The sequence below is a fragment of the Chenopodium album genome, chromosome 12, assembly GCF_948465745.1.
Source record: "Chenopodium album chromosome 12, dcCheAlbu1.1, whole genome shotgun sequence".
Classification (NCBI taxonomy): Eukaryota; Viridiplantae; Streptophyta; class Magnoliopsida; order Caryophyllales; family Amaranthaceae; genus Chenopodium; species Chenopodium album.
In genome coordinates this window covers 14,890,659-14,962,747 of record NC_137845.1, presented here as the reverse complement: position 1 = coordinate 14,962,747, position 72,089 = coordinate 14,890,659, and the positions used below count along the sequence as shown (strand labels likewise).

The 72,089-nt window shown below is 35.9% G+C and overlaps 2 protein-coding genes across 9 annotated transcripts; one reads left to right on the top strand and one right to left on the bottom strand.

The window, feature by feature from the left end:
* The first annotated feature begins 16,996 nt into the window (after positions 1 to 16,996).
* LOC145572109 (putative hexosyltransferase MUCI70) lies at positions 16,997 to 26,443 on the top strand. Its single transcript, XM_081631134.1, has 12 exons — positions 16,997 to 17,131; positions 17,449 to 17,719; positions 19,132 to 19,218; positions 20,205 to 20,294; positions 20,455 to 20,544; positions 21,456 to 21,811; positions 23,031 to 23,242; positions 23,332 to 23,588; positions 23,948 to 24,126; positions 25,378 to 25,480; positions 25,990 to 26,057; positions 26,163 to 26,443. Exons 2-10 carry the CDS (start codon positions 17,512 to 17,514, stop codon positions 25,447 to 25,449), a joined length of 1,551 nt encoding a protein of 516 aa, XP_081487260.1. The 5' UTR covers positions 16,997 to 17,131; positions 17,449 to 17,511; the 3' UTR covers positions 25,450 to 25,480; positions 25,990 to 26,057; positions 26,163 to 26,443.
* Positions 26,444 to 32,325: 5,882 nt separating this feature from the next.
* Positions 32,326 to 50,473, bottom strand: LOC145570394 (uncharacterized). 8 transcript variants are annotated; one of them, XM_081629455.1, is made up of 7 exons: positions 50,242 to 50,473; positions 41,208 to 41,294; positions 39,498 to 39,614; positions 38,032 to 38,477; positions 33,606 to 34,162; positions 33,363 to 33,480; positions 32,326 to 33,281 (listed from the first exon to the last, which is right to left on the bottom strand). In XM_081629455.1, the coding sequence occupies exons 4-7, from the start codon at positions 38,444 to 38,446 to the stop codon at positions 32,869 to 32,871; spliced, it is 1,503 nt and encodes a 500-aa protein (XP_081485581.1). In that variant the 5' UTR covers positions 38,447 to 38,477; positions 39,498 to 39,614; positions 41,208 to 41,294; positions 50,242 to 50,473; the 3' UTR covers positions 32,326 to 32,868. The 8 variants fall into 8 exon arrangements, with proteins under 8 accessions (XP_081485581.1, XP_081485582.1, XP_081485580.1 ...); XM_081629456.1 differs by having other exon boundaries at positions 41,208 to 41,290; XM_081629454.1 differs by lacking the exon at positions 41,208 to 41,294 and having other exon boundaries at positions 38,032 to 38,487.
* Positions 50,474 to 72,089: the final 21,616 nt, after the last annotated feature.

The window sequence follows — 72,089 nt, the reverse complement described above, 5'->3', positions numbered from 1 at the left end:
ACTACTTTCTTCAATTTTCAACCTCCAATCTCTCTCCTCCATTGAAGACCAAATTTGGGGTTTTTCTACTTGGTGGGAATTGGTGGCTTGTTCCTGATCAATCTTACTTCAATTGTGGTATAATCTTCTTCTTTAACTCTATTTTACATAATTATATCATATTGTTGCAAGATTTTGATTGTTTATGATTGTGAATAGTAGTAGTATGTATTTGGATGAACTTAGTGATTGAATGTGAAATTTGGGTTGGTTATTTGTGTTGTTGATGATTTATTTTGCTTAACATTGTGTTGTTGTATGTTTGTGTAGCAAATTTGATTCATTTGGTGGTGATTGTGAGAAGTTTGAAATTTGGATTTTTGGTAGTAAGGTGTTACTTGTGTGATTGGTGTTATTGATTAAGGAGTTATGATTTTGGTGTTTGGAAGTGTTTTGTGGTGTTATTGTGGTGTTTGTGGAGTTGATTAATTGGATTTTGAATTGGTTAATTTGGAGGAAACACAATGTCAAAGCTTATTCAAACCCTTTCCTCTAAAAAACGAAAAACCACCATCACCATTGAAGAACCTTCTTCAAACCCCTCTACTTCCCAACCACAAAAACCTACTCCTATTCCAAAAACAAAAATCAAGGACCAAATACAAAAATATCGATATGCCAAACTCAAAAAGAACCGTTCCCTCAAGCCCTCTCGTCACTAATTTCAACCGAATATGATCAAATTGGGGATTGGTGAGGATTTAAGGGAGTTGTTCAGCAATCTTCGCATGAGCACCTTCGTGAACACATGTTACCGTACTTACTTTGAGCCAACTTTGGAGTTTTTGGCTACGGTTTCATGTGAGGCGGTAGAAGGTGGAAACTACCGGGTCCATTTTCAGTTCTTTAACATTCACCATGATCTTTCTCTCGCCGAGTTCAATGCGGCGCTTGATCTTAATCCGGGAGCGGATGTCTTGGACCCCGATTTCTTCTTTGATGAATATGACCAAAACTCTTGGTGGGATGATATTTCGGGGGAAGGCGACTTTGTTACTCGGTATGCCGCGATAAGCAAAGTTTTCCAACCGTGTCTTCGAGTTTTTCATAGGCTTTTTGGATATTCGATAATCCCAAAGCAAGAATTGGGTAAAATGAGTCAATTAGAGCTCCGGATCCTATGGTTGGCTACTAGAAAGGAGTACCGAGGTCGTTTGAACTTAGGGTTCATGTTTTTGAGATATTGCAAGGGGTTGCAATCTAGGGAGTCCGGAGAGATCCCTTGTGGTAGCATGGTTACGAGGCTCGTGACCAACCTTCATCTTGGCCACTTCTTGCCTTCTTGTACTCCGGTGGGTAGTTCGAGCACCTTCTACCTCGACATTGTACAATTGAAGCAAGTGCAATTTTTGGCTAATAATGATGATGATGAGGTGTTCGATTGGCTTAGGGAGAACAAACATTGGTGCTATCTCCCTAACCCCTCCTTGACTTCTATCCACCGTGAGGATGTGCCTGATGTATGACATGTGCCCCTAAGTAACCGCCTCCTCCATGATGATGATGAGGAAATAGGAGAAGAAGAAAATGAAGAGGAAGAAGAAGTAGCTCCACAACAGCAACAACAACAATTTCAACAACAACATCGTCAACAACAACAACGACGACAACCGCAACAACAACATCAAGAGCAACAACAACACAAATTTGCTAACCCCGATATGGATGCTCTAAGTGCGCAAATGAATAGGATGCAAATTCGTTTGGAAGGCATGTAAGACCAAAATTTTGAAGCAATTTATAATCAAATGAGAGGCATTTCAGAGATGCAACAAGGTATGTTTCTCCAACAACAACATTTGTATGATGCAAGTGTTAACCGTGGAGAGAATTCCCCAGCGGTTAACTACCCATATTTTCCACCCCAACTTGGTCCTATTCCATCAAGTGGGTATCCTTATTGGCAAGGACCCCTGGGGTCCAACACCGAGACTCGCTGATTCCCCGATGAGCACGGTAACTATGATTACCGTGTTCTCGTTGGGAGCGATTATAGGGTTGATCCTAACTACCCCTATGTCCACCCCGATCATCCACTACCGCTCGCTTTGCCCGAGCAATATACTCCCCTTGCCCCTTGGCAACAAGACAACTTCAAGGGGCACTATGGTTGGCCACCCGGTTACACCTGGGGATGGGATCCTTATGGTCCCCCATCCGGGTTTTTCTATGATAGGGATGACCATGATAGTGTCGGGACGAGTGGTAGCTAGTTCCCCTATTTTGTGCATTTTTCCTCCATCCTTTATTTTTATGTGATGCTTGTTTTGTATTGATGGGATGTTGAGATGTATTCATGTTTAGCTTGGGGGAACTTTATTTTCTTAGGGGTTTGTCTTGGTGGCCAATATTGTTGTTGGAAATTGCCTTGTCTACTTTTTGCCTCAATGATTGATAATTGCATGCCTTGGTCTCTTCTTGATGGTGTTTGATTGCGGTTCTATGAGATTTTCATGTCTATTCTTTCTCTCTTGATGATGTTGTTGTTGTTGTGTTGATTTCTATGATGATGATGCATGTTGTTTGCTCCCGTGAATCCAAAGCCCTAATATCCAAAACCCTTGAATCCAAATCCCTTGAATCCAAATCTTGTAGTTTAGGTGATTAGTTGCTAGTTTAGTGAATAGTTCCTTTAGTTTTCTTTGCTTATTCTTCCTTTCTTTTTGGTAGTTTAACTTGATTTTTGCTTTGTAGTTTCTTTTTGTTTAGATTTGCTTTCTTTTATTTTGTTTTGAAGTTACTAACCGTTTTTCTTTGTTTATAGCTCTATTTTCTATTTCTCTTCTCACTTGGCTTCGATGATGATACTATTGATTTTTGGAGCTTAATGAAGGTGGTTATTCTTTCGCCTTATTTTTATTAGCATTGGTTGGAACCCCGGTGAGATCCTTCTTATTTTCTTTCTTTTATTTCTTTAATTTTCTTGGATGCATAGATTAGGATTAGATTTAGGAGAAGTTGAACGGTTCGAGGATGTATGATTGTAACACCTTAGAGTGTTTGGGGTCATTGACGTTGTTGTCGAATGACCACTTGTTTGACGATTGGGGATTACATGTTATACTTGCATCTTTGTTCCTTTCTTTATTTTCCTACTATTCATTTATCTTTGTTTTCCTATTTTCTTTATTTTTCTTTACTTTTCCTTTCTTTTCTTTTATTTTCTTTTCTTCTCTTTTCTTTTTGTTTTTGGTTCGTATAAAGTTTTTTGAGGCTTTATTTTTTCTTTTTGTTGTCTTTCTTGTGATTTGGACTATATACCAACGGACTTTTACTTTTGAATGAACATCTTCCTAAGTGGTAGTGGTGTGCACGGTTTGAGAATATGCTTGGTTGATTCTAGGATGACATATGCTAAGGTAGCATGTCTAAGAACTAGGGGGATCATGAAACCCGATTCTACTTGTTTGTGGCATGCTTGATAGTTGCTTCCTATAGTCGATTTGACACCAATAGTGAGTTTTTGCTACATCCATGTGAGGTTTATAATTTTTCAAGTCTTCTACACTTACTTGCATGAGCGTCATGGATCCTTGACTATTACGGACCTAATCTAGAATCTTGACTCATAATTCTCAAACACGAGACCAAACCATCTAGGGAGGACAAAGGCATCTTTTTGAGGTGGTAATTTTTCTTTTCTAGGATAGTCTACTTGACTTTTAGTCCTTGGGTCTACATTGGCCTACTTGCTAACCATTTGAGCTTTTTCCCTTCTTTTCAAGCCACATCCTTAGAACTTTGAGCCTTTTGTTTCATTTTTGTTCCATTTTTGGTTTTTGTGAAGCAAATGATCATGTTTTTGGAGATTGTGGTATATGTGTTTGGATATTGGTTCTTATTTGTACGCAAGCTTGTGTTTTGTATATCTTGTGAATAATGGCAAGTGAATAAATAAAAAGGCCGTCCAAAGTTAAAAAAGGCAAGGACATTCAAATGCAAAGTTGTAACAGACGTCCATAGTTAAAAGAGGCGTGGACAACGAATAAAGTGAAAACATGAAGAAAAAAAAAAGAAAAATATGAGAAAAAGCAAAGCGCATTCAACCGGCTTTGGCAAAATTAAAAAATTGAAAAATTGAGAAAATGCAATAATATTTTGATGTTAATCTTTTCTCCCTTTTCAAGAATTGAGGACAATGCTTCCTTTAAGCTTGGGGGAGAAGCGTTTACACTTTTTTGTATATATGATTGTGAATATAGCTTTGAATAAGCTTGGGGGTGTTAGTTTGTTTTTGTTTGGTGATTACTTGGTTATGAGGAGAAGGTGTGATCACCCTTTTGCTTCACTAATTAGGAATACCGCCAAATTCTAAATTTTAAGCCTACCCTCACCCTTTTGCCCTTACGTTACAACCTTTGGGAAAGTCCTTTTGACCTAGAGGTTGAGTCACATATCGGGGGAGGGAATTATGAGTTAAAGCCTAAGGAGAGGGGATGCAAAGTCAAGAAGTCGAGTAGCCTAAAATATGTTCTTTTCCGGCTCCTTCAAGGAGCTATTGAGATTCTTACTAGAGGGAGATTTGAGACTATAGGGAGAACGCGGTAAGATCGAATGGGATGAAGGTGGATTGTGATTACTAGTTCTCTACGCTTAGCATATTCTATGTTTCAATCAACCTCAGATATCTTGGAACGTGCATACCCCTATTTGCTTAAGAAAGTTGTTTATTCATTTGAAGTGTAGTCATTTTGTAAAGTCCAATTCGTAAAGGATTTGATTTTACTTTTCTTTTGATTTCCTTTACTTTTGTGATTTGCCTCATGTTTGTTTGTCAAAGAGTTATGGGTTAATCTCTTAGGAAACCCTTATGAGAGCATCACTCCTCTAGAGCGATCTAGAGATTTAAATGGCTTGTCTTTAGTTCCTAAAATTGACTGTGATTCCTTCGAAAGTGAGTCTCAGTGTATATTCTCATCTCATGTCTTTCTTTTTCATTTTTGAATAAGTCTTTCATCCTTTTTCTTGCTTGCTTGGTTTTGCTCGAGGACGAGCAAAAGTTTAGCTTGGGGGAATTTGATGAGTGTCATTTATGGCACTCATTTGTTCTCTTTTAGGGTGATTTTAGATTGCTTTTATAACTCTTTTCTTTTCTTTTTCCTTAGTTTTGCTCTTTATTTCTTTAGTTTTCACTTTCCTTAGTTGATTTTCTATTTTCATTCATTTCTTGGTTTATTTTGTCTTTTTCCCGTTTATTTGTTTGTTTTCTTTCATTTTCAGGTTAAGATCGTTGTCCAAGGTTTCCCGAGGTTTCTTCCCGACTTTTGCATTGATTAGGATGCCTAGTGTCTTCCATTTGAAGCCCAAGTATGGAGATGTGCAAGTTCCAAGTGACCTTAGGTCGTGCATTCAAGCCGTGGGGGCACCAATTCTGGTGTTGAACCCACTGTCGAGGTGTTTTAGGTTCTGCTATGCTCCGTGTTCATCAAGCACACCAAGTGGAGCGCACGAGGAGCGTCAAGATGAAGGGGAAGAAGCTGCCCTGTTCCCAAGCGCGGGCGCGCACGATGATGGCACGGCCGCGCGGCCGCGCCTGTTGCTCCCCCCGTTCCGTACCCATTTTTTGCGCGGCCGCACATCCTCTTGAAGAAGGTCGCGCCTGTACGGGTCTATTTTAGACGACCTAACTAATTTCTCTTTGTTAGTTCTACTATATATAGATTTTTCTTCTATTTTTAGAGGGAGATGGGGAGAGAGAGTAGCAGAGAATTCATTTTTAGAAAGAGAAGTAGAAGTTTAGAAAAAAGTTTTGAGAGAGAAGCACTTGTTTTTAGATTTTTTAGAGAGAGAAATTAATGGTTGATGATTGATGATTCTAAGCACATTTTCCTTTAATTTCACCAAAGTTTGTAAGGATTTCTTTTACTTTAATGCAATCTTTAGCTTTTGATTTCAATTGTTTGTTGATTGTTCAAGTTTGTTGATTAGTTGATTGAATTTGTTTGATTGAAATGATGATGATGAATTTAATTTGTTGATTAGCTTAGTTTTGATTTTTATTTCTTCCATGGATTGTGAGTAGTTTATTTGCTAGGGATGTGGTGAAACATGTTTGAGTGATGGATCATATCTAATTGGGAGTTTTTGATTGATTTAGCATTATGATTAAATTGGTTGATTGATTTTGTGCATGTGTGTGATTAGTTAAAGAGTAGCTAACTTTAATTGTCATACTAGATTCCATTGTGTGCCTACATTGATACGGACCATTGATTTGTAGCTCACATTTATCGATCGAGCTTGGTTTGTGACGTTCCTAGTAGAGTCTTTCGTAGTTGCCGCTAGTTAGACCTCTAAGAGATAGCTTGTTGAGCTCTTTTGATTGCATTGTCTATCTTCCCTCGCAATACTTGAATTAATCAATCTCCAACCCGATTAGTGTGTGTCCATTGCAAGAATATGTGGATCCTAAATCCCTAGTGTCTTGATATATTGATTTACTTTGTGATTTACTTTGTTGTTAGTTGCACTTAGATAACCTACACTACCTTTTACGCTTCGAAATAGCTTGACTTTGGCAATAGCTAACTTCCCCCCATTCCTAGTGGTTCGACCCAAACTTGCCCTATTACTAGGTGTAGGTTTGGTTATAAATTTAGTTTGATTGGAGGAATTTTAGTTTCAACGACCTAGAATCCACCTCTCATCATATGTCAATCCTTTTAATATTTTTGCCTCTTTATATCCTTCGTTTGTCACTCCGTATATTATGTAAAAACCCTTATTCATTAGCTTGCCCTCTAATTCATTTCTCTAATATTATTCTTTCATCATGAGACCCTTATATTATAATCAACAAGATTTTTACGAGGCCATCATCATTACATTTGGTGATTGTTGTCAATCTTGGCACAATTTGTTGTAACATAAGAAGTATTTTCAAGGTTGTATTGAAAGTAAAATAATAAGATCGAAAAGATGATCTTATGACAAAGAAAAAGTACGGTGTGTCGTGATGCAAATCACTGACTTGAAAACGAAATTCCGGCGCAACCGTGGTGCTCAATTGTATTCGTCGGCACATTCCCTAAGGTTAACACACCACTTCCACACAAAGGCACTTTTGGGTGGAAGGTTGGAGCCAAGTAACTTATGCCCAATATAGAGTATGTGTTTTTGCAAGCTTGTGTTTGATATGTATTTCTTGTATGTTTGATCAGAAAAATAACCTCCAATTTATAATGAAGATTGAAGAAGATGGAAGATTAAGGAGGAATCTTTTTTATCAATAACAAAATAAAATCATAATAATCATGGTGATTAAAACACCATAATCAACCTCTTAAATGGGGAGTTACAAGAAATTAACCAAGAAAAGGAATCCAAGGGAACCGTTAGAGTCCAACGGACAAACTCGTGCCCGATTGGGTGGACACTCCCTTTTTCCAAACGTCTTCTCGCGCCCGGTTGGGCGGAGCTCGCCCGATCAGGCGGTGGAACTCTAGAATTTTACGACTCTTCTCGTGCCCGGTCGGGCGATGCCCGCCCGATCGGGCGCCCATATCCGACCCTTTGATTTTCCTTTCTTTATTTCCAACACAATTAATTTTATCACCCCATTCGACTTGAATTTTTAGAGTAGTGGTTGATTCTTTTTCGGTTATAGTGGTGTCTCAATGTTTGGAAATTTTTCAGAAAGGTAATCACACTATCAATCTTTTGGAGTTTTTTTTGTTATAATTTGATTGTATTGTTTATTCTAAGTAATCACGCGACCTTAATTAATTTTGGATTTGTTTGATTATAAATTGTTAATATTAATTGTATTTCGTATTGTTATGTGTATATTTTATGATTTGTGAATTATATATGATCATGATTTATATATATATACATGATTAATGTGTGGTATAATATGATTCTAATTGTCGTATTATTTTTGTGGTATTGATTGATTGTGATATAATTTCTAGGGTTTTTAATGTTGTTTCTATAGGGAGTATTGTTTTATCGAAGTTTTAGGGTTGTTAATGCAGAGTATTATTTTTGGGTTGTGAGTTAATTATATTTGGGTATTAGTTTTATTGCTCTTTAAGAGTTGAGAAATACTATTACTGGATCGAGTTCGAATTGGTATATTATTTGGGAACACGTGCCACTATTGAGATATTGTTTATTAACTTGTGAATGGTTATTTGATTGATGTATGAGATCAAAAGGTTGAGAACTATTATTTTGTTCTTGGTTTAAGGCTCGGCGTTATAGACCTTAGTCCTTGGCATGTTGGTAAGGAGATCATAATCATGAGTGAAGAATGAGGTACAATCTTTATTATTTTTCTATGGTCCCCTACAGTGGGATTTGGCTCGTATGTGGTCTGGTTTAAGGTGTTTTCAGGTTATTGAGAGTATTCAAGTTTTTATACTTGTTGGTTTGTTATTTGAATTACCCATTTCCAAGGCTAGGTATATAACAAAGAGCAGGGCACACTTATGGGATAGATTGAGTAAAGGGTTCGTATTATTATTCGAGGTTGAGTCACACAAAGCTAGTAATGTTGATTATTCTGTTATACTCTATATTCAGATATGTGGTGATTACTTAGCTTTTTGCTGACGTGTGTGTTTTTGCTTGTTTATTGTGCTATTTGTGTTTGCAGCCATGTCTTTTTCTTATGGTGGCCCTGCGACGATCTATTTTGAAATTTGTCCTTAATGGTGAGCAGTCAAGATTGTTTAAGCAGGTTTATCAAGTGATCGTAGCTAAAGGAGCTCAAGTGTTTCGATTAGTATGCTATGACGAGTCTATAAAGTTGTATAAATAGCCCACCTAGTTTATTGGGTTGTAATTTTTGGGATTTTGTAAGCCTTAACACTTAATAGGTTGTCGAGTGTGGCGGTGATACCTCTGATTTAGGTGTATGCTTCCGTAGTTTTATTTAAAGTTTGTTTATTTTTCCTTTAATTCTTATTTATTTTAGTTAGTAAATCAGGAGTGTTACACTTGATATATGGGTGAAGTTTATCTCGAGGGAGCTCCAATTGATCTCACTGATTAACATTTTAGTTTATTTTTTCTTACATCTTTATGTATTGATTTATGTGCCACTTTATTATTTTCATTTTATATCATTTAAAAATTAAAAGAAAATAATTAGGTTGTAAGAGGAGATATATTCATAGATTTATCTCAAAGAGAAACTTAAATTTATCCGTTTATCCCATGCAGGAGACAAACTTGATTTTTCTCTTTTCTTATTTGGAAAAATTAACTAGAATAATCCAACTTTGCCTCATACGCCCAAAATAATCCCAACTTTCGATTATTTTTTAATAATCCGAACTTTGATATCAATTTATTTCCAATGGTCCCAGCCAGTTACCCAACTTTTTATAACAAGTCATAGAACACATGTCAACTTAGGATCGGTCTAAAAAAAATCAAACAAAAAAAAAAGAAAAAACCGGCAGCCCCTGCTACCTTCGGCAGCGGCTACCCCTCCCTTTTCCGTCAAACAGAAGCTTCACCATTCCCTTCCCCGGTTTCAGCCACCTTCACCATTACCTTCTTTGATTTCAGCCACCTTCACCATAACCTGCCCTGATTCCGCCCACCCTTACCTTTCCCTCCCTGATTTCAGTCATCCCCTCCTTTCTCCTCCTCAAATCCGGTTAAAATAGATAATGAAGTTCTATGTAATTGCAGTGAATATTATACCTTCGATTTGCGTCAAAATCGAATAAGAAAACTTGCATAGGAAAAGAGATGAATGAGGAGCAGCGAATTGAGTCGAGAATGGGATTGCCGCAATTATCAACCAAAAAGTTCGAGGGTCGAGTATTGCCTCAATAACCAGCCACATAATTCGTTATTCAAATTTCAATCCACATAAGTGCTGCAAGTTTTAATCGGGCTGGTGGCCGAGGTTATTGTGGGTAGGGTCGCCGGGATGGTGGGGTTCAGCGGGGTTGGGGTTAACTAGTGGGGGAGGGGTGGCTGCGGCTGGCGAAAAGGGAGGATGACTGGCTGGACTGCCGATTTTTTTTTTTGGGGTTCTTTTTTTAATTTTTAATTTTTTTTTATTTTTATACCAATCACGTGGTGACACGTGTGCAAATAATCCCAAATCACAAATATTTACATGTTTAGCCGGTTTTAGGTCACTAGATACTGTTTAAAATTAATGGAGTATAAAGTTGGAATTATTAAAAAAACTAGTTTTGTGCCCGGGCAATTGCCAGAGTTGTTGAGTATGTTTTTATCCCGAATGCCACATATAAAGTTAACATGTAATTTTGATACACCATAGTACCATTGAAGTCTTAATATCTACCCGTCAAAAAAAAAAAGAAGTCTTAATTTCTAAGAGGGATTCCAAAAAAGTCTGGACTTTTGGATCATCGGTGTTTTATTTGCCTAGCTATCATATATCAAATTAATTATTACCGATCAAATTTACATTTTTCTAGTATAGTACTTCAAATAAAGATTTTTAAACATGATAAATTTCAATAATACTAATGTGGTATCAAGGCTTTAATTCAATGGTACTCCCTCCATCGTTTTATTACATGCTTGTATTCCTTTTTTGGGTCATCAAAAATAAGTGTCTGTTTCTATTTATAGGTTGTACTTTTTTACAATATTATTCTCTTTTTGATGATTTGTCATCCTTTTTCTTTTTCTTTTTTGTACTTTAACACCAAATCCCAATAATTTCTCTAACCTAATTCCCAACTACTTTTTCTTTCTTTCTCTCTATCTCTCTCTAACCCCACATGCATATTTAATTATTTATACTACTCCCGTGCAAAATGAGAAATAAACATATAATAAAAAGACGGAGGGAGTACTATATATGGTTTTAATGGTACACAAAATGTACCATTAAAATTTAAATTTCTTATAATATGACCAAAATGCCCCTGTGTTGTATAAGTATATGATAAATTATATCTCCTCCTATTGTCCCCACTCAAACCCAATATATGTCATCTAATTCTTATCAGTTGTCTACTTGACGGACACTTGGCAAAAAGTTAAAATGTAAAATTTCAATGTCTCGTTTTAGTTGATTAAAATATATCATAAATGGATGTAAAATTAACATATTTTTCTGAATGTTATAATCTATTTTATACATATGGAATATTAGAAGTCCTATCAAAGATAAAACTCTAAAATAAATTTTTTATACTAAAAAATCTATCTTATAATCACTTATCTATTTTATACATATGGAATATTAAAAGTCCTATCATAAATCACTTTAAATTAAATTCTTATCCTTAAAAATCTATCTTAAATTTGCTTATCTAATGTCATAGGTATCATATTTAAGCTTATTTGTTGTCTACATGGCGCGACACTTGGCGAAAAGTTAAAACGTCTTTTCGCGAAGTGTCGCTGTCTCGTGACCTAGCTAAAGTTTAGCTTTATATATTAGTTACTAGTTTTGTGTCCCGTGTGATGCCCGGATTGTTTATTGAATTTTTAGATAAAACTTTTCATTTAAAATATGTGTTATTTGAATATTCTACTCATGAATTAATAATCACTTGACTATCATACTTGTAAAATAAAAAATATAGTAATACCGCTCATAAAGATGTGGGTGGTTTTAAGAAAAAGTTTGAGTTGGTAGTTTTTAAAAGTGATGCTAGTAGCATGGTTAGAGCAATTAGAAGAAATTAGTTTGGAGTTGCACCTATTTTCATATAACACTAAATAATTTATGTAACACCGACCGAGTAACCCCTATAATGTTAACCAAGTAAACCATAACATTGACCGATTAAACCCTAAAACACTAACGGAGTAACCCCTATAACACTAACTAAGTAACGTCTGTAACACTAATTAAGTAACTCTCACTGTGGCTAGCCACATATAAGAATTTGTGATTTTTAAAAGTTATAATTTATTATTGGGTTTTTCTAAGCTATGCCCCCAAGTTCTTCGGTTTCTAAGCTGTATCCAAGGGCGGTTCTGGGCCGGAGCGAGGTGGTCGACGGAATAAGGCCCCCAAATTTGAGGGGCCCCAAAATTTAGATATATCTAATTAAGTTAGGTATAATATCATAATATTGTAGTTGGAGTAGTGGTTAGAGCACTTATGCTTTGAATATGAGATTCGGTTTCAAGCCTTAGGGCCCACATTTTTATTTTTTTGGGAAATAAAGTGTACAACTGTAATGTCGGTTGGGTCCAAATAGTCAAATACTACCTCCGTTTCATATTATTTGCAACGATTGGACATTTTTCCTCTCTACTTTATGTCAAATCATTGCAAATAATATGAAATGGAGGTAGTACAATGAACGAAATTTCTCTAGAATCCTCCGCCCAAACCCAAAATTAGACCTTTCCTCTTTTCAAATATTTTTCTCCCAAAAAATTTTCAATCTATCATTCTAATTCCCAAAAAAACTCTATATTTCCAAAATTAATTTCACACTTAACTATTAAAACATCTTGTTTTCAACATTTCTAATTTACTTTTTATTAGTATCTTCAATTATTCAATTAACCTACAAATTTTTCATCTTCCAAAATAATTTTGCCCATATTAATTCATAATTTCAACGGTTAAATCTTCAATTTTAAGATGAAATTAATTATTAAACCGTTGTTAATCCCCCAAAATTTTCTATATATGCATTTTACTCGGTTTTTCAATTTTACAAATAAAAAAGAAATCTTTAAGATAATATTAATTCCAGAATTATTTGCTAGTACTGTGAGTATAGCTAGTAATTGGAAAAAAATTTCATCACAAACCTCTTTGGAATCAACATTGGATATGGACATACGCGGCTACACCTATGGTATGTGTTAAATTTGTTAATGTTTGATAATATTATGCTTTTTAATTGTTTTGTTAAATTTTGGCAATTATTATGTATAAATTATTGATAAGTTTTTATTTTTATTTTTATTTTTTTATACTGATTACAGAGGTTGATGAATGATTTTGATGGAGTATTGGATTATACATAGCAATTAGCGATCTCGGATCTGTCGAATTCAATCGTTGGCTTGTTACAAGCTTTTTCCGGTGATATTTTTCCTCTCTATCAAATATTTTGTGTAATTGTGTTTAATATGTTTCGAAAGTATCCATCTGGGCATGAAAAACGCAATAAAAAAAAAGAAGGAAGATCAATTCATTCAATCACAAAAAGGTGCTTTAGATAAGTTTTTTTTTAAAGTGTCACAATCAAGTGAAAATCCTATTGGTTCAGAGTTAAATGAAAATAATGATAATGTTGGTGGTGATAATGTTAATGTTGATAATGATAATGTAGATGTGCTTAATGACAATGTTAATGTTGATGATAATAATATTAATGTTGAGCAAGAAAATGTGAATCTGATTAATGTTGATAATTTTGAACAAAATGTGGAGGAAAATTCAGACCATAATATTCACAATGTTGAAGAAAATGATTTTATTTCTCGTGATATATATGATCCAAGGATATGGGAAGCTCTTGATCAGAAGTCGATTGATATTTTGGCTCTCAATGGCCTTAAAAGAGACTTAACCATAGTGAAAGACCCTAAAGACAAAGTATCTTGGAGATTTACTTCAAATTTATATACTAGGTATTTGCCTAATGGTGAAACTTGTGATAGAGCTGGGCTTGTTTATTTTAAAGATATTGACAAAGTATTTTGTTTTTGCTGTAAAATCTTTAAAAAGGGTATCGGAAAAGGCAATTTGGTAAATGAAGGATATAATGATTGGTCACATGTTAGTCATAGACTTAAAGAACATGAAACAAGTGTTGATCACGTTTTGAACAAGCTGCTTGGTGTGAACTAAGAAATAGATTGAAAAATAATGAAACAATAGACAAAGTTTCCCAAGACCAATTTCAAAAAGAAAAGGAGTATTGGAAAAGTGTCATTATTAGAATTATTGCTACTGTGAAGTTCCTTGGTAAAAATAACGTTGCATTTCGTGGGAAACATGAAAGGTTATATCAAAGTAGCAATGGAAATTTTTAGGTTTGATTGAAATGTTGGCTGAATTTGATCCTGTGATTATTGAGCATGTTCATCGTATTGAGAATGAGATTATTCATCATCATTATCTTAGCCATGACATTCAGAATGAATTGATACTCTTACTTGCTTCTAAAATCAATAATGCTATCATGAAGAAAATAAAAGAAGCAAAATATTTTCTGTGATGTTGGATTGTACACCTGATGCTAGTCATCAAGAACAAATGACTTTAATTTTAAGGTGTGTTGACAAATGTTCAAATTCTTATAAAGTGAAAGAATTTTTTTATTGAGTTCTTACAAGTTAATGATACTACTGGTCTAGGACTGTTTAAAGTGTTAGAAAATGTGTTAATATCTCATGATCTTGACATAGATAATATCAGGGGACAAGGATATGATAATGGTTCTAACATGAAAGGTAAACATCAAGGTGTGCAAAAGAGACTATTGGATTTGAATCCTAGAGCTTTTTAATTCTCCATGTGGTTGTCATAGTCTTAATTTAGTTTTGTGTGACATTGCAAATGCTTCTCCTAAAGCAAGGGAATTCTTTGGTACAGTCCAACGCATTTATACTATATTTGTTAATTCTACCAAGAGATGGCATATTTTAAAAGAAAATGTTAAAGGTTTAACTCTTAAATCATTATCTGCCACTCGATGGGAAAGTCATGTTGAAAGTATCAAAGCAATCATATTTCAAATACCTGAGATACGTGAAGCATTACTTGAAGTAGCTGATGCTGACAATGACCATAAACTTCAAAGTGAAGTTAGATCTTTAGCAAATAATGAACTTGGTAGTTTTGAATTTTTGCTTTCTACAATCATTTGGTATGAAATTTTATGTGCTATAAACTTTGTTAGTAAACAATTACAATCCCAGGATATGCTGATTGATATCGCCATTGGTGAGATTAAAGGGTTGATTTCCTTTTTAAAAAATGTAGGGAGAATGGTTTTTCAAAGGCCATAGATATTGCAAAAAAATTAGCTATTGAAATTGGAATCCATCCTGTATTTCCTCAAAGACATATAATACGTAGAAAAAGACAATTTGATGAGATAAATGGTGATGAAACACTATTATCTCCTGAGGAATCATTTAGAATCCAATATTTTATATACATAGTGGATCAAACTATTGCATCATTGGAAAAAAGGTTTGAACAATACGAATCGTATAAGAATATCTTTGGTTTTTTGTTCAATTCTGATAAGTTGCATTCAATGGATGATGAGAAACTTTTATCTTCTTGTTTTGCTTTTGAAAATGCTCTTAAGAAAGGTGAGGTTTCTGATGTTGATGGAGAGGATTTATTTGTTGAGTTAACATGGTTTAGAGAGTTTTTACCCAAGGAGAAAATGGGAGCAATTGATTTATTGAATTTTTAAAAACGATATACTTGCTTCCCAAATGCAACAATTGCATATAGGATATTACTAACAATTCCTATTACTGTTGCTTCTGCAGAACGGAGTTTTTCAAAGTTGAAGTTGCTGAAGTCGTACTTAAGGACGACAATGTCACAAGAAAGATTAAATGGACTCGCTTTGATGGTTATTGAATCTGATCTTTTAGATGAAGTCGATATGGAGAATGTCATCGATGATTTTGCTACAAAACATGCAAGAAGAGCTACTCTTTTTAAGTGATTTCTAGGAATTTTTAGGATTTCACTTTACTTTTGAAGAATTTTCTAATGTAATGAATTTTTTTATCAAATAAAAATTAAGTATTAAATTTATGAAGTAGAAGGCCCCATTTTGAAAAGTTCAACAGGGCTCCAAAAATAATTTGCAATTTTAGCCCCAGCACTGGCTGTACCCATGCTTTTTCAAAGTTATAAGCTGGGTCCTCACCTCACGATATTTTATCAACAATACCTTTGACAGCCATATCCGTTAACGAAAGTTAAGTTATTTTATCAACAATAGTGTCGTGGCGCTATTAATTTGACACGTGTCCCGTTCTAATTGGTTTAACACTTTTAAAAAATTTTAAAAAATCAGAAAATAAAATACTACCTCTGTTAACTTTTAGTTGCAACTTTGGAATATTTTATGTCTCATAAATAATACCCTAAAGTTGCAACTAAAAGTTAACGTAGGTAGTAATAAAAAAGGTTATTGTTAATAAAAATTAGTGAGGTTGAGGGCACAGTTTAGACGTTTGAAAAAGCATGGGCACAACTTGAAAACCGAAAAAGTTTGGGGGCATAATTTAGAAAAACCCTTTATTATTATTATTTTAAAATAAAGTTATACGTAGTAATTTAAAAAAAGAAAATATTAAAGTAGAAAGCTGAGTTTGACAGAAGTGTAATATAGGGTTGCAGAAGTAATAATGCACAACTAAAAAGAACGGTTGTCTAAAGTTGTGATCTTTTTTCATTTTCTTTGAACATCTAAAGTAAGACCGGTTGCATGTTAAGACTTAAGAGAATAGTTATATACGAAGTATATAATAGGTCTCTTTGATTTTATTTTATTTTTATTTTATTATTATTTTCTTTTACTTTTGTATCTCTTTGGATCCACCATATATATATAGAAATATTGGTACGTTATAGAAAATAAAATTTTAAACCAAAAGTTTTATTGAAAATAAAACTCTTAAATAATTTTTTTATCCTACTAAATCTATCCTAATTTTATTAAGAGTAAAATTCTAAAATAACCTTTTTATCTTACTAACTTTATCCAACTTTTTTATCTTATTAAAAAATATATTTAAATAAATCTTACGTATCATAATAATAATAATATAATACAAATAAAAATAAAATAGGATATGATATGATAATCGATTGTTGGAATGCCAAGTGTCGCTGTCTCATGACCAGGCTAAAAGTTTAGCTTTATATATTAGTTATATGACATAATATGATAATCGAAAGTTGAGATTATTACGAGAGAATGAGATAAAATTGGAATTATTATAGTCAATTTTTCCCTTTTTTTTTTCAAAGCAAACTTGAATTTTCTCTAAGCAGAAGGAAACCGTTCAAGTTTTTTTGGTATCTACACTCGATTTCCAAGTTCCAACATCACCGACTCTTCTGTTCCCTCGAACTTGAAAAAGTGCCCGCTTTCATTCTTCTTTTACCCCCACTTTCTCAGATCTTCCACTACAGGTATATTTTCTTCTTGATTGATATCCTACTTCCATTTGATTAACGGGTTCTTAAAAATACAATCTTTTACTTTTCCCTTTTCTCTAATTTGAATTGGGTAGTACTATTAGATGATTTTGTTCAATTATTAATCCAATTACACTCAATTATAGATTAAATTCTCAAATATTATTTATGGGTAGTGATTGTTACCTGCATTTATGAAGGTGGTATTTCATTGAGCTAGAATTGATAGCATAAATTATAGGTTAGTTAGTTAATGTAATGGGAATTTCTTGGTTTTTGATTTTACCCACATTTGCAATGATACATTGCAGATATGAGGGTGGTTTTATGTCGAGATGAATGTGCCCTGTGAGAATGCATCCTTATAGGGTAAAATGGCAAGTATACACCAAAGAGGAGATGTTATTGTTAGTGTGGGTTCCAAGTCTAATGAAAAAGGTGATGGTGTCCCTCTTCGAGTTGCTCGTAGGCCTAGGAGGTTCGGTTCGATTAGTCGACAAAGACTCTCGGTTTGGTTGTTGTTTATTGGAGCTGTGTTCTTTATGTACATGACATTTTTCAGTGTTAAAGTGCACTTTCATGGTGAGAATTTGTGTTCCTGATCCATATCATGCATATATATTTTTTTAAATAAAGTCATTTAAGTATAAGAATTTATTAGCATCCGGCATGACATCGTAAATATGTGTATACATGTTAATAGTTTAATTCCTTTGATTTGGTTGTTTGTTCTTCTGAATTTAGCTTGATTTATGTATTTCTTAGCATAGTATGGAAGAATAGTGGAAAATGTGTGTGTGTGTTTGGGGGGGGGGGGGGGGGGTGGGTTAAAGAGTTAAGTGTTTGTAAACTTTGGCTCAGAATGGAAAATAGATCATATATGAACTAGCTAGATAACAGTACTGTCATCTTCTTCAGAAAAATGGATTCCAGTTTCTTATTTCGCTGTACACAAACACATCGAATTCTTTACTTTAATATTTAAGGCATAAATGTTATTCCTTACCCACCTAAACACCCAATTGTCCTAGCTCTTACCTTCTGCAGTTCTATAAGGTCTATCCGTCTTTCTTCCATTGGAATTTATAAGAATGTAAAAAATAGTGGAATCATAAATGGCATAAATTGTCCAATCTGGTTTATAGTGAACCAAAAGGTAAGAATAGAGGGAGAAGACAAAAAAAAAAAAAGGGATATTATTGAGGGCTGGAGTGCTGGACTGGAGTGAAATATTTTGTTGTTGTCAAGTGCTACTCAATTTTTTTTTTTTTTTTCATTTGGTTCCGCAGTTCCACCTTTCCCCCTCTTGTTGGTCTGAATGAATTCTTTCTTTCCTTTTTTTTTTTCCCTGTATCAGTTCTGGTCCGAATGCATTCCACTTTTTGTCTGAACCGGTTTTGATTTGCCCCGTCCAGTTTCGTGTTATATGGATCAATGAGGTTCTGGTTGTGAGTATTCAGAAGGCATATAGTAGATAAGTCAAAGGAATGCTCTCTTTGGAGGTTGTCAATAGTACCATATGAGGAATGACTTGGGGAATGAATTGGATAAGAGCATTGTAATTATCTATCTGTTAGTGAGATGCCAATTTCTATATTATTTTTAAAAGACCAATGTACCATAAATTGAGGCATCCATGGTAGGAAGTAAACATTTCTTTTTTTAATGATCTTAAAAGTAATAAAAATGATTTGTTAGTCATTTAATGCTTTGATCTCCTTTGCATATTCATCTTTCTAATCTAATGGTGTTGAAGTCTTTTAATGCTAGCCATTAGTATGTGTGTGATCAATTTATATCCTTACCGCTTGTTTCTTAATTGCAATTTGCTCAATCTATATCCTTGCTTCAAGCTTGATGGCTTATGGGCAGAATAAGAAATTCTTATGGATAGGTAGTTATGATTTCCATTGTATTCTTGAGCACTTTGTAAGTCATCTTAAAACTTATGTAGGTAACATTAAGATATCTTAATGATGGTATATAATTTGTAGGTGAGAAGGAAAATGGCATGTCGTCTTTATTCAGTGTGCCAAAAAGAGGCCTTGAGGGTTATGTTACCCAATCAAGTTCTGCAACACGTAAGTGTTTTTTCTCTTTTGATTTGTTGTTAGAGGATGGAATAAGCATTTTTTATGCATAGATGGTTAATACATTTATCGTATTCTAGGAAGCAATTTGTATGTCCTTTGTAAGGTTTTGTAGTTAAAGTGCACTTTCATGGTGAGAATTTGTGTTTCTGATCCATAAAATGCATCATTTTTAAGCTTGAAGTCATTTTTTTGACATAGTATATATGTATATACAAGTATATGTTTTTTAGACGGTTAAATCCTATATTTATATGTTTTTAAGACAGTTCAATTCTTTTGATTTAGTTGTTTGTTCTTTTGAAGTTGGCTTGATTAATGTATTTCTAAGCTTAGTATGAATGAGGTCCACTTTTTTGCCTGAATCGGTTTGATTTACTCCTAATTTTGTATTTTATGGATCAATGAGGTTCTGGTTGTGAGTATTCAGCAGACATTTTGTAGATAAGTCAAAGAAATGCTCTTCTTGGAGGATGTCAATAGTTGTATATAAGGAGATGACTGGGGGAAGGAATCGGATAAGAGCATTGTAATTTGTAATCTGTTAGTGAGATGCCAATTTCTATTTGATTTTTCGTTAACTAACATATCATAAATGGAGGCATCCATGGTAGGAAGTAAACATTTCTTTTATCAAGTGATCTTAAAGTTAATAAAATGATGTGTAGTCATTAAATGCTCTGATTTCCTTTGCATACTCATCTCTCTAATCTAACGGTGTTGAAGTATTGAATCTTTAAATGCTAGCCATTAGTATGCCCGGGATCAACCAATATCCTTGCCACTTGTTTCTTTATTGCCCTTTGCTCAATCTATATCCTTGCTTTAATCTTGATGGCTTATGGGCAGAATAAGAAATTCTTATGCATAGGTAGTTAGGAATCTTAGGATTTCCGTTGTATTCTTGAGCACTTTGTATGTCGTCTTTAAAGTTTTGTAGGTATGTTAAAAGATCATAATGATGGTATAATTTGTAGGTGAGAAGGAAAATGGCACTTCGTCTTTATTCAGTGTGCCAAAAAGAGGCCTTGAGGGTTATATTAACCAAAGAACAAGTTCTCCAACAAGTAAGTGATTTTCTCTATTAATTAATTGCTAGAGGATGGAAAAAAATTCTTATGTATAGATGGTTAATTTATTTACTGTATCCTAGGAAGCACTTTGTATGTCCTCTGGAAGGTTTTGTAGTTAATGTTATATAATCTTCATGATGTATTTTATTTGTAGGTAGGAAGGAAGATGTCATATCATCTGTCTTCAATGTGCCAAAAAGAGGCATTGAGAGCAACATACCTCCTAAAAGAAGATCTCCTAAGCGTAAGTTTATTTTGTGTTTCTTTATTGATTTGCTGTGTCAAGGTTCAAGACAGGCTCATTTATAAATATTTAAGTGAACAACTGAACATAGATTGAGCTAGATTTTGAGACTGATTAGTATGTCAGCCTAGCTTAAGCAAAGGGAGTACTTAACTAACATATCTTCATGGGCTCATTAATTGTCTTGTTTATTTATGTTCCTTAAGATGCTTTCGCTCATACTTTCCAGTGTCCCACCTTGTCACCATTAATTATATTGGTTTTCATGTTAGCAGTTAGCCCATGTGTTTGATTTTCTGGTTTTCCCTTTCTATTACTCCTTTAAATTTTGCTTAGAAATTGAAATAGATTGACAGAGATGGCACTAAAACTGGATGGAAGTTGTACATTATATAAATTTGTATGATGGGATGGTTCATCCAGGGGGTAAGCATATATGTCAGCCAGGATTTATGTGTGCTGTTGTCTTTTTTTTCAACTTTTTTGTTGGGACTTGGGAGATATAGTAATGCCCTTTTGGATGACTAACCTGGTTGTGCTGTACGTTAAGCATTTCTTTTTTTATGTAACTCTATCTGTCTCCTGCTTAAGGTTTTTGAAAAATGTGTGGAGTATGTTGTCCCTCTAGGATGAGCGATGAATATGCTAACGATTTGGTGTTTAAGAAGTCACTCTTTTAGGAGAAAATTTAGTCTTAACTTATCACAATTTAACTCAAATTTTCAATATATGATTGACATATCTGCGTCAATTAATCCCAAATAAATGGTAAGCCTATGTTCTACGATGGATAAAAAAAAAGAGGGTTGTCCCATAGAGTTGTCAAGAACTTTGGACATCATATATAATGGATCAGATTATCTTTGCCTATTTTTTAATTTGCCTTTTCTCAATTTGCCAAAAACTTCCAGATTATCCTTGTGACATTGAATTGGCAAAGTCTGTTGAGTACATTCTGGAGCCCAAGGACTATTTAAACATCACACATTTCAAAGTGGACTATGTTGAAAAAGAAGAGGAATCTTTGATGGCGAGCCCGTACAAACTCAGATTTGCCGGTCATCAGACTCTGGAAGCACGGGAATGGTCGTTTGTTGCGATAAATCAATCTCTGCACTGTGGTTTTGTAAAGGGGCCTAATGGGATGGGAAGTACTGGATTTGATTTGGATGAGAAGGACCAGAAGTTTATGAAGTCATGTGTTGTTGTTGTGTCATCTTGCATTTTTGGGAGTTCTGATTTTCTAAGACGACCAACAAGTAAATTGGTGAGTTATTAATTTCAGAATTTCTTGTGCTATCATATGTTATTATCCTCTCAATTTTATACTGGCTGTATTTTATTACTAGTGAGGCTCTTTCTTGTACTATTGGCTACTCCGTTTTTTCTTTTCTTTTATAATCAGGCTGTTTCCCCCCTACCTCCCCCTAAGGTTATGTATTTCCCTATTCGTATGTTACCAAGAATGAGGATATGTAAAGCCTTTGGGGACGGTGGGGGAAGAAATGGAGGGGAATTAGGAAAGCCCACTTTGAGGAAAAATTCAATAAGGGAAAGTTGGGAAAGGAAAATAATATTAAATGGAACAAGCAGTTAAGCACTTTCAAAGGGTAAGGGAAGTCATAAATTTCATAATGTCTTTTTATGAAACCCTGGAAGTGAGTCATATCCCTTAATTTTTTTTTTAGAAGTCAAGCATTTGGTTCGGAATTTCAGAACCACATAGTGATAAAGTTCCTATTATAGGAGAAGAAGCTGGATTAAGACGGACAAGTTTTGAATACTTTTTTTAGTCATTAATTGCAGTTAATTAGCTATAGCCTGTAGGCTAATTTAGAATTCTGGATTGCTTAGCCTGCATTTATATTGTAAACAGACTTCATAGGAGATTATAGGCACACTTATTATGTAGAAGTGTAGCAATAGTGTTAGAATCCAACCCTCCTTTCAATGTTAGATGCTTTTTAGGACTTTTCTGTAAGAATTTTATGTTTTAGAGGAAATTATTATGTTCAATCCATGGAAATTTTTTTAATTCCAAAATAAAGCTCATTAGGAGGTGATGATTAATGAATGAGAATCATAAGTTCTTACCCCGTGTTTCCTTATTTTAATACTTGTGGTGCGTTGTTAGCCCATAAATTTTTGTGCTGCCGTTCATTTTAAAGCATTCCAACTCAGTAAAGTATTGCAACTCGATGTTCTCGACACCTGCTTGTGTTGCTATGTGCACACTTTTCTGGATAGAGTTTGCAGTCTTGCACCCTTGCTGACAGATAGGCAAGAGTGTGCCACATGATCTGATGTCAAAACACTTGGACTGTGACAACCATGGTGATGTGTTGAGCTTCTTAGCTATGCATGCGTATTGGAGTAATAGAGGATATCTTCCATGTACTGTGGGTTTTTATTAGGCTCTCTTAAAGATAGTATGATTTGTTAAATTGATGCTGTAGAGGTAACATGTGGAAATATGTTTGTTACAGATCAGTGAATATTCAAAGACACATGTCTGTTTTGTTATGTTCTTGGATGAGGAAACGCTACAGAAACTGTTATCAGAAGGAAATGTTCCTGACGACAGAGGACTCATAGGTTTATGGAGAATAGTAGTAGTTAGAAATTTGCCATATGAAGACATGCGGAGAACTGGTAAGGTGCCAAAGCTCCTAGCACATCGTCTATTCCCATCTTCTAGGTAGGTTACCTCATGTCAGTTGTTAAAGTGACTAGTTTATGTCATTTCATCATTAGAGTCTGGTAATAAATATTTTTGGTGCTGTGTAGGTATTCTATTTGGCTTGATAGCAAGATGCGGCTTAATGCTGATCCTTTGTTGATCCTGGAGTACTTCCTATGGCGAACAAAATCAGAGTATGCCATCTCAAAACATTATGATCGCCAATGTGTTTGGGAGGAGGTGCTCCAAAATAAGCGTCTTAATAAGTATAATCACACTGCCATTGATGAGCAGTTTCAGTTTTACCAGTCTGATGGGCTAACCAAGTTTAATTCATCTGATCCACATATTCCTCTTCCAAGTTGTGGGTGCTAATATCTTTATTTAGTACATTAATGCTTTACTCCCTTTGTCTCTTAATATTTTCACATTTCCTTTTATCGGATTTAACAAAATAGACTTCATATTCCTATTTCAATTAACTTTTTCCTATCCATACATCAATCCTTTTTTTTTAATTTTTTTTTTTTTTTAAATTTAAATCTTTGTCTCTGTTGCAACAATTTCTTTCAATCCTTTTTTTCCTTTTTATTTTCACATATCATATATATATATATATATATATATATATATATATATATATTTTTTTTTTTTTTTCTTTTTTTTCTCTTAATCCACTACTGAATTCATTAAATTTAACAACTATCCTTACCACCTGTGCAGATGTGCCTGAAGGTTCTTTAATTATCAGAGCCCACACACCTATGTCAAATCTCTTCTCGTGCCTCTGGTTTAATGAAGTTGATCGTTTCACTTCCCGTGATCAACTTAGTTTTGCATATACCTTTTTGAAATTGAAGCAATCGAATCCTGATAAACCATTTTTTCTTAATATGTTCAAGGTCAGTTGTTATTATTAAATCAGATAGCATTCTTTCAGCATGCTTGCATAATACTTCGTCACTCTACTGTGATAAAAAATTCTATGTAGATTTTCTTAGGCTGTAACTGAATGGAACTGAGTATGGAAGTTCATGATAAACTATCTTTGATGCTAGTCTGTCAATTTCTGTCTATCCACCTCTTCGGTCTTTCAGTTAGTCCCTCATATATTCCATCATCAGCTGGAAGCTGTTAGCCTAACACAGGCTAACAGTGTTACTCTGAATTTCATCGCTGTATTGGTGTTTATGCCAAACTGCCAATTTTACTCTTGGTGGTATTAACGATAAACTTTCTCTTTACTTGACATGATCTGCATCCCAAAATATCCTTGCTAGTGTTGTTACTGCCTTCCTTTTGCTTGCCAGTGACTGTATTGTTACCTTTCTCTCCTAATTAGGAAACCTCATGATCAATGAACTTTTTAGATCAAAGCAATTATCCACTCTTATGATGGTTTGACTCCAACAAATCTCTTAGTCATGAACTTTTCGGCAGTCCTTCCTTCTCTCTCTCTTCTTTCTCTTTGGTATTAGCTTGTTATGTTTTCCCTAAGGGCATGCTTGGATTGGGGGTAAAACATTAAGGGGGTAATAAAAGTCAAACTTGAAAAAACAAAAGTAATTAGAGGTGTTGTTGTAGGAGACATGGTGCTTACAAATGAAATAAACTAGTTGTGCCATGAGGAAAAGAGAGTGATGGAGGAATTATTACTCTCAAAATGAGGGTAATAGTTACCCACCCTCCCCCTAGTGTAACTATTACCCCCAAAATGAGGGTATTGATTCCTCTTTCTTCACCTCACACCATACCATCACTACATAATCTTCTTACAATCACACCATCACTATCTCCTTCTTCCCTATTTTCACATTCATTTTGCTTAGTTTGACTTTTATTACCCCCTTAATGTATTACCCCCAATCCAAGCATGCCTTAAATTGACTTATTAGTTATGGGATTGTGTTTGCCAGCTTCATTTGGTTGTTTCTCACAACATCATATGAATACATGACAGATTTCGTAGTATTTTGTTGTAGTACTATATTGTATCTTTCTTTTGGTGGCGATGCATCTTGATCCTGTTAAACAACTTTTATTGCAAGATTCTTTTTGACTTGTGCTGTTTAGTCTTACCAATCATGTGGATTTATCGCTTATGAAATGCAGAAGATTTCTAATCTTGTTTTTGTTTTTGGATTTTTTTTAAGGATTGTGAGCGTAGAGCATTGGTAAAATTATTTCGCCATAGGGAAGTTCCATCTCCTCCAAATCCGCCTTGATTGATGCTTGGTTCATGCATTTTTTGTCATGGTATGTAAATTTCAGAATATCATTCTTCATATTTTTGGTGTACTAAAAAAGAGAAATCGGAAGAAGGGGGGGGGGGGGGGGGGGGGAGAGTCATGCCTTTCTTTGTATGACAAGACTAGCAAGTTGTATGTCCAGGTCTTTGAAATTGTATATGAAATTAACTTGTAACTTGGGGTACTGAGAATCAAAACTGGTGTTTGACTATCCTCCAGAAACAAGAAATATACCCCAATACCCCATTAGGCCCCTCTTGAAATGATTTTTTTTTCTTCATAATTTTAGGCTGCCAAAGTGGCCAGCAATGTTACTGAATTTCTAATGTTTACCAACTTCATTTTTTTCTGGATTTTGCTCTTATTCATTGGATATTGAAATACTTCTTGCCTTTTCTCCTTTATGTTGCACTTTGCTCATTGACCTATGTGCAGTATAGCACTAATTTCTGGAGAAAAAATGTATATGTTTAGGTTACTTCATGATTATTTGTGATTCTGTTATGGTTAATGCAGAAAATCATATACGATAGATCTGAATCTTGTGGAGAACTAATGAATTATGCACATGTTGATCCTCCCAGGTTCGTTATATATGTGCTTTGTACTTTGTATTTTCATACTGATATTTCTCCAGTATATTTCATGATCTTTAATGGATGTTTTTCTTTTCTTTTTGATTTTTTTAGAAGCTATATCCTACAACACCTATTTTGTGGATCTCTACTCAAGAAAAATCAATTTTGGGTGAGATTAATACCATGATGTTGGAGCTATTTGTTAATAGGTTATTATTAATGATTTTAGAGATTTTTTTTTAATTTCATTTTTTACTCTTGTATCTATGTTAAATATGATACTTGATATAGATGAATATGTAGTTTTAGTTATTTATTGTAATGGCCTATATACTGAAACCGAATTATATTTGAAAAGAGTGAATAAAGTTTATAGTAATTGCACAAAAAAATGAATCGTGCTTGAGTTTGAAGAGAACATTGTTGTATTTTTGCCTTGAGGTTTCCTGGTATTTTCGTCCTATGGTGTGAATTAATCTTGCTCCTCAGCCTCAGGCATTAGGTCTTGGTTCTTAGATTAGTATTTTTACTTTCATTGTCCATTCGTTCAAGCATTGCAATGGATTGAAAATCTCTTCTTCGATCCCTTGGAATCATGTTAACGTTTAAACTTGATCATTGATGTACATGTTTAAACTTGATCATTTGGAACTGTAGTGGGTTTAACCGTTCAATATTGATCATTGATGTTTAAATGTACTATCAATATTGAAGTGCTTGTTATCTTCTACTCGATTTTTTTTCATGTTCAACATAGACAATGTTGATAGTTATAAATACTTCGTATTCTTCTACTCAAATATTTTTCATGTTCATCATAGACAATGATGATAGCTATAAATACTTCGTATGCAATGCAAGCACCAAAGCAGGAATGCTGCATACACTATACTGTAATATCTTCGGCGCCAATATATGATGTCCATAACTCGAGCAGTTATAAAGATAAGTAACTTACAGGTTACAACTAGCAAACTACAAAGGTTAATGTTACAGAAATTAAGTCTAGAACATACGAAGTACAACTGTACAAGAGTAGTTAAAAATCATTGGAAATGGATGGACATGTGACATTTTTGAGGATGACTTAGGTTTTTGTCTATGATACTAAGACTCCATTGGCGTGAGTTTTACTCTGATCAATTGGTCATCCTAAAAGATAACCGCCAAAGTTTATAGTGTCACAATTATTTTTTACTACTTTAAACTTAACATTTTTGAACAAAAGTAGAAATTTAAAACATTTATATTGATTATTTAATTTGGTTCACATTTAAAGTGTGAAAAACATTTTTTTCAAAAAAAAGTGTTAAAAACATTAGGAAACAACAAGGTTTAGAACACCATATATATGTGCATGACAAATATTTTAAAAAAAAACGGATGTATAATAAAATATTGTATATCCACTTTAAAGTTACCTTAAAATGATTAAAAGTTACCCTATAACAAATGAAAGTTACCCGCTATATAAAAGTTATCCTGATATAAATAAAAGTTATTTAAGCGTTAGGGACAAAAGTTATCCTAAATTTAACTAAAGTTACTTCGATGTATAGTAATATTACTGTACATCGGATGTATAAAAAAGTTTTTGTATAAATATATTTTTTTCTAAAAATGTAAAACATAATGTGAAATTAGGTACGTTTTCTCTCAAGACAGTGAAATTTAGAACGTCATTGTAGCCGAAATAATATAAACCTTTTCCAACCTAAAAAGGACAATTAAGTTTGGAAACTTAATTTTGTCTTTACAATGCGTGTATTAGTTGCGAAACATCATAGCACTTTCGTTCGTTCCCAAACTCATGCGTTATTCTGTTACTTTGTGTGCAATAAGTTTGCAATAATGAACAAACGTAGACTCCTTTGCTTCAACTTACCACAGCACAAAAGCGACGGAAAGCTTTATAAATATAAATAGAAAGACCCAAACATTTTCGTCCCTTTCATTCGCATAATGTTGTTTTTGGAAAATTCCTAGGAACCAACATTTTAATTTTTTAATGTAGTAAAAGCAATGGACCTGAATTTTGGTAATTTTGGGCATATACCTTTGAATGTGTAAATTAGATCATGGACACGAGTGTATGATGCTAATATAAAAGTTTAATGATATGTAACGGAACACTGAAGTAAAGTTATTGCAAATTTTACGTGATTGAAATTTTGAAATTCATGATTACTAGTGGCCAAACAATATTCCCAATTTTACTCCAACATGTTTAATTGGAGATTATTATTTAAACGTGAAAAATTCAAAATGGAGAGAACTTACGGTGATTATATTGTTACAAAATTTGTATGATAATGATGAGATTTTCAAATATTGTAAGCGATTAAAATCTATAGAGTTTAAGTAGAGAAAGAGAGCGGAGAAAAGTGATAATGGTAATGTTATGATGATTGCGCTACAACTTTAGGTTTGAAAATATGTAGCAAATTAACTTTCAAGTAAACTTGTATGTTCTTTCAAGTGCATGTGTCCATAGTTGAAGCTTATCTTATAGTGTGGATGGAAAGTCTTATTTGGCAATTAGTCATTTTAATACTAATAAAACACTAAGAGCCTGTTTTGATTGACTGAACTGAACTGAACTTATTGGAGCTGAATTGAACTGAACTGAACATTTTATGAGAAAAGGAAATTAAAAATTAAACTGAACTGAACATTTTATGAGAAAAGGAAATTAAAAATTGAACTGAACTGAACTTTTGGAACTGAACTGAACTGAAATGAAAATAGTCTGAAGAGAACAGACCCTAAGTGATATTAGGGACATAATGTACGACATTTCCTTGTGTAGTTGTGTGTATAATGTGTCGACTGATTACGAAATGTTTAATAAGGAATTCCAAGTTGGTCAATTGATACAATAACCCAAAACGATACTTCTAACAACTTGTTTAGCAAACGATTGCAATCTTATTACAGTATATGATAAATTAGTATGCCATTTTCTCAATTTTCGTCACAGCTCTTTAAATCTCTAATCTACAATATTGTGCACCATTTTTTCAACATTGAATTTCCTTCACAAGTTTGATATATTTACATGTTACCAAATTTCATGATGTTGTGTCCAACTCCAATAGAGGCATTTTGGGGGTGGAGATTCCCTTATCCTTTTCTCCAACTTATATAGTGTCTAACCTACTAACCCGGACAAGGAGGATTGAGTGGTTCCGGGCCGATAGGGCCGCCTTTCTCCTTATCAATCCAGGAAAAAAAATAAATCTATTTACGTTTACGTATACAAACTGCAAAGATCTTGATTTCTTATTCGGTGCATTAACACATATACAAAGTATATTTTAATTATTAGTAATGATAATTAATTTATAACGTATTTTCTTTTAAAAGATAATCAATTCTCCAACAGCTTGCTCGGTTTATAGGTCGACATTACAGTGTTATGCTCTTACTCCGTATAATCTTATAAGATCGTGATGGTAAATTGGTTATGGTATATGCTACAGTCTTCACGGTTTTTTTGATTCAGTATTTACAAGCCAGATATTTCTTGGGAGTAAAGGGGAGGGTAAGGGAATCCCTACCCCTAAGTAGGCGAGTAAGAATCTTACCAAGTGAGTCAACACGTTGTTGGTTTGCCGATATTATAATTTGGCCATTAATATCTTTAATTATAATTAGGTTAAAAATTAAATAGACTACATTTGCTAAATATTCTCACTGATAAATAGAATTTAAGGGTAACTTAGATTTAATTTCGTTTACATCATTTTTTTATACCTCAAATATAGTAAAAAAACCACTCAAATATTTGATATATTACTAATTTAGTTTCATATTATTTGCAACGATAAGACATTTTCCATTCATACTTTATATCAAATTGTTACAAATAATATGAATTAGAGGCATTATTATCAATTCATAGGATATATAACCCCAATTAGTGAATTTTTCCTTGTGTTTTACTAAAGTAGAAAACTAGAAATTACACAATAACTTCACATACAAGATACAACAAATTGACAATTGACGCGTAATAAAACAAAAATAATTAATTAGTACAACAACACAATCTTATAACGCCTCACGTTACATTCATGTCGGTCCCCCAATCCCTTTAAATACACCCCAAATCCGTAACCCTTTCAAATCACCTATTCTCCTCTTTCCGAATCCCCTTTACTCTTTTCCCATCTCTTTAATTCCTACAACATCATAATATCCCCCAGTTTGTTGTTCCATTTCTCCATAAACGTTAAAAACATTTATAATTTTCGATTCCCATTCTTCTTTAATCGCAACGTATTCTTTTCGAAAAATCATCGTTTACGCCCGCCGTTAGTTGATGATTCCATTTCACTACTTTACTCTAATTTTATTCCTTTTGACCACTCAATTTATTACCCCCATCTTCACCATGCCTGAAAAACGCAACTTCTCTTCACTCTCTCTCTCCTCCTCAAATCAATCCCTACAACAACAGCAGCAATCTCCATTAATGGGTGTTTCATCAAACTCCAAGAAATTGCGAAGACTTCCTCATGTTTTCAGCAAAGTGTTGGAGTTACCCTTTGATTCCGATGCCAATGTTGTCGTTGAAGAACGACATGATTGTTTTAAGTTTACGGTTGAAGATGATGGTGGTATTGCTGGAGTTCGGTATAGTAGTGGCGTTAAAGCTCATGTTGTTGAGGTTCATCCTGGTATTACCAAAGTTGTTATTCGGAGTAGAGAGAATTTGTCTCGGCCGATCGTTGATGAGCTTGAGCTTGATGTGTGGCGGTTTCGGCTTCCGTCGTCTGCGCGCCCGGAGCTTGCTACCGCGGTTTATGCTCGTGGGGAGCTTGTTGTGATTGTGCCTAAGAATGGGTGGGGTGAGATGGATAGGAGGGGTGGTGATTGTAAAGGTGGGTTTAAGGGTAATATGGGTAATCTTATTATTGTTCAATAATGGGCTTGTTATGGACTACGGAATTCTATTATGTAATCGGGTGTACCTAGAGCAGGTGTAAGCTAATCGCTCTCACTTGTAAATGAAATGATCTAGGTTTATGTCATCTAAATTTTTTTGATGAAGTAGAAGGTAGAACTACCAAGTTTAAATTCCTTCATTTTATTGTATGTGCCTTAAATGAAGTTGAATATAGAACAACAATTTTCTTACTTTTTGCCCCTTTATATTTTTCCAACAGTTTTTCTTCTCAAGGAAAGATACAAATACACAATTACTTCGTAATGAGGTTTAGATTTTACTGTAGAAGCAAATTAAAGTTGGTTAGTAAATTACTCAGTACCGTAGTACATTAAAATAATGGGTGGAACCTCTAACTTAATCTATATAACAATTCTTTCAAAAAAAAAAAAAAATCTATATAATAATCAACTACGTTTCAAGGTTAGTATGCATTAGGAGTTTTTCTCCCAAGGTGAAATTTTTGTTTTTGAGGGTAAGATGGAGAGAGAAAATAGGAATGCATTTGATGAGAAAATAGATAGCAAGAAATGACAATTTGAAAAAGGAAAGAAAATATTAGTTGTAAATAATATATACCATCTAGAAAATATTAGTTGTAAATAATATATACCATCTATTTTTGGCAAAAGTTGCAAAAAATATGAAATGAGGGCATATATACACTTGAATACAAGATGCACGGATGCACCCGAGGAGGGTTTCCTAAAGTCCTAATGTTCTAAAAAGTTCCAAGGCTTCTAAGAAAATAGGATAGTATTGTTCTAGATAATTTATGCACTACATTTAAGGAGAATACATGTTTGCTACCTTCCTGAGTCCTAACTTTAAGTCCTAATGTTGGCTTATAGCCTACCTTCCTGAGTCGTCGATTTCATCCAAACACACTGATGTTTTCGCAACAATGTCAAGGAGAATATGTGTTTACAACTTCAAAATTAAATTTGTGGAATACATTACATTGCATAACCTAATCAGTCTATAATCTTAAGCCAGACACAAAGTTGATTACCAAATTGTTTATTTCCCTACATAATCAACGACATTTACACAAACAATATTAACTAATCCTGTGATGGAATGCATACAGCTGCCTGAAAAATTGCATCAGTCCTTATCTCAATGAAAATTTCTAACATACTTCTTACTCCGTATTTAAATTCAACCAGGAAGAAGGCAAAGTAATCTGGGTGTATAATTAAACAAATAAAAAGGAAATAAGAAGGCAGTACTTAGCTCTGAATAACATTCAATAATAAAGCATTTTTTAACACCAGAAATGATAAAAGATAATGATATGAAATAATGAGGACAAAAATGTACTAAAAGGTAGGTATATTCAAAGTAAAATAAGGTTAAACTGATGTTGTCGACAAATTTTCCTACAGTTTCATAAGAAAAGTCTGAAATGAAAATCTTACAACATAATCAGGTCCTAGGCAAAGACAGCCTACTGACAAGAAATAATTAAACATTCCACCAAAAAAAAAAAAAGACTCAGACCATCCCAAAGATTACCCACTGTGACATGTAACTCGTTATGAGCCATTAATGTACGTCAATTGACTACATAAGTGGCTAATCTTTTTAATACGGAGGGAGTAGAAATGATGAAAAAGCATCAAGAAACAAGCACAAAAGTACATGTGACTGATGTGTGTATACAAACACGAAAGAAGGGTATAAAAGAAGAGAGTAGTTTCAAAGGCAGATGTGACATTTGTTTAATCATCCAAAATTTTTTCAACAGCAATATGAACAAAGTCCTTCGAGTAGGAACTCATTGGTGGAATCTCACCTTCTTCCTGGGATTGAAGAACAGAAAAAGAAGAGATGACAGAGTTGAAGTTGGTGTGAATGCAGGTATCAGTCTTTGCGATCCAGATCAAAGTGTTCTTTTAGAATTTCTTTGGGAGTCTTTCCAAATCCATTGGCAACCTTTTCCATATCTCTGAGTTTGCTGAGCTCACGTTTAATATGCTCTTCTCTGGCTGCAATAGATCTGAGCAAAGCATCACGGTCCTTTGATGGTGAAGGTCGTAATAGTTCTAGCTTATCCTTGTAAACTTGTTGATAGAGGCTAAAAAGGTGATCTTTTTGAGCATGAAGCCTATCATGAGCAATACTAAATTCATAGTCTTGCGACCTTTTAAGTTCCTGAAGAACTTGAGTAATTTCCTCCTCCAATTTCAGATACCCATTTTGATACAAAAGATCATCTTCACCTAGGTCTGAGCATGCAGAGTTAGAATGATCCAGACCATCCAGTTGTCCTGCTCCTGCAAATGGAAAAGGAAAGATATCTCTATTTAACAGAAAAGGTATTTCACTGTCAACTTCTTTGAGCTCTAACAACTCACCATTCTCGTCATAGGAGCTGAAATGATAATGAATTTGAGATATAGATTCACCTGTGGGAATAGGTAAAATGTCCACTTCCACTTTCCAGACATCTTCCATATCATTCCCAACTTTTAGCTGTTGTCGGAACAGTATAGTCAGCTAAAGCAGCAACTTGCAAGTCAAAAGAGAAACGAAACACCCCCCCCCCCCCAAAAAAAAAAAAATTAAAAATAAGAAGTTTCCCAACAAATAATACTCGCCTTTTGCAAAATGGATTCGATACGATTCAGCAGTTTTTGTGAACCTTTTTTCTGTGATCCTCGCAAAACACAGGCACCAACACTTAACATCTTGTCGATCTCATTCTGAGATTCAATAGATTCACATGTCTTCAAAAGCCTTGTGATATGCTTAGTCAAATCAGTCCGTGTATCACAACGCCGACAATAGTATTCAGTGTCTAGCCCGACACTTCCTCCAACTGTCCCAGCCATATACGATCTGAGAGCACAGTTAATATGAGCCGCATGACCACATATTATACCATCACTTACTGTTGCCTCACATCTGATAAAACTGTAGCCACCAGAGGCTATATCTATGGTTTTGCAACATAGTATACAACAACACTCCCGACAAAAACTAGGTTCACTGCAGCAAATTTCACAAGATTGGGTAGCTGCAGGAGACATCTGATCTTCCAGAAGACTAGAACAAAAACTGTTACCAGCCTTACAACCCACAGCACCAGGAGGCAAATTAGAGGGAGACTGCGCTGCCATCTCTTCAGATGATATGCGGAAAGAACCATGTTCATCTTCAAAACAAAAATCAACACAATGTTAAACAATGAACAGAAATTAACTTTTATAGCCCAAAAGTTAAAATGCTTCCACCAGTGATAGTCAGAAATTTAGAATGTGTACTATCTACAAAACCAAGCCAAAGTACAGAATCCTTAATTTTAAAAAGTACCATAACAAGTTTATGATTCATATCTACATCATAATTCAAACATCATATCAACTACCTAGAATACCATAAATGGGGTATATGGATCATAAATCAAATCTTGAACTCAAATCAGACAATTTAAGAAATTTTAGGAGTTGAAATGAAGATATCTCAAAAGGCTCTCCATCTGTTTCAAGATGCAAGAAGCTGATGTTTCTATTGTGTTTTAGAGTTTCTACAGAAAGGAGTCTTATCTTTCGAAATCCTTCTATGATTGAACTTTGGCATCAAGTCTTTAGTTGATTTAAATGTACTTGATATGTTTATATATTTTGGTGAGCAAAGATACTTCTCTTTATCTCCCTTGCTGGGAAGTTGCATATTAGTTGCAACAACAATACTTTTGGCAATGGTCCCTCTTTATCAGAGTTATCACATGGGACAAGCTTTTTATCTCTCTCTTCTTTCCAAAAATAAATTTTGAAACCTTGTATGTTTCAATTATAAAACATGAAGTTTCAGTTTTGAAGAATCCCCAAAATCTAATGTTAAGAGTCGTGTGTGGGGCACGAGGAAATCAAATTAAACACTACCATTCCAAAATCGGGAAAATCACTGATGCAAAGGTAGCGTTAGCATAAGGTGAGTGTGCAGTAAAAATGAAGTGACATTAAATAGATATGACTACAATATGATAATGAGTGAGCTGCATATTGATGGTGACTTATAATAGAGATGGGGAGACTTAATATGGAGTACCTGATCCATTTTATTGTATATCCCATTTTTACAAACCTATATTTAAATATCAAGAGAAGTTATCATAATGTTTTAATGTTCTCTTCTTCAACGCTGAAGATATATGTCCTTTTGAGGCACACTAATGAGTAATGATATATAACACCTTTATCGAAACAGTAAATACCTCTAAACTGGAGCTCCAGAAGCTAGTTAAACTCTCATACTGCATGAGATCTGAATATGTATGATCACTATTCTTACCATTAAAGACACTGGCAGGATTCAGCCTCCAGCACAAAATGTTCAGCTATGAAAGTGAATCTATTGCTGGCTCTTAATTAATTTGTGTACTGTTATGAAAGATACACATTTGGTCATTAAAAACAATTTGAACATGCAATAATCAAATTAATGCCAGCCACAGTTTAAACCAACCTATATCTCAAAATTATGAAGTTAAAGAGGAATCTGGATATGTCAAATTTATTTCAAGAACATGTACTAACTAAAGCTCAAAACATTATCCTATCAACTAGCATATTGATGACTGAATCAAGCTTAACATGATAGCACTGAAAGATCAGTGCAAAAGACAGAACACAATTGAAGATTTTGAATTTGGATAGAAGAGAGAGAGGAGATAAACTATATATTTGACCATTTTACTTTGTATATAGTAGTTTTGAAACATTATCAACACTCCTCTCCAACACATTTGATCAAACGTCCAATTTTCTTTATAGGGTATCCACTTATTCAAACCAAGAATATCTTAAATAATGAAACTTCAGAGCAGATTGTAAGAATTTTTTTTTTTTTTTTTTCTTTTGGCAAGTAATAGAAATAAGAAAAGTAGCATGGCAATACAGAGCAGCCTACAGAACTCAAGGCAAAATAAGTTCTGATATGTTTAAAATGCTACTCAGTTCACTTCAAAAAAGTTCGAACTGAATTATTCAAATAAGTAGACAAAACAAGTCCTGATAAGTTCAAATAAGTCAACATAAGTTGAACAAAACACACCTTAAAAGATAGGGGTATGTTCTATTCAACTTATTTTGACTTATTTAGACTTACCTGAGCTTATTTGACTTATTGAGACTTAGCTAAACTCCTTTTTGAATGGGAAGAACTAATTTTAACTTTCTGAATTCAATTAGAGCTTATTTTGACAATTCAGAACTTATTGGAATCCGTTGTAGTTGTGAATTACGTAGTAGCTTATAACTTCCTCTTTTTTTTTGGTTGTTCCATTTTGACTTGGCACATTTACACACACACAACTTTGACCCTTAATATCTTTGATTGTGTGATCATAAAAATTATATATATTGAAAATATATATATTAATACGAATTTAACAAGACCCAACATAGCTATGTTTTACATTATGTATAATTAGCAAATGATGGCCAAAGTGAAGCAGGTGAATAGTGTTGGAAGCCAAAATGGAACAACTAATTAAGGAATATAGCTTATCACATCGTATAACGGTATAAGAACTTAATTTCTTATCTGAATTTATTTGATCTTTAACCAATCTAAATTATTTGAACTCATTTAATTTTATTCCAGATATTATAGACTTAAAGTCTTTCTCCTTTAAATTAATTGCCAAGTTTTTCTAAAATTATGAGGACCGTGTTCACATGGATGTGTTCCAACTTCCAACTCAGGGCTTAGGATTGGACTAGTACAAATTTACAATTACCCGTCAGATTTCCGAAGCAATGCTAATAGGATTCAAACTAGAATGCAATAGAGGGGGTCAGAGCCGTCTGACTACTTCCACAAAGATAAAGACATAGCCTACTTCACAATAGATAAGAAGTATTCGTATAAAGTAGGGATAGTAAGACATTTAATACAGCCTATTGTACTCTTTCGACATTATTAAAATGGAACATAGTTGAAATACTGATATCAACAACACGAAATCAGTAGGTGTCGCATATAGTTAAAAATATAATTAGGCATCAAGGGAGATAATTGTTTCTAACTGTAGACCTAGGAATATTTCACTACTTCATCAAAAAGTAGTAGTATATGATCAAATTTACATTTTAAAAGAAGCTTGTAAGTTTTAAATACCCCTTTTGGACTTCAATGAATGTATATGCACATGCTTTCTCTCTATCTCTCTCCTCATCACATGGGTCCTTATCTTTATTTCTCTCTATCTCTCATCTTAAATTCCGTGTCTTCCCCTTGTTGCAATATTAGGGGAACGGAGGAAGTAATTGTTTAAAATTCTAAAGAGTAACTCAAATACTCAATAAACAAATAATTGCTTAAAAAGCAAGTATAACAATAAAAAAACTTAAACAAATGTCTTCTTATAATTTCTTTTCAAAACTCTACTAGGGAGTATATAATAACAAGAACTAATGCTTTCATCACATCAGCAATACCAAGTAATATTAATGAGACAATGAGTAAAATTGTACCACCAAAGACAGCATAGAAGAATCCTATCAAGCTAGCATTTAGTACACAACATCCTTGGATGAAGATTGACTTACTGCTTGTTTGATTGACATAAAAAGGTCTGGGAAGTGGAAAGCTATGGGTAATTGGTTGACAAAAAATATAGGAAGTGCGCTAGAAGTTCAGTATACCACAAAGTAGAGAAAGTTGTTCCCCTAGACCTCCCTTAGGTAAGTGGAAGTTCCTATTTACTTCCCATGATCAACCAAACAATTTTGGCACTTGCTAAGAAATGAAACTACTTGGACACACACTTTTACTACTTCCTACATTCAACCAAATGACCACCTAGTATCTGCTACCGAAACCAAGTAGCAATAATCTGAAATTATTATTTGCATGCTCACCAAAGAAATAGGTTAAAAATTAAACCCAAAGAGACCCATAGAAAAGGAGCATATAACAAAAAATGGTGCACCTCTAGGTAAAAGGACATATATGTGATTGGCTAAAAGAATATTACTACCAATTCCAAGTGCTCATTTACTGAGATAAAATGCTGACCTTTCAACAAGTATGCCTGCTTTGAAGGAATCTTCCAACTAAAAGACGAAAAGAAAGCATTGACATTAGAACCAGGGAACCTTGCTCGAACATATTGTTCGACTGAAAGCTTGCTTGCGAAACCATCCCTCTTGCGCCTAGATTTCTGGAAACGCAAAGGAAGATACAAGTATCTGTCAAGATAATATCCAGAAGCAGCTACTCTTTTGCCAACCCTCCAACCCCATATATCACCAGGGCTTGGCCAGTTTACAGGGGCATATGGAAGACCCTCTCCGCCTTCCTGTGGCAATACCGGCCAAAGAAGCAAACCATTTTCCCTTATCTCAGTCATACACCCATTGCTAGCGTCAGCAATATCAACATCCATCAACTCCTCTCCATGTCCCGAGGCATCTTCTTTTTCACAAGTCATCTTGATACTGTGAATAATACTTTACCTAATTCTGCAAGAATCTAAGTTAATTTTAAAGCATCAAATAACCATTCAAATCAGTCATTTATTATTCATCTTCAAAATCCTAGCACATAACTCACATTATTTTAAAAAGCTAATCGACACACGAAAATTCGTGTGCGTGGATATACCAGGCTCGATTCTCTGTTTTTTCTTTTCAAATGGAATGTTTTTTTTTTCCAGATGATACTCCCTCTGTCCCTTTATTACATGTCTGCATTCCTTTTTGAGGTGACCAAGATTAAGTGTCTGTTTCTATTTACAATATTATTCTCTTTTTAATAATTTGTCCCCCTTTTTCTTTTTCTTTTTTGTACTTTAATAACAATTCCCAATACTTTCTCTTTCTTAATTCCCAACCACTTTTTCTTTCCCACATGCATATTTATACTCCCAGTTATTAGCTTTAAGTAATATTTAACTTTTTTAATTCCCGTGCAAAATGAGAAATAGGCATGTAATAAAAAGACGGATGAAGTAGTTTTTTTTAGGTGGTAGTCATTTATTGTTTAAAAAAAAAAAAAGAATTGTAGCTTTTATTTCAAAAAATAAATAAATAAATAAAATAAAATTAAGAGGGGTATTCTGAGAAAGTAAAATTTATCACTCAAAACCCTTTTCACTTTTTATATATATAGGATAGGATATTGAGTAAATATTATCATTTACAATAATGGTCACTTATTAAATAAAATGTTAGAAAATCCGTTTTGACGAGATGATTGTAAATCAAGGAAATTAACACCAGGCCCGTCCCTGAGGCAGGGCAGGAGGGCGGCCGCCCTAGGCCCAGGGTAAAGAGATTTGATTTCATATTGAATTATCTCGAAAAATACATAATTTTAGGGATATTTGATTCAATAATCTCATAATTTTTTTATCTTTTGGATTGATGTTTGATAATCTAAGAATTTACGAACCCTAAACTTAAAGCACTGATAATTAAATTAATATAAACCCTAGATTGTGAAATTGATATGATGATGACAACAACAGACAACCAACTTACCTTAGAAGCTGCTTCAATGGGGGATACAACAACGGAGAACGCTTCAATGGAGAACGTTGAGTGCGCTTCAACTAATAACTGAGAGTCTGAGAGAGGTAGGAAATTGGAACGGAGGGCCTTTAAAACCCATGACCCGCCATAGTTATAATTATTGGGTTAGATCCGTCTCATAAATAAATGGGCGGGTCTTTATATCATCAATAATCATTAATCAATATAATATATATATATATATATATATAGGGAAACTTGTTCCGTGACACGTAAGATTTAATTTTCTTACTGCGCCATGTAGGATAATAAATTTTAGTGGTAACTAATTAAATACAAGATTATTAATTTCTTTTAGAATTTAATAATTTAAATTTCACGTAAGCAAAATTGGCGAATGATATTTTCCAGTTTAAATTAATTAAATATAAAATATTATCTTTTGATATTAGAAATTTTATCTAAATATGTAACAAATTTTAGCACATAAATACAAAAAAAAAATATTTTTAAAAATTCAAACAAACCGTGCATCACACGGACTCCATCTAGTAAATATAAAAAGTTGACTTAAATAATTTTTATCCTGGTGTGTCCAATAATTTTTTATTTTTTATTTTTATTTTTTTCCTTTTAGAAAATCTTTTATAAGTAAAGTTTAAAGAGGTAAAAAAAAAAAGTTGACTTAAATATAAACAACGACCTAAATTGTACTAATAAATTAATTATTGTCTAAATCTTTAACTATAGAAAGAATAAAAAAAAACAATCACATCTTCAGGAAAATGTCATATAGATTATCAACATAAGATTTTTAACAATATTTTTTTTTTAATTTCCTTCTAGAAAAAATCTTTTATAAATAACGACTTTAATTGTAATAAATTAGTTATTGTCTAAATCTTTAATTATAGAAAGAATAAAAAACAATCACATCTTTAGGAAAATAAAATATAGATTATCAACATAAGATTTTTATTAATTATTTTTGCTAAGCAATTTACCTTGATGATCAATATCTACGTAGAAAAAATCAATGACCGACTATTTATAGCTATATACTAAACTAGTTTTGTGCCCGTGCGATGCCCGGGTTGTTTATTAAATTTAAATATAAATTTTTAATCTATATGTCAAATTTTAAAATATATCATTAATACAAAATTAGTTAGGAATTGATGTGCTTTTGTGACGATTTGCTATGTAGTAGGCATGGAATGACTAATAATAATGTTGGTGGAAATGTTCGATTTAATACATTAAAAAAAATAAAAAAAATTAGCAAAACATAAATTAAATAAAATAAATGTTCAAAGTCCGTTGGGTTGACCCGAACCCAAAACTTTGGGCAAGGGTAGAACATTTCTTGACTTGTAACCTGAAAGTGACCCAATCCGAGATGACTCATGACCCGACCCTAATTGACAGGTCTATGTAGTAATAAAATTCTATTATATTGTAAAGTATATTATTTTAACCGATTAGTATATATTATAAATGGATGTTTTACGCTTTAAACTACTTCCTTCGCTCCAAAAAATAATATGATATAAAACAATAAATTTATATGATAATTTTTGAGAATCAAAATCTAATTATTTTTTTGAATTAAATAATAATTTAATTTGTACATCTGAAATATTGGTATTTTATTGAAAATAAAACTCTAAACTAACAATTTTATACTAAAATTCTATCCAAATAGAATTCTAAACTAACCTTTTTTATCTTATGAAGTCTATTTAAATCTATCCAACGTGGCGCAGCGAAAGTTGAAACGCCAAGTGTCGCTGCCTCCTGACCTGACTAAAAGTTTAGCTTTATATATTAGTTATATATGATATGATGAGAAACCAGAAATGACATGTGTCATCCATTTGTTAAAAAAATTTCCTCCAAAGCTTTTTCTTTAATTTTTTTTTTAATTTTGTTTTTCCTAGAGAATATTTAATATGGAGTATTATACTGTAATTAATCCGTTCCTATGAAGTAAGTATATTTTATTTATACACATTCCACAAATATATTACTCTTTTATTTAATACGAGTACTATATACCTTACAATAATATTTTTCTATATATAACTTTTTGATGTATGTAATTCATAATTATTTTTATTAGTTGTGTATGTAATACTCCTTAAGTTTTAGTGTATTTATTTAGTATGATATGATTTTCTTTTTATTTTGTAATTACAAAACTTTCATTTTATTTTGCAATTATATTTAAATTTTTATAATTAGACACAATATTAAACTAATGATAAATAGTAGAAATTAACGTGCATAGCACGAGATCTAACCTAGTGATCGACTAATTATGAGACAGGTGGACTTTAAAGGTTTTAAGTAAACATGTTTTAAATATTTTTAAATATTTCCATACACCAAAGCTTGTATCAATTCTTTGTAAGTTTTTTAGATTTTTTTTTATAAAAAAAAAAAATAAAAAAAAAACCCAACTAAAAACTACATTTAAATATTATATCTCTCTCCTCTCATGGTCCTCACCCAAACCCGCTATTACATATTTCCTCTCACATTCATTACTTTTCAATAAATTATTAACCCCATTATCTTTCTTTTACAATTTTTTAATACTCCAACCACCTCACTCACCTCTTATTTTATTTAAGTCAATTAGATTGCCTAAAACTATGTGTCGGTCAAACTGTAACACAGTGCAAGATTTTTTCAACGATCATAGCTTTGATGAAGGAAACCCTAATTTGATTCAATTTTATGTATTTGTTAATTTAGATTTCATTTGTAGATGTCGGATGGTTTTTTATTAATGAATTGATTTATTTCAAAAAAAAAAAAAAAAAAAAAAAAAAAAAAACTATGTGTCGGTCAAACTGTAACTCTTATTAAAACACGGAGGAAGTAATTAAACTGAGTTTACAACAAACGAAAGGACAGTAAAGTAATATAAGTTACTATTGGCATAAGAAGCCCTTACACTATACTAATTAAGGTCATTAACGATATTTACCTTTAAGCTATTACAACGAGTGAGGACAACGCATATAAGATTTACCAATATACATTTAAACATGCGATGGGACTATAGAACGGGGGAAGTTGGTAATGATGTTTCGTGTTGTGAAAGGTATTTTCTAACATATAATTAAAAGTCTATAAATGTTACTGAAATGACGGAGACAACCAAAATGAGTATGCCTTACCCAAAGGGACCCCAATAATTCAAATGGATAAAATCCTCTTGAGATCTATGCTGCATACATGTCAATCACATTTCTTTGCAATCTGACAAAACCATATCTTATACTCCCTCCGTTTTTAAATACTTGCTCCATTTCTCCATGCGCGGAGTTTTAGGAGAAATTGGAGAAAGTATAAAATATGAGGGTAATGGGGTAGGTGGAAGAATAAAAAATTGTAAAACACAAAATTAGTTGAGAGAATTAGTGGAGAGAGAACATGAAATTAATAAAATATGACTAATGGTGGGTCCACTAGGTGAGAGAAATTAATTAAATATTGTAAAAGCTTTCCAAATAAGGAAATGGAGCAAATATTTAAAAACGGCCGAAAAAGGAAAGTGGAGCAAGTATTTAAAAACGGAAGGAGTACTTCCTCCGTCCCATAATATAGTTCCTATTATGTTTTTTTCACGGTATTTAAGAAATGGGAGGAGAAGTGAAAAAAGCTAGACAAAAGTTAGACAAAATTACAAGGCAAGTGGATAATTTAAGGGAAAAAAAGTAAAAAATACAATTATAAACAAAAGTTAGAGAGATAAAGTGAAAAAAGTACAATGCAACTGGATAAGTTAAAGGTTAAATTAGGAAGTTCAATGAATAAAGTAAAAAAAAGGGTATAATGGTCTTTACATAGTATTTAAAATAGAAAAAGGAAAAACATTTTGGGTCTCTAAAATAGGAAAATAGAAAATATATTGTGGGACTGTAGGAGTATATATTCTTATACAAGGTCATGATGTTGTAATGACTTTTACTGTTATCACATACAAATGGGTTTAACAACACCTATTACCATCCTCCTTCAACAAGGGTTTATGTAAATTTGAAATTGAAATTTTGCTACATCTCCAAACAAACATAAGTAACACCACTTCCATTAAAGAAACACATTTTTATTAAAACTAAAGAGATTAAAAAGGCAATTCCAAGAGTCAAACGACTCCATTTCATCCTCCAATTAACCCTGAATTCGACTTGTCTTCGCTTTTTGATCTATTATATTGGGTGCTTCCAATATCTAAATTTTATTTTTTAGAAAAATCCACTTTAATTTATTAATCCGAACTTTCAGCGATTTACTCTCAATAATCCCAACTTACATTTATTAGGGAGCACTATGAACTTTTGGGTTGATTTTCTTCCACTATAAAGAAAGGGTGATTTTTATTTTGTAAAAGCCATGTGTGATGTGTCGCAACATAATTGGTCCAAATTTTAAAAATAATTAAAAAAATCTTCCCAGCTAGTGTAGACACCCAAATGTGTCTCCCCAAAACCAAACCCAGTGATGAATACCTTTTGCATCGAACGATTATCGAATGAGGTGAAAGTGTGAAAAGTCAAGTGTTGCAGTTAGTTTTTATAAAAATTCTTTCTAGCTGTTTTCGAAAAACAACTCTATTTTATGAAAATAGCTAATCTAGTTTAGTTTGGTCCACGACAAGGGTCCAATAATAGTGTAGTTGGATGGGGCTTGCAAAGAGCTTTCCAACGATATATTATAAGCCCAATTCCGATGAATAATGAGGAAGTTATGGCCAAAACACTAAACTAGGCCCGGTTTGATCTTTACATGCGGCCCAATGATCTAGGGGAGGGCCTAATGATAATTATTATTCCTAAAGTTATTAGAATTAATTATAGTCTTCTAGAATTCTTTAGAAGGTTCTTTTAAATCCTAATAGAATTAGAATTAATAATTATATTTTGATAAAGTTTTATTTGGAATAAAATATTATTTTATGAAAAATACGATTTCGATTTTCATACGGACTTTACAAATCGATTTTGATTGATAAGTGGACTCCGTGTTTGAAAGCGCGTAGGAATCCAGGCTGTCGCCAAACGACAGGACTGTCGTTTGGCGACAGGCCTGTCGCCACGCGACAGAGCTTGTCGCCAAGCGACAAAGTCGGTTTGCAGCGACAGCGTGGTGTTTTATTCCTTTTCAAATTCTACCTATTTCCGGACTGTTTTCTTATAAATAGGGTCCTAAACCTCTGTTTTTATTCATCTAAAATTCACAATCATAATCAACAATCCACAATCATCAATCATCTATTCTCTCTATGCTCTCATCTCTCTAGCTTTTCATAAACAAAATTCCGCATTCACGAGATCTAGAAACACCTAGCCAAGTTCGAAGTTACCTTCGCCCTAGACGTGAAAGGTTATAATTTTCGAGGGTTTGGTCCCTAATCTCTTTTTAATCTTTATTTAATTTGATTGTTTTGATTTTATATTTTCCTTGAAGTTACTAACGCGTGTATTTTGTTATTAGAAAGAGGTACGAGGCATCAAAGTATGTAATCTTATTGCTCTATTCTTGTAGAAAGCATGTTTAAATTTGTTTAATTCCTAGTATCATGTTAGGATGTTTTTATTGCTTTCTAGTAGCATGTTTAGGGTGCCTTTTACTTTTTTCTAATATCATGTTAGGGCTAAAGCTTTGATTTTTATTGCTTAGTGACATGCTAGGGTTTGTTATTAATCATGTTAGTATCATGCCTAGGATCTTGCTATTATTATGCTTTAGCGTTGACGTGATTATTTTAATTATGATTGATTATAATAATTATTATGATGATTGTTATTATGTTGCTTGATGATTATTGTTATTACTTGATCACACCTTTTATGCATGTTTAAAGGGAATTTGTACTTGTAATCACGCTTAATAAGATAATTAATAATCTTGTTTAGGGTTAATATGATTATAATTCAAGTGATCGCCAATAATAGTTTTTTTTGTGCATTAAATTCAACCAACATAGATAAACAGGTTAGGGTTAACCTATTGATTGCATGTTAGTTAGAAAGCGCACATGAATACGAGAAGAATGAAGTAGAGGCCTATTTAGGACAGGTTCAATCTCTTTTAGGTTGGATTTGTATCTTCATCCTCGAACCCTATTTGGTTCAAGACCTTTTGGAGTTGACGATCTCCTGGATCGTTAAGGGGTGTAATCTTCACCTTGTGAACGGTTTACAAGTTCCTAAAACTTGTTCGCGACTCTTTTGCTCTAGCTTCCTTCCCTTTGGACGCAACCATGCTTAAGTGTATGATCACAGTGGGGTTCAAGTTTGGGTTAATGGCTTGAAATATTCCCTACAGCTAGCCACCATCCTTCCCCCCTTAGCCCCAAACCCCAGCCCGACCGAAATTCGACCGCCCGCCTCCCCTAACAACCGATAACAGCCGGTCGGCCCCTCCTTACCCCTAAAACCACTCAGTGACCCACCCACACCATCAAAACCACCCCCCTTCCCCAAAATAGCCCCTCCCTTCTCAAGTCGATGAAACCACCCCTCCTCCCTTCCCTCGTTGAAACGGCCGATTTTTGAGCTCCCTCAAGTGGAGATTATTGCCAAGAAATTAAATGTAGTTGTGTTACTCAAGTTTTTTGTAGTAGATTTTTATAGATTTTTTTTATAAAAAAAATAAATAAATAAATGGTAGTTGTTCTCAAAGTAGTCATTACAATGGTAGTTGTTGGTAAAATTTTCTTAAATTTTGACAAAATTACACTATATCTAAAGTATAATACTCCCTTCGTCCCTTTTTATTGGATACGTTTTAACTTTTACACGTTTGTCAATACACCCATTTGATTATTATTCATTACATACTTTTTAAAATTATAACGATTGAATATTAATAGAGTATTCGTTGAGACAAATCAAACATGATCCTTTTACTTTTGTGAGTAAATTTGAAGATTATCTAATTCTCCCTCTATCCCAGAAACATGACACAGTCAACATTGCACACATGTCAATGCACTATTTTAACTTTATTGTATATAATTAAATATTAATAAAAATTATTTTAAAAATTATATTTTGAAACTTTATGTATATACCAATTTAACAACGTATTTTATGATAAAATATGTTTTTATTATGTTAGTAAAAAATTATGATTAAAACTAATACATGAATAGTGAAAAAAGTCTAATGTCTCATATATTTTGGGACGGAAGGAGTATTATGAATAATGTTTAAAATCTAAACATAACCAATAAAAAGAAGCGGGTGAAGTATTATGAATAGTATTTAAAATCTGATAATAACCAATAAAAATAAACGGAGTAATACCTTACAAAATTAATCATCCTAAATGTTTAGGGTAAAAATACCCCAGGTACGTGGCCCAATCTCATAGTGACACGTGGCCCAATAAGAAGGCGACACGTGGCCCTATGAGAGTGTGACACGTGTCCACCTGACAGGGTGACACATGTCAGCTATCTTTAAATACACAATACAACATCAGAAAGAGAAAAAGGCCCTGATTACATCAGGCCCAAATCCCGAGAAACCCTTGAAAGCCGTAAAACGGCGCCCCCCATGACACGTGGCGACCCCTGATTGCGCAGCCAATCACGTCACGACATTCTAGGGTACAAACCCTAGAGGGGCACATGTTCCCACCCCTATAAATACCCCAATCATTTATGATGGGAAGGGTGGATTACGACATAACATAAATATAGAGCATTAAAAAGCTCCAACTTCTCTCTACTTTCTCTCTCTAGCTTTTCCGATTTCCGATCACTAACTTGATCGTCGGAGGCGAATATTCCGATCACCGGAATATTCGTTGTTTTTGCAGGTGTCCGAGTCTCATTGTCAGTAGAGCGTGACCAGTATCCGAGGAGATCACAAAAAACCCCGAAACATTTGGCGCCATCTGTGGGGATACTCGTCCGTTATGGCAATAGATGGTCAGACACCTAATTCTGGTCCTCGTCCAGGCGAGGACGGATATGTAGAAGACATACGTACTACCATACATTCAAGCAATCCTTTGACTGCCTCATTTGAAGAGGCCGAACAACCTCCTGTTACCCCAGTTACCCTAATGGCCGAGCTGACTAAGCTCCGCAAAGAGTTGGCCACTAACCAGCAAAAGGGGGGAAGAGGTACTTCCAAGAAAACACACAACAAGACCAATGCAACTGATGCTGGTAATACCCCATTCCGTCGTCCGCATGGAAGGTCTCCCCGAGTCCCAGGGACCAACCTCTCTAGCCTATTGGCGAAAACACAGTTGGCTGGGGGGAGGGGCAGACAGCCGAAAAGAGTTGAGACTGAGCCGTCACAGCATTTCAAAGACGCAAGGGATTACATTCGGCACAGGCAAAGGGAGAGGGCCGCATATTCTGACACGGCCTCTACCCCAACCATGCCGGATGAAGCCTCCAACCAATCTTTCTCTCAATACACCAACACGGCCGTCTCCAGCAGAAGTCAAGCCGCTCATACCATTACTCCCAGACCAATTCAGCCATCACAATATCAGCCCCCTCAAGTACTCAATGGGTTGATACAACCAACTCCCCAAGTCTTTGGGCAATATGGGCCGTATGGCCAGGTGTTCGGCCAGGCTCCCTACCTGGCTGGAACGTCCGCGCAGCCTCAGCCCATTGATTGGCAGATGCGTTTGTTGAATTTGGGAGATAAGCCGCCTCCGTTTTCGCAAGACATACTAACGTCCCCTCCACCAGCAAAAGTGAAGAGTGTATTAGTTGGTGCCTATGATGGTACGGGCAACCCAGAGGAGCATATTACCTCGTACAGGAATTTGATGTACTTCACTACAAGAAATTCGACTTTGGGCAACGACTAAAGTCGAAGCCCAAAACCAATATCTCGTCGCCCAAAGTCTTGGGCGACGAATTCGGTCAAGACATGGGTCCGAAGCCCAAAGGTCGAAGCCCATTACATATTGGGCGACGAATTTGTATTTCGTTGCACAAAGGTAATTTTGTGCAACGATCAAGTTAGTTGCCTATGTGCTGTTCAGTTCGTCGCCCATAATATTTTGGGCGACGAACAAGTTCGTTGCCCTATCCTTAATAAGTTGGGCGACAAAGTATTTTTCGTTGCCCATACTGTTTTGGGCAACGAACTTATTCGACGCCCATCTTGCCCCAATACGTGTCATGTCGTTGCCCATTGTTATTAGTTTGCTCTGCACTTTCTCCATGACTCACCCATGGTTTATAACTTTGATCAATGTCATATACTAGTAAGTGACATTGCATATTTTTACGATTTTGAGACAAAACCAATCTACAATTAAGACAAGGACATTTCAACATTGTTTCACCACTTTTTCCCCTAAAAGCAAACTGTAGAAATTCATTTACACCAGCTATGTACTTCGGTTGTTTTCTATCCTTTACACCATTATGATTCATCCAACTTCGATCCATATTCGTTCTTAAAAACAATAAAGATAATTAGTTAAAAAATAATATTTTTTTATTTCTCAATAAGATTTAACTTTAAACATGAATTATATGTCATATATTTAAAAAGAATGGGAAACACAAGATTATCAAATGCATGAGTTAGAAGAATTGCAAAGAAGTGATATATTTAAAAAGAATGGGAAACAAGATTATCAAATGCATGAGTTAGAAGAATTGCAAAGAAATGACAATTCTAAGATACATTTATACTTTAACATGCATTTATATAATATGAAGAACAAATTTATATTCTGACTCATATTCATCTTAGGCAAAGCAAATTCCACTAATAAAATATGCTAGCAAACATACACTTAGTTATATGGTACATTGCTACTCTGATCAGAAAGGAGCAAAAGTCCTTTAGTTTAATCAAATTACACGAGTCATAGCTATAATTTAAATAGGTTATAAATAAAAAAAATAAAAAAAAAATTCCTTGCCTACCTCATAGAGCACGTGTATGATCATAACCCAAAAAAAGTTAGAAATTTCATATATTTATATTTATCAATAGATCCTAATACCAATTACAAACAACCCAAGGCGTAAATTAAACAATTCATGGTTTACTTAAATCAAACAAGATAACTTTTTTTTTTCAATTAAATTAAACAACCCAACGATCAGATATAGACTTGAACACTAGATCAGACTATTCAAACCCAATTTAATTTTCTTGAAAGTACAGTTAAACAAACTACACCAGTTAACTTGCACACTCACCAATAATTTGCTCAAACTATACTTCAATATTTTAAAGCTAGTTCTAATTGTATTCACCCCTGCCAATATACGCCTACTACTCTGTATATTAATTCTTGTTTGCACAACATGAAAAGTATAGCCTCTAATCATATTAATTTGCAAAATCTGATACATGCACACAAAAGAAATATTGAAATCTATACTTTTCCTTCTGAAATAAACACACATTAAAATTGACACCATATAATTAAATTTCTACGACACCCTAATTCCCTACTTTCCCAATCAAAACAAGTCAAACTCTCCAAATTACCAACAAATACAATCATATGCAGAAAATTTACTACCAACAATTGCTCCAAAATAACAACCAACAACAGAATTAGGTATATTCGTACTAATTATGCATCGTTTAAACAACCAGCGATTGATTGGGGATAATCAATTCACACAAAATTATAGGGATCAAATTACCCACAATTGAATCCAAGAACCAGAAAAACACCAAATTTAACCCTAAATATAAGGAAAAACAACTAAATTAAAGGCGTAAATTACCTGGGAAAAAGTGGATGACGCTATTGCTGTAAGTGTGTTGAGGCCGCCGGAAAAACCCACGCCAGTCTTGAGTTATCAGAGTAGCATCAGGAAATTGAGGTGACTCAGGTACTAGGGTTTAACTGACATTAAACTAGGAATTGAGGAAATATGAAGTGAAGTAGGAGTAGAATTATTTGGGCGAATTAGAGAAACCGCGAGACTCTTATGTGAACGTGGGAATTTTGCAAAATAGAAAATTAATTTCCGCCTTTTTTTTGGGTTTTGGGCGTCAAATGTATAAATATAACTAGTTGCCTTATTAGATTTGGGCAACGAAGAAGAAAACTAGTAGCCTGTACAATTATATTCGTAGCCCAAAGTAGATTTTGGGCTTCGACTTTATATTTCGTCGCACAATACACATATTTGTGCGACAAAATTAATTTAGATGCCCATTAAAAGTGTTTGGGCTACGGAGAAACATTTGGTCGCCCATGCTAAAATGACTCGTCGCCCAAACTCATTTTTGTTGTAGTGCTTGCAAAGTGTAGATGATGCTACATGGTGCAGATGCTTCCCGGCCACTCTTAAGGGGGTGGCCCAGGATTGGTTTAACAGCCTTCCGGCCGGATGCATAAATTATTTTACTACCCTCAGTTTGTTGTTTGTGGGAAATTTCTCATACAACATCCCACCAAGAAAGACAAGTCTCAACTTGGCAACAATTGTTCAAGGAAAGAATGAAGGACTACGCTCGTATGTCCAAAGATTTAACCAAGAAAAAGCCCAAATTCATAATCTTTCGGACGAAATGGCATACTCAGAATTTCTCCGGGGATTAAGGCATAATGGTTTTAAGTTTGATTTGGTAAGGAAAAAGATTCGGTCATACGCAGGTGTATTGCGGGAAGCCGAAGCCTATATTGAGGCCGCGGACTTTTGTTCGCTCACCAAATCAGAACAGCCGGCCAAGGGGGCTGAGAAGAAGCAATCTTCTCAGCAAGACTCGGCCGGCCGAACGAGAGAAGGAAACAAAAGAAAAGAAATCTGGGTGGCTGAGGACAAACAACCCAAGTCAAAGAAAAGCAAGACGTACGAGCCTCAGTATGAGTTCAACAAGGATGGCTACTCCATTTTGATGGAGATAAAAGACAAGTTTGAGTTTGAGAAGCCTCAGCCTTTGAGAGGCTCGGCCCAGTACAGAAACAAGAACAAGTATTGTCATTACCACAAGGATGTAGGTCATGACACGAACGATTGTATCAATCTGAAGAGGCTGTTGGATAAGTTGGCCGACAAGGGTCTGCTGAAACCCTATGTGACCAAGTCCAAATTCACTTTCAAACGGACAGACAACACGTCCGAGAAAAAGCAACAAAGCGATAAGAAAAATGACAAGGAAGATGATGGGAATAGCATTGATTCAGGTTTTGTGGCCGTGATATCAGGAGGCTTTACTTCAGGCGGCCCTACCATGAAAGGAATCAAGCGGGATGCTCGAAATTTGTCAAATGTGATGCAAACGGACGCCGTTAAGGCCGAGCCATTTCCTGAAGTGATCATAAGTGAGGCTGACCGTGGAGAGGTCAGGGCTTTGCACAATGATCCCATGGTCTTTGTCATGAAGATAGAAAATTTGAAGGTGGGACGAATATTGATTGATACGGGCAGTTCGGCCGATATCATCAGCCTGTCTTCCCTAAGGAATTTAAGCTTCCCAGAAGATGTCTCCAGGATATCACTCACCCCTTGGTAGGATTTGGGGGGAATGTCATTCATCCGGTCGGACGGATTGATCTTCCAATCCGTTTCGGGCAGAAGGGAGAGGGGAGAGACATGGTCGTCCGCTTCCTTGTTGTTAAAGAGTTGACCGGCTACAACGTCATCCTTGGCCGCCCCACTCTGAATGCAGCCAAGGCGGTTATAGTGCCTCACTTAATGTTGTTGAAGTTTGAAAGGTCGGACGGAAAAATTGGAACAATTCAAGGAAGTCAGAGAATGGCTAAGGAATGTAATCAGCTGGCTGTGAAGCCAACAGCGCGCGGCCCAAAACTGTCCGAGCCAAAGGAAGAAGGAACCTCACTCCCAGCATACCAGGTCGGCCAGAAGCGTAAGGCGGCAAGGACAGAAGAAGCCTAGCAATTAATGACTGTCGGCCGGCCAGATGAGTTGAGGCCCCAGTCGGTCGGCAGCCACCAGGCTATAGTGCTTGACTCCAACCACCCAGAGCGGACAGTTAGTGTTGGCACTATAGCTTTGGGATTGCTTGGGGATGAGTTAGTTCAGCTGTTAAGAGAATTCAAAGATGTGTTTGCGTTTGAAGTTGGTGAAATGCCAGGGATAAGTCCTGACCTGGCCGTGCACAAGTTGGCCGTGAATCCTTTGATAAAACCTGTCCGCCATAAGAAGAGGAATCACGGAGAAGAGAGGAATCAGGCGGCCGCAGCAGAGGTGAAAAAGCTGCTGGACGCCGGTTTCATTCGGCAATGCTTCTACCCAGATTGGGTGGCCAATGTAGTTCTTGTGAAAAAGCCGAATGGGACTTGGAGAATGTGCGTGGACTACACGGACTTGAACAAGGCGTGTCCTAAGGATAGCTTCCCTTTGCCTAAGATTGACCATTTGGTTGACTCTACGGCCGGACATGCCCTAATGAGTTTTATGGACGCATACTCCGGATTCCACCAAATTCCTTTGTGGGAAGAAGATCAAGAAAAGACAGCGTTTGTGACCGAGCAGGGGTTGTACTGTTACAAAGTCATGCCATTCGGCCTCAAGAACGCCCCTGCTACCTTTCAAAGGCTTGTTAACACAGTCTTTAGAGACCAGATCGGCCGGAACGTGGAGGCGTACATTGATGACATGATTGTCAAGTCAAAAGAGCCGGCCAACCATCTCAAGGATCTACGAGAAACATTTGCCGAACTCAGGCGGCATAAGATGATGTTGAATCCAAAGAAGTGTGTATTTGGTGTTGAGTCCGGCAAATTTCTCGGATTTTTGGTTGATCAACGTGGAATTGAGGCCAACCCTGAAAAAATTCAAGCCGTCCTTGACATGAAGTCCCCAAGAACAATTAAGGAGGTGCAAAGATTGACCGGCTGTTTAGCAGCCCTTGGAAGATTTTTTCAAGGTCAGGGGATAAGTGCCGTTACTTTTTTCAAACCATTAAGAAGAAAGCCATGTTCGAGTGGACAGAGGAGGCCGAGAAAGCATTCGTACAGTTGAAAAGTCACTTGCATACATTGCCTCGCCTCGTCTGTCCGCTCAAGAATGAGAAGCTAAATATCTATCTTGCCATCTCTGAACATTCTCTAAGTGCCGTCCTTCTTGCTGAGAAGGACGGCCATCAGGTCCCGGTGTATTTTATCAGCCATGTACTTCACAATGCTGAGCTTAAGTACCCCCCAATTGAAAAATTTGGCCTGGCCTTGTACATGGCATCAAAGAAGCTGCGGCCGTACTTTTTGGCACATTCAATTGTGGTCTATACAGACCAACCCTTGAAGAAGCCGTTCTCAACGTTAGAAGCAAGTGGCCGCATGCTCAAGTGGGCCTTGAAACTCAGGGGCTTTGACCTTGTGTTTGAGCCAAGGAAGGCAATCAAGGGGCAAGCTTTTACGGACTTTTTGGCTGAAATGACACGGCCTGATCTTCAGCCGGTCGGAGACCAAGTCTGGAAGGTGTTTGTGGATGGTAGTGCAACAGCGACCGGGTGTGGTGCTGGTGTTATATGTGAATCTCCTGAAGGAGACAAGTATGAGTACGCATTGAGATTTCAGTTCCAAGCGTCAAACAATGAAGCTGAGTACGAAGCATTGTTGGCCGGCCTAAGGATGTGTAAAGCGGCCGGGGCAACCAAAGTTGAAGTATGCTCGGACTCCCGGCTAATAGTTCACCAAGTCAATGGTGGCTTCGAAGCCAGGGAGCCGGCCATGATGAAGTACATGCAGCTAGTAAAGGATGAGGCCGAGGGCCTAGAACATTTCTCTCTCAAACAAGTTCCTCGTTCAGAAAATCATCAAGCGGACGCGCTCTCCAAATTGGCTTCCTCGGCATCATGTGATACTCCAAGATAAGTGTTTTGGGAAGTAAAGGAGAAAAGGAGCATTGATGCCGAGCCCGTTCAGATGATAGATAGAAGTTCAACTTTGATGGACGGAATTATTTCCTACCTAAGGGATGGGATACTTCCGGACGATCCAAAAGAGAGTTGGCTAATGAAGAGGAGGGCGGCCTGGTTCGAGATGAAGGATGGGGAGCTTTTCAAAAAAGCCTTTGTGAAGCCTTACCTTAAGTGTATAACCCCTGAAAGAGGGCATGATGTGTTGGACGACCTTCATCAGGGACATTGTGGCTCACATATTGGAGGACGAGCCTTAGCTGAAAAAGCGACACATTTGGGTTATTACTGGCCGAGCTTGAATGCGGACGCCATACAAATGGTGAAAAAATGTGACAAGTGCCAGAGGTTTTCAACCCTTATTCATCGTCCAGCAAATAGTCTATCAGCCATCAGTAGTCTGCTTCCTTTTGCTAAATGGGGCATGGACATTTTGGGGCCGTATATTCCTGCATCCGGCCAGAGACGATATGTACTAGTGGCAGTAGACTACTTTACTAAATGGGTTGAAGCTGAGGCCGTCCGGGGCATCAAATGGACGGATGTGTCAGCCTTCATTTGGAAGAGCATAATCACTCGGTATGGGGTACCTCAGTCAATGGTGTTCGACAATGGACCTCAGTTTGAGACGCGCCAACTCAAGGAATGGTTGGGGGACCAGGGCATAACTCATTGTTTTGCCTCAGTCGGCCGACCACAAGCCAATGGCCAAGTTGAGGCCTATAACAAGCTGATTTCAAATGGGATCAAGCGCAAGCTTGAAAAGGCGGGCGGCCTATGGGCAGATGAGTTGGTTAATGTGCTATGGTCCATACGGACAACAACAAAGAGTTCTACAGGGGAGACTCCATTCTTTTTGGTCTATGGAGCTGAGGCTGTACTCCCAATTGAAATGTACGAGCCCACTTTGCGGGTAATGCTCTATGATGAATCGGCCAATTGGGAGGCCATGAAGACCGCTCTAGACTTTCTTCCAGAAGCTAGGGGCAATGCGGCGCTTAGACATGAAATTTATCGCTTAAGGATGACAAGGGCATATAACCGCCGAGTGTCTAAGCGGCCGCTCAAAATGGGGGATCTAGTGTTGAGAAAAATGGAAGCAGTTGGTCGTGCCAATGAGGACGGCAAGTTGACCCCTAACTGGGAGTACCGAATCAGGGAAGAAGTCCGAGACGGCACATATCGCCTTGAGGCAATTGATGGCCGTCAGATCCCACGGACATGGAACACTGACAATCTGAAGAAATATCATGTTTAAGTTTTTATTTCTCTAAGTACTTAGCCAAAAAGCTGTGTATACAGCTAGGTCTACTGACCGAGCCTTGCAATTAAAGCCATACGGCCACAATAATGTACTTTTGACAAAATTAATGAAAAGTCAGGCATTGTTGAACTATTTGCTGTCTTATATTTATTTGCATATTATGATTTGTGATTAAATGCCGAATGAAATGATTTACTAAGTTGCTTCCGATATAGCAACACGGCTTATCGGTCTTACTGGGTGGCCGAAGTAGAAAGGGAGCAAGATTGCTCCCAATATAGCAATTCGGCCACACACAAAAAAAAAAAAAAAAAAAAAAAAAAAAAAACTGATTCAATTCAGAGAACAATGCGTCCGCATCAATTCAAGGCGGACGGTTGAGGCAAGGTATTCTGAACTTGTTTAAAAAGCAAGTGTCCTTTACAAATAGGACAAGGGTATACCTAGGCGTTTAGCCCGGCCGAGTCAGGAATCTCTAAGTTGAGATAATACTTGGGATTTCTAGGGTACGTCCGAGCGATAGATTCAACGGATTACTCGTACAAAGATAGCTGAACGGCCAATTAAATTGATTCGGTGCTTCACCTAGTCCAAGGGCAATCATTACTATGATTTGATTAACTTGCTAGTCGTCATACCCTTTAAGGCATAAAAACTACCAAGTTAATCAAACATCTTAGAGTATGGACTAGGCGAACACCGAATAAAGGGGCATACCCCTAGGAGCGTACGAAAAAGCATAATATTGAGACGTACGAAGAACATTCAAAAAGCATAACATTGCAAAAAATTGCTAAGTATGAAACAGAATTAAAAGAACCGCTCAACGGGCGGATAAAATTTCCATTAAACTGACCGCGCAAAAGGCGGCCGAAATGTTTACAAAACCGCTCAAATAGGCGGCCTCAAAATAAAAAAAAAAAGAGAGTACAGAATAAGCTAAGTAAAGCTAAAAAAAAAAAAAAAAAAAAAAAAAAAAAAAAAAAAAAGAAGAAGAAGAAAAAGCTGGGTAGCTGAGCAGACGGTTGCTGGAGGACCTGAGCTCTACTTAGCCGTATCATCCTTGGCAGGCTCCTCCGCAACTTTGGCGTCTTCGGCCGGAGCGGCATCACCGTCCGCCCTCTCCTCCTCATCCTCTCCCTCCCCCTCGTCCTCTCCGGACTCGGGAGAAGTAACTACCAGCTCTGGAGGAGGCTGGCCGGCCTTCTTCGCCTCTTCCCTGAGGCAGACATAGTTCAGCCGCTTCTTAAAGCGTTCTTCATAGTATGCGGCCTCACCATCATCCACCATCAGCTCGAAGGCATCGAAGAAGTATGCCCTAAGCCTGTCTTCGGCATTATGCTCAATGCGGACGATTTCCTCCGCGCTGGGCGGCCGAGGAGCTTTTAGCTGCTCAGCATAGTCCGAAACGGACTTCCTCAAGGCCTCAACCTCGGCCCTCAGCGCGTCCGCTTCGTCCAAAGCAGTCTTAAGGTTGGCTTGGGCTAACTTCAGCTCACTCTTCAAGGCCTCAGACGCCTCGAAGCCCAGCCTCCATTTCTCTTTCTCCAGGACGGCCTCGTCTCTCTCAACCCGCATGGCCTCCCTGGCCAAGGACTCCTCTTCGAGTGCCTTGCCTAGTTTGACCAGGTCTTCAGTTTGTCGCGCCGCCTTGTCGGCCAGCGCGGTTATTTTGGTCTCAAAATGCACCCTTTGGACGGCGGCCGTCCCCGTCACAGCGTCCTCGGCCTTCCTGATCTCGAGCCAAGCCTGCTTCAACCGCTCGTTCTCTTTATCCTTCCATTCAAGGAAGGCGTTCAGGCGGAGGAAGAGCTGCGGACAGAAGAAGGAAACTTAGTCAAATATAGAAAAATTTGCTAAGTGTTGGAAAGAAAAAGTATAGAGAAAAGGAGACATACCTCAGCAGTACAGTTGAGCATAGGGCCGAGAAAGCCCTCATTGATTCCCCGCAGCTTATCACGCTGCGCTTGGGGAACCGCGCGAACCATGGCCTCGCGCATGGCCTTCCTGTCCGCGCCAGTCAGTGACTAGCCGGGCAGCCTCATTTGCAACTCCTCTGAGATGTCTGCGGACGACCGAATAAGAAGAGTTAGCTAAAATTTACAAGTAAATGAAATGGTACAAGAACAAGGAAGAAAGGCTAACCAGTGGAGAAGCTTGGAGGAGAGAGATTGATGGGAGGGGGCGGCAAAGAGGCGTCCCCCTCGTTGTCTAAACGGCCAGCAGTGTCACTGGCCGACTGACTGGCATTTAGCCAATCAGATTTTTTAACTAACTCGACAGACGGAGTCAAGAAGGAGCCGGTCATTTTTTCCGGGGATGACTTACCCCCATCGTCCAGTGGGACGGACGAATCGTGGACCTGATCAGCAATAGGTTCCACGGGCTTGGAGACCCCGCTTTGTGTCAGCCGGGGCTGTTCTCCTTGAGACTGCGTTGTAGCAGTCTGCGACTTTGCCTTGGCCGCGGTTGTAGGCGTCCTGGTTGCAACCGTCTTCCTCCTTTTAGATGCGTTCGCATCAGGAGTGGACGAAGCCGGCTGCTTCCTCCTTGCCTTGGAGTAGAAGAAGACTGTAAAAACACAAGCAAAGTTAGAAAAATTACACAAGGCAGAGAGCATGTCAGTGCCCGTGTGAAATGGGGAAGGAGCTCCCTTCCAACATGTATGAATGGACGAAATGCGTCCGTGCGAACTCGGGAAGCAGGCTCCTCCCAATATAGCAGAACGGGCAATGAGGAAAGAAAAACTCAAAAAAAAACTAAGTGTTTACCTCCTTGAGTTTCTCGTACATCTTGAAACGAGCCTTGTATCGAGCAAGGTCCACCTCGGACATCTCCACCTCTCCCTTCTGAGCCAGGTCAAGCATAGCGTACGCCTCCGCTGCAAAGAGAAAAAAGCAAAGTGTTAAAATATTTTTCTAAAAACTCTACGTGCGTACAAAAAGTTTATATATCTAAGTGTCCACCTTGGGGCATGTTCTGGTACAGGCCGTACGCAGACATGAAGGTAGTGTCCCTAAGCCAATTGGCAAGAGGAACCCAATGGCGAGGGACACGTTCGGTTTTGTTACCCCGCTTGACTCGGTTGACCATGAAATATTCAAGTTGGTGCTCGTGGCTTGGATGGATGGGCGGCTTGTCAGGTTTATTGTCCCCGCGTCCGAGCTGAATGGGATCCGGACGGCATTTGTTCATGCGGAGGTTGAACTCCGCATCTTGGGTTTTGATGCGGTAGAATCGGTGCTTCCAGTCCCTCCATTTGCTGACACGGTCGACCACAACCATGTAATCCCTGGTCGCGCTCAAGACGAGCCAACCATCCGTATCCTTCTCCAGCCGAGTAAGTGAGTGCATCTCACAGAAGACCGCAAAGTCTGGCGTGAAACCCTTGCAGATGCACGTCACCAAATACCCAAAAATATTTAACCAACTGTTTGGCGTCAGTTGGAAAAGGCCAATGTCATATTCGTCCAGAACTGTCCGGACGAATGGATGAAGAGGGAAGCGAAGGCCTACATCCAAAGCGGCCCTGTAAACGCAAAACGCCCGTTTGCGCGGCTTCTCATCATCCCAGGTAGCCACAGCAATGGCTTTCCTGGGGACTTGTATTTCGAATCCCTCCCCCAAATGGAGGGACTCCTTGTACTCCTCAAAGTCCTTTTTCAAGAACTTCAGGGCCGTCTCTCCAACCGTACAGGCGTACGGGTCCCTGAAGTTGTCAATATTGGCGACGTTTTCTTCGGCCGCCGCCTCACCTTCAGCCGTCTCACCCACGGCCTCTTTCTCAACCTCTTCTTCTTCCACTTGGTGAGAAGGGGCACTCCCAAACTCTAAAGACAGCACCCTGTCCAAGTCTGCTGCTTCGGCCTCTTGAGCTATGTACGCCCATGGAAGAAGGAACGCCCTCCTCAACTAATGGACGCTTGCCTTTGTCTTTGGCAGCGTCCGCCTGATTTCCCGAAGGAGGGGCGTTGCGAATAGGCAGGTCGGACGGTTCCCTAATTGAAATTCCCGTCATGGGTCTGTCCGCCCCACCCAGTTGAAGAAAAGGTTGAGAGGAAGAGGGGACGGACGAACCAGCAGCGTCCGCCCCAAGATCGGTAGGATGGTCTTTGCAGGCTACCAGTTCGGCCCCATCCATGACTGAATTGGCAAATTGAGGGAACCTAAGTCCCGGAGCAAGAGTGGACGAGGCGCCTTGAGCTTGTTGGCGTTCCTCGAAAGAAGAAGTGACCTCCACGGCCAAGTGATGAGAGCCAGTGGAGGCGGTCGTTGTTTGGGTGGTGGAGGTAGTCTCCACCTCCATGGTACTTGGGTTGTTAGGGTCATAAGGGACCCTAGGGTGAACCAGACTACCGTCTGGATTCCTGGCCGCATGAAGATCGCGCGTACACATTGTTCTTGCCATTGCCTGAGGGGACAGAGAAGAATAAGTGGGGGTGAGTATGTACGCACCAGACATAGACTCACTCTAAGGAGGAGACAACTCTTCTCCGTCCACTCTAGACTCCTCAGTCTCAGGCGAACGGTCGGCCTCATGAGGAGAGTCGGACGAAGCCGAGTATGGATCCAGAATTGAAATAAAAGAAAAAATACAAGAAAAGAAAGAGGTGTAGACGGCCTACCTTTGTACGTTCTGAAAACTTCAAAGTGTTCTTGGTGTTGTTGAAGATTGACCGGAAAACTCAAAAATGCCCAGAAAACTCAAACTCACGGCGGCGCTTTTGAAGATTAAAGGAAAAATCACTTTCTCTCACTAGAATGCTCTGACTTCTCTCTAGAATTCACAATTGGGTAAAGTGTGAAAATGAGGATTCACTTCCCATATTTATAGAATGAACTCATGGGGGCAAAATGGTAAAACCACCTTTCTCGCCTAAACATTCAAACGGTAATTTTTTGAAGAAATTACTCGAAGAAAGAGACAGAATGACGTTAGGGTTCTGTTAACTTGTGAAAAAATCAAACGGACAATTGACGGCACGTCAAAGTAAGTTGAAGTGAGTTAAGTCACAAATTCAAGAGATTTACACCTTCAACACTTAGTCTCCAGAACTTAAAAATATCGAAGAGGAAAATGCGTCCGCCCAGTTCCCAGACGTTTAGTCTAAAGGGGAAAGTTCAGACGTACGCAGCATGATGAAAGAACCATAGAGTACGCCTGAAAGAAAGGAAGCCCAATCCATTTCAAAAATATGTGGACGCTCTGGGTAGTTAGGAGATAAGCTCCTCCCAGAGTATCAGAACGTCCAGACCAAAATAGGAGGACGTCTAGTCCCACTGCTGAGGCCGCTCTGGGTGGCTAGGAGATAAGCTTCTCCCAGAGTACGAGAGCGTCCAGACTAAAAAGCAAGGATGTTCATTTTAAATGCTGTGGACGCCCTGGGTAGTTAGGAGATAAGCTCCTCCTAGAGTATGAGGACGTCCAGTCCAAAAAATGCGGACGTCCCGATGACCTAGGAGATAAGCTCCTCCCAGAGTATGAGGACGTCCAGTCCAAAGTATGTGGACGTCCAAATGAACCAGGGGTTAAGCCTCTCTCAGAGTACGAGAACGTCCAGTATAAAGTATGGACGTCCAAATGAGCAAGAAGACAAGCTCACTCAAGACTACGAGGACGTCCAGAACAAAATATACGGACGTCCAGGTAGCAAAGAGAGCTTTGAGTCCAAAGTATATGGACGTCCAGGGCAGATGGGAGGTAAACCCAACCCAGAGTACCAGGACGTCCAGAATGTAAGATCAGAGGAGGCGGCCAGTAAGTGTACGAGCCACCCCCTCTGAGGGGCAAATGTTTAGGGTAAAAATACCCCAGGTACGTGGCCCAATCTCATAGTGACACGTGGCCCAATAAGAAGGCGACACGTGGCCCTATGAGAGTGTGACACGTGTCCACCTGACAGGGTGACACATGTCAGCTATCTTTAAATACACAATACAACATCAGAAAGAGAAAAAGGCCCTGATTACATCAGGCCCAAATCCCGAGAAACCCTTGAAAGCCGTAAAACGGCGCCCCTCATGACACGTGGCGACCCCTGATTGCGCAGCCAATCACGTCACGACATTCTAGGGTACAAACCCTAGAGGGGCACATGTTCCCACCCCTATAAATACCCCAATCATTTATGATGGGAAGGGTGGATTACGACATAACATAAATATAGAGCATTAAAAAGCTCCAACTTCTCTCTACTTTCTCTCTCTAGCTTTTCCGATTTCCGATCACTAACTTGATCGTCGGAGGCGAATATTCCGATCACCGGAATATTCGTTGTTTTGCAGGTGTCCGAGTCTCATTGTCAGTAAAGCGTGACCAGTATCCGAGAAGATCACAAAAAACCCTGAAACACTAAAGTTGTGGTAAAAAAAAATAACATCCTAAAGTAATTGAAACACTTTAATATACATTTTGTTGATACATAACATTATTTTACCTTTAATAATTTTGATTGTATATTTATTATAATTAGTTGATACTATGAAATTTTATACAATGTATCAATTTTTTTATGCATATTATTTATAGAATTCAAGTCAATCTCCTAAAAAATTATGCTGATTAAAGCGATGCGCACTTTAAAAATGGAGGGATTATTTTTCTTGCATTAGATGTCTGAATTTATTATAAAATGATTTATTATAAAATAATTTATTATAATTGTAGTTAAATAAAGATATCTTAATGAATATATAAAATACATATCAAAGTTATCAAAATCGAGATTTCACTTTAAATTGGAAAGGATTTAGGGCCTGTTCTCATTGGCTGAAATGAGCTGAACTGAACTGAACTTATTAATTAGTGATTTTTAACTACAGATTAATGATCTTTGATTATTTATTATTATATATATGTGTATATACAAATATACATATTAAAATATTTAAGAAAAATATACTATATAATTAAAATATTTATGAAAAATATATTAAAAACACAGAACCCCAAAACAATTTAAAAACATATACTATATAATTAAAAAAATAAAATATTAAAATGACAAAAGAACACAAAACACTTTTTAAAAAATTCTCAAAATGAAAAAAAAAAATTAAAAAAAAAAAACAAAGAGTTGGGCCGGTCTTATTTAAAAACTAACTTGATCCTATTTTTACTCCTAGCTCGTCAAATAATGAAATATGGTATAATAGTCATTAAGTGAAATATGGTATAACCGTATAATAGTTATTATTATTATTATTATTATTATTATTATTATTATTATTATTATTATTATTATTATTATTATTATTATTATTATTGTCGTTGTTGTAATGTAAGCTTAAAAGTATGAAATTTGGCTTTATATCATTAGCATTATCATTAGACATGAATTGAACTGAACTAAACTGAACTGAAATTAATCTAATGAGAATAGGCCCTTAGATGTGTATGTGTTATTGATGATAGTAGTCGTTTTAGAAATTTTCTTACAAGTTTTTGTTTCTCACATGAGATGGTTTTTTCTTGTTTAAGGCTTAGAATATTTTCATTATGCAATTTTATTTTGACAATCATTATTGTTACCATATAGGAGAATTCGAGTGAGATGATTTTTAGTGGTTGTGACTATTCACCATAATTTTATTTGGTATGTATGCATATATAAATTTTTTAATATTCGCATAGTATCATATTAGGTATTTTATATACTTTGAAAATTAAGTGACATCATTGTAAGAAGATTATGATTCTTGGATTGTTTGATAAATTCTGTTAATGACTTATTTACAAGCATGATAAGAAGTGATAATTTAATTATGACATGATACATTTATTAAAAGTGAACTGAATCATGTAATTATTTAACCATAAGTAACAAGAAAAAATTAATGTAATCTTAATTCAATTTTATAAGAAGGAGCTACATTAATTATTTATGAAAAATGATTATAATTTATTTCTCACTCATATTTATAGATTGGAAAAATTAAGTAAATTTAATACTCTTTCATAGAATGAGTTGAGTCAAAGAAGGATTCCAATGTAGAAGTGTAATTATGCACATTTTGTGTGTGTCATAACCATGTAATAAATTGATTAATCATGAAATTAAGAGGCGAATGCAAAAAATATTACATACTAGTATAGCACCCGTGCGATGCAAGTATTACAAATCTTGATACACATATTCATTTCACAAAATTTTAAAATAAAATGATTTAATGAGTAATAATGAATTTACTTATATAATACTTGTAAACAACCTTTTTTTTTTATTCTTAAATTGTATGGAAAGATTTGAAAAATAATTCAACTCAATGAACTAACAATCAATACGCACATTAATTAAGTCATATTTTTTTCCCTCATTTCTACTTACGCCACTGACCACCTCATTTTTAAATGGGGGGATTTTTCTATGTGGCTGGTCACACCGTGTGGCCGGGATTACTCGAATTAATCAATCAGGGTTTACTCAAGTTACTTCTGACCGAGTAACCCCTTAAATAATCCCTGACTGAGTAACTTGAGACCCCTGACCGAACCCCTCGAGTAAATCATTGACCAAGTAACTCGAGTATTCCCTAATCAAGTAACCCATGTCAAGTAACCCCTCGAGTAAAACCTGACCGAGTAACCCCTTAAGTAACCCATGATCGAGTAACTAACCCCTAACCGAACCCCTGATCGAACCCCTAGAGTAAACTACGACCGAGTAACTTGAGTAACTCATGTCCGAGAAACCCCTGACTGAGTAACCTCTTAAGTAACTTATGACCGAATATTTAACTAACACCTGACCGAACCACTCAAAGTAACTTCTAACCAAACCCCTCAAGTAACCCTTGACCAAGTAACTCGAGTAACCCCTGCCACACGATTTGGTCAGCCACATAAAAATTTGCCTTTTAATTGACTATCTCTAACTTAATACGAAGTATATTTTTGGAAAAGTTTACCTTTATAATAACAATATGATCATTATATATTGTACTTCGTATATCACAAATAATTTCGTATCTTTTTTTCTCCTCTATGGCCTCTAAAAACACTTAAAAGTTTAACATGAAACTTTTAAAAATAGGATTTTTAATCCCATCACTTACTACCTTAATTTTATTACATGATGAATTCACTTGATCATCACCACACATCTATTGCACCTACTACAACCAAAAATCTACAAAGCCTCTAACTTAAAGCTTAGTACAAAGTATAATTTTTTTTGTTTCTAAAATTTTAACCTCGGAATGATGTTTAGGCTTGTCAATTGTTTGATTATATGTTTTTTTTTTAATTATATGTAATCATTTAATATTTTTATTGCATATATATAATAGTAAATATAAAAATAAAATACACAAGCATATAAGAGAGAAGGAAAAAAAAATGCATATTACCCGTGACTACAAATACAAAATCTACAACATATTTTCTGTGCGGTTGGTCACACAGTTTGACCGCTTGTAAAAAAACGGAGTAATTAACCCCTATGACACTAACAAACTAACCCCTATCGTATTGATATAGTAACTTCTAAGCCCTGTTCACTTCACCTTATATTTGCTGAACTAAAATTATTTTTGCTAATCTTAAATTATTTTTACTAAACTAAAATTAATTTTACTGAATTGAAATTATTTTTGTTGATAATTTTTTTTTATTATTTCTCTATTATATTTCTTTTTTAAGGTAATTGTTTTTTACGGAACTGAAATTAAATATACCAAATTGAACTTATTTATACTAAACTGAAATTATTTTTACCAAATATTATATGTTTAAGGTGAAGTGAACAGAGTCTTATCATACTTATTTAGTAACCTTTAAATAACAAAGTACAACACTGACAAAGTAACAACTATAACACTAACTGGGTAACCCCTATAACACTAACTGAGTAACCATATGATGGTTGGCTACACACATATAAAATTAGTACCAAAATCTATATTAAAAATGAAAATTATAGTTTTTCTTATAGGGTGGTACATATACGCCTACATGCCTCATATTATTATTATTTTTTATATGCTTTTATATATGTCTATTATGCAAATTTATATATGATAGATAAATAAAATCATTCTTATGCACACTTAGTACTAATATAATTTATAAAATTTTCTAGCTTCATAAAATGGTCAAGAATGTTTATAATTTGTAGCTATTCATAATCTATTATTAACTATCATTGTAGGAAAAAATATCACTTGTCAATCTTTTACCAAACTGTAAGAGAATTTTAATACATAGATTTATATATAGAGTGGTAAAATATAGGATAAATATATCTTTTCTATAAATTATGTGCATCACTCCATATCTTTTAATAATATTCTACTTAATAATATATTACATTCTATATAAAAGATAGAATATTAAATATTATAAAATATATGTAGTATATTTTAAGGAATAATTACCTTGCAGTGATAGATGAGTGATCCATATGTTCAATACGTATATATTATATTGAGTTCCATACAAGAATATAAACAAAAAATTTATTTCTTAAGATTATGTATGTAGGATAAAAAATTATTTACTATAATTAAAGTATAAAAATATTTTTCAACATCTTTTACAAAATTAATTTGATACTTAAAAAAGTTTTTTTTTTAATTATTTTTTTTTACAAAATTTCAAAAATTAATTAAAATAATAAATTTTAATTAAATTTTTAATATTTGACCAACCACACAATCACATGTGGCATAAGCAACGTAAACAACCGATTACACTTGAAACAAACCGGTCATGACTTATTCGGAGAAAATACCCCATAAAGGTCAACTTACTCTGGGTTAATCAAAAGGTTTGCTTATTTTCGGAAGATCGAGCAAAGGTTTGCTTATTCTTGACAAATTTTCCTAGTATATATTTGTTGTATGGTCAAAGGAGATAATTATCTTCCTCAATTATAAGCTATAGTTCCCTAGTATGTTGCCATATATATTATAGTCAAAGGAAATAATTAGCTTGATAAAAATGATAATTATCTATTTATACTTAGTTGAACCCAAATATGACCCGACCTGATTATAATCCGCAAATTATTAACTTGAACATAACCTGACTTGAACTCGAGAATGACCGACTTGGAAATGACCCAACCTGATTATAACCCGCAAATTATTAACTTGAACCGAACCCAACTTGAACCCGAGAATGACCCGACCTGATTATAACCCGCAAATTATTGACTTGAACCGAACCCGACTCAAACCCAAGAATGACTCGACTTGATTCTAACCCGCAAATTATTGACTTGAACCGAACCCGACTCAAACCCGAGAATTACCCTAACCCGTTTTAACCCGTGAAAACTAGAATTAAACCCGACCTATTGTTCACCCGACCCGAATGTAACCCGACTTGTTATTAACCCGACCCAAACCCGATTAGATGTATGACCCGACTCAAGCATGACCCAACCCGAACCCGACAGCGTAGGTTACGGCGTTAACCCGAATTGACCTGACCCGAGTTGACCCGACCCACTCTTACCCGACCTAAACCCGACTTGTTTACACGAATTGACAGCTCAAATATTAACTAAGATAACAACTTTTTCACAATTTACACATGCTTTATATTAGTAATTTGGATAAATTGGTGAAATTAAATGAAGAACTATTATTGAAGGCGATCCTCATAAAATTTCAAGTATACTAACCCTAAAAATCAATACCTTACGAAAAAAATATAGTAATAATTATGATAAATAATCATTGCTTAACAGTAATGATGAAAGATTAAAACTTTATCAATATTAATTAACATTAAAAAATTATAAAAAAAAATAAAAAAAAAGGTTCTTAAGAGATGCGAGCTTACCAAAAGGAGACGAATGGCAACAACAATGGGATGATGGAAAGAGAGAGATATGAGAAGTATTTTTTAATTAAGTGTGAGGAAAACTATTGTATGGGAAGGGTAATTTAATGTATAGGTGAGGTTAGACTAAAAACTCTTAACATATAAGAGGATGGATTTTAAGGGTGAATAAGTGTGTTTTACTTTATTCCATGTAGTGAGATTTATATATACACATATTGTAGAGGTAGGGTTTGATTGGAGAATAATAAACCCTAAATTTAGAATATTCTAATAAAATATAAGGGATAAAATAGACATTATCAAAATATAAAAAGATATTTTCAGTAGAATATTTGCATTTAATATAATTGGTTACCAATAAATTTTAAAATATATTTCCCTTTCCTAATATCTGCAAATAAAAACTATATCCTTATCCTATCCGTCCTTTTTACTTAATTAATTAAAAGATTTTATCAAATATTTCCTTAATTATAATTTTTTTTTTCTTTTTTTAAATCAAGATATGTTGTATTACTTTATTTTTCCACTTATAATATCTTGTAATCTGGATGTTTAAAAATAGAAGATTCTTCTTGAATAAATAACGAGCTTTAGTATAATTATATGGAGTATGATTTTATTAATACACTTTCATTTTATGAAATGTTATGCCAATTTACATTTGAATTAGAAGATTCTTCTTGAATAAATAGCGAGCTTTAGTATAATTATATGGAGTATGATTTTATTAATACACTTTCATTTTATGAAATGTTATGCCAATTTACATTTGAATTATATTTTGTTTAAGTTAATATTTCCTTAGGCTAAAAAGTGTTAGATAATGTGAAACTCCTCAGATTGGAGTGTATTCCATTGATTTCAATATATAAGATTACAAGTATGAGACCTAATCTTGTTAGGAAATCTCAAGAGATAATTACAAAATATATACAAAATATATCCAGTGATAACAGAATATCTAGAATATTAATCCTATATTCTATCACACCCCACAGTCATAGCGGGAGGAGGACGTACACTAAGATTGGATCTGAAATCCATAAACAGTTGTCGAGGTAGGCCTTTCATGAAGATGTCTGCAAACTGATACCGTGAAGGAACGTGTAAGACCCGTACATGCCCCAACGCCACCTTTTCTCAAACGAAATGAATGTCCATTTCGACGTGCTTGGTGCGATGGTGCTGTACGGGATTAGTTGAAAAATAAATTGCACTGACATTATCACAATAAATAAGAGTGGCCTGCCGGAAAGGACAATATAGCTCTAAAAGAAGATTGTGGAGCCAACAAGCCTCAGAAACAACATTAGCGATGCCCCTGTATTCTGCCTCTACACTTGATTTGGAGAGAGTATGCTGACGCTTAGACGACCAAGAGATAAGATTGTCACCCAAAAAACAACAGTATCCGAAAGTGGAGTGTCGAGTGTCAGGTGACCCGCCCCAATCTGCGTTAGTATAAGTAATCAAGTTTTTAGGAGCTGAAGGATATAAATGTAACCCATGATCAATGGTACCCTGAATACGTTTCAATGCATCATAATGAGCCTCTCTAGGATCATGCATGAATAAACACACCTGCTGAACTGCATAAGCTATATCAGGGCGAGTAAAAGTGAGGTACTGTAAGGCACCTGCAAGACTGAGATAGAGTGTTGGATCATGAAACTTAGGTCCAGCGTCTGCACTGAGTTTGGATTGAGTATCCACTGGAGTCTGCGTAGGTTTACAACTGTTCATACCTGCACGCTCAAGAATTTCTTATGCATATTTTTGCTGTGACAGAAACAAGTATGAAGGAGTACGAGTAACAGCAATGCCCAAAAAATAATTCGGAGGACCTAAGTCATTCATCGGAAACCCTTTCCGTAAGTGAGAAATAATACTCTTACGCAGTTTATCTGAGGATGTAAACAAGACAATATTGTCAACATATAGCAGCAAATATGCCATATCCTTCCCATGCCGGAAAATAATTAAAGAATTGTCCATTTTAGCAATGATAAACCCCATCTGCAAAAGATAGTTAGCAAAACGTTGGAACCATGCTCTTGGAGCTTGTTTGAGGCCATATAGAGCCTTGCAAAGTCTGCAAACATAGCCTGGAAATCTCTTATCAACAAACCCAGGGGGGTTGATGCATATATACACACTCATTCAAATCACCATGCAAAAAGGCATTTTTTACATCAAGTTGGTGAATATACCACTTACGAGCCATAGCCAAACTGAGCACCGTTCAAATAGTGGCCGGCTTAACAACCGGACTAAACGTTTCATCACAATCAACACCTTCAATCTGAGACCTGCCATCACAAACTAAACGAGCTTTAATTTGTGTCTTTCAAGATCACCATTAGCTTTTAATTTATGACGAAACAACTACATGTAATTAACAATGTTCACCCCCGTAGGCCTAGGAACCAATTCCCATGTACCCGTTTCAATTAAAGCACTATATTCATCACGCATCACAGCATTCCAATTTGGGTCGGAAAGGGCTTGTTTGTGATTTTAGGGAAGCAGGGATCGAAAGGATACTGGAGTGGGGGTGGACATGGTGAGATCGTACATGGGATACGATTTAACGATCCCGTGTTTGAGCGAGTTTGCATTTGTGGTGAGGAAGGTGGGGGTCGAGTTAGAGTAAGAGGCGGGTGCCCACGAAGGGGGGGGATGTGTAAATGGGAGAAGACGAGTGGTGCGAGGGAAGGAGGGAGGGGAGTGCGGCAGGGAGGGAGGGGAGTGCGGCAGAGAGGGAGGTTGTGTGGTGCGGGGTGCTAGCAGACCCAGCACTCGTGCTAGCTGCTGGTGTGCTGGCTGTGGCAGACGTGTTGGGCTCTAGCTGCCCCTGCATATTGGCAGCTTGCTGCCCAGCAATGCCAGCCCTTGCTGCTGGCTGCCCAATAGTGCTAGCCCCTGCTGCTTGCTGCTGTGGCAGTGAGGTCCACAGGATGCCTGCGGTTGGTAGCCTATTGCTGCACCCCCCTTGCGGACCTTGCTGTCCAGAGAGTTTAGAGGTGAGAAAATGTTGAAAATTTGGAGATTCATCATCGAACTTTAGAAAATCATAGTCGGATGCACGGTAGTGACTAAGATTTCGATATGGAAGGTTTTTCTCGTCAAAAGTGACATGCCTAGAGATGATGATTTTGTGAGTGTTAAGATCTAAACACCGATATCCCCGATGCTTGGTTGGGTAACCTAGAAATACACAGGGTGTAGAGCGGGGTGCAAGTTTATGAGGCATGGTTGCCGATAAATTCGGGAAACATAGACACCCAAAGACCCGAAGATGGTTATTGGACGGAACAACCCCAAATAAAGCTTGATCCAGAGTGATTTGATTGAGTGTTTTTGTGGGAAGAATATTTAAGAGATAAGAAGCCGTTTCCAAGGCATGATGCCAAAAAGACGGTGGAAGAGAGGCATGAAACATTAGAGTACGCTTAACATTATTAAGAGTACGAATCATGCGTTCGGATTTGCCATTTTGGGATGATGTGTGGGGACAAGAGAAGCGAAAAACCAATCCATTTTTTACACAAAATAATTTGAACGGGTCATTGTCAAATTCACGACCATGATCGGATTGAAAGGATTTGATAGGACGTTCAAATTGAGTGATAACATATTGTCTAAAATTGAGAAAGGTTTGAAACACTTGAGATTTGAAAGCAAGAGGAATAGTCCACATATAATGAGTATAATCATCCAACAAAACTAAATAGTACTTATGACCTTTTCACTACGAACAGGAGAAGTCCAAAAATCGGTATGAATAATGTCAAAAGTAGAAAAAGTAGTACTATTAGAATTATGAAAAGGCAAACGAACATGTTTTCCCAATTGCAACCTACGCAAAAACTATTGGAGACTTGCTCCTTATTACAGTCAATCAAATTTTTACTCCTAAGAAAATTGAAAACGGGTGCCCCGGGATGACCTTAGCGATTGTGCCATGTAGATAGAGTCAAGGCTGTGAGAGAAGTGGCTAGACAAGTTGACGAAGCGGCGGTCACAGGATAAAGGTCCCCTGAACTATTGCATCTAGTTATTATTTTCCCCGTTTGAAGATCCTTCACAGAAAAACCACTAGGATCAAACTCTGTTGACACAGAATTATCAGAAGTAAATTTTATAATAGAAATTAAGTTTTTGATAATTTGTGGGGCTAAATAAACATCACATAAATTAAGGGATTTATTAGCAATAGTAGAATGACCGTAACCTGTAATTGAAATGCGTTGACCGTTACCCACTTTAATATAATTATGAGTGCTTAAATTAAAAAAGGGTAAAAGATTACCGGCATTGTTAGTCATGTGAGACGTCGCACCGGAATCCATTTACCAAGCTGGGTCATAATTTTGAAGCGTCATAGTTGCAAATGTATTCCCGAGCTCTATTGGAGTCGTCCCTACACCATACTCTGACCCTTGAGGCACATAGGGCTGCTGTTGAGACTGTTGGTATGGAGTCATAGGAGTATAAGGGGCTCCATAATATGCGGCTGGAGCATGAGCCTGCTGAGTGGCTGCGTATCCAAGCCTAAGTGCTTCCCATTGTTACTGCGGGTGCGGGTACGAAGGTTGGCTCCATTGAGGTGCTGCAAGCATCCATTGCGGGCATTGCTGCTGCTGATGCTGCCCTCATTGTGGTGCACCCTGATGTTGCTGCGG

Excerpts from the sequence above, each read along its gene's own strand:
- LOC145572109 (XM_081631134.1), top strand. The coding sequence starts at position 17,512 with ATGGCAAGTATACACCAAAGAGGAGATGTTATTGTTAGTGTGGGTTCC. Across the intron at positions 20,295-20,454 it reads AAGAACAAGTTCTCCAACAA|GTAGGAAGGAAGATGTCATA; the intron begins GTAAGTGATTTT and ends TTTTATTTGTAG. Across the intron at positions 20,545-21,455 it reads TAAAAGAAGATCTCCTAAGC|ATTATCCTTGTGACATTGAA; the intron begins GTAAGTTTATTT and ends AAAAACTTCCAG.
- LOC145570394 (XM_081629455.1), bottom strand. The coding sequence starts at position 38,446 with ATGACTTGTGAAAAAGAAGATGCCTCGGGACATGGAGAGGAGTTGATG. Across the intron at positions 34,163-38,031 it reads GCAGGCATACTTGTTGAAAG|ATGAACATGGTTCTTTCCGC; the intron begins GTCAGCATTTTA and ends TTTGTTTTGAAG. Across the intron at positions 33,481-33,605 it reads TCGAATCCATTTTGCAAAAG|CTAAAAGTTGGGAATGATAT; the intron begins GCGAGTATTATT and ends TTCCGACAACAG.